Here is a 61,423-nt window from a genome sequence, read left to right as displayed (position 1 = left end):
ACAATTTACTAATTTGTGCGATCCACAGGAGCATAAAAACTATGTTGCACGTGAAACGACTCAACATTAAGTCAGTAATCCGATAAAATTTAAGACGAAACCGTTTGGGCAGAAAAATTTTAAAGCGAAAAAAGATACGAAGTCTGAATATTACAAACAGCCAAAGTAAATCAAAACACTAAGAACATCTACAATGTAAATTGTGTATAGAAAAAAATGTACGATGCGGTAACTAAAACGACATAACGTATGCAGACAAAAAAAAAGCAAACAAATAAAAAAAAAGTCCTGTCAGATTCGAATCTAGAACCTTTGCCTTCCCAAAAGTATTTGTTACCTCCAGACCATATGTGCTAGAGATACAATAAATTAGCTTACAGCACGGGAAAAGTAAAAAAAGTGGAAACTAGGCCAAGAAAACATTGGCAGACACTTGATAGGGCGATGATTTTTTAATACTAAATACTTCTCGTTTTAAAAAAAAACAGGCGCTGACCGGATTCGAGCCTAGGCCCTTAGTCGTCAACTAGTTTTCGTCACCAGTAGTTAAATTTGAAATTTCAAAAAAATGAGCAAGTTTGCTGCAGAACGAAATGCTGCAAAAATGATTCAGTGATTTTGCTAAACTAGTTGTTAACCCGAAAAAGTCTTTTATAACGCTTGCTATTCGCAAGCGTAATCAAAATCCGTTTTGTTTTGTAAATTCGAAAAGATATAAACAGAGTGACCGTTTGTTCACTTTTTAAGTTTCCAATAACTATGCAAATTGCTCAATTTTTGGTAATTTTTTGCGAAAACTTTTAGCAAAATTATTGTTTTTTTATACATACATATTTTGATATAATTATGATTTCTTTTTGATCATTCGGTACCCTTACTCAAAAAACTACGGGTAGACTAAAAATGGGCATAATCTCCTCAATTTTTGGGCAGTTCTTATCAAAGTTAACCATATACTTCAAAAAAAATTACACAGAGGCGAAGCTGAGCTTCGCACCACTTGAGATTAAAAATATGAATGAATATGATTAAAATCAAACGGAAAAAATTCAAAAAAACGTTCTTGTCAATAAAAATTACAACAAAAGCCCAAAATATCCAGAACAAAATTGCTTGCAACACTAGAAACTCTACAAAGAGCTTTGGGAATGCTTTAAAGAAGGCATTTTTTTTAAAAATCCTTTCTGCGGAACTAAGAAAACAAAAAAGCAGACGGACAATAATCTAAATTAGCCTTAATCAAAAAATAGTCTTAAATTTTCTATTTGTAAAAAAAAACCGGTCGCACCTGGAACCGGACTCCCGTGCTTTGTGGCCCCAAGCATGGGGGCTACATCAACTTAGAATAAAGCTGAACAATCGAGCTACGAGAACCAAGCCGACAAAAATAAACAGACGGACGATAGCCAGAAAAAGCACAAAAACTCTAGCTAGCAAAAAAACGGCAAGGTTTTGCCATCTAAAGTGGTTGTTTTGTATCTACAACACATAGGCCGGATGGTCGATTGAATTTGAAATTATAATTACCCAGCGGTAACAATGCCTAAAATACCTGAGCAAAAACCATTCATGCCGAAAAAAATTCTAAAATGAATTCTCAACTTATAAAAACTTTAGATCACTTTTCCCCTCAGAGCACGCACACGCGCACAAAAACTTTTTTTGGCGTAACGAAGCATTTAGAGGCCACTAAATTGCTATTAATTGAGCCGAAAAAAAATTAGGCCGATAAAAAAGGCAAAAAATGAAGAAAAAAAATGAAAAAAAAAGTTAACAAATCGAGCTGGTAAAATTACAACCAATGTGAAAAACAAATTTCGATTTAGCCGCAATTTTAATTTTTCAATATTTTTTTATTTTTAATATTTAATAATTGAAAATTGTGGTCCTGGTCAGATTCGAACACAGGCTTTTGAAATTCCAGGCTTATTAGTTACCACTACGCTAAGTGTACAAGAGACACTACAAAATTTGAATTCACTTAGAAGCAATGTACATCAGGAGTCCAATGAATCCTGTGGACAAATCTCGTACCCGAGTGTAATACACTTGCTTATCGCAGAGGAAAAGATTGCGAGATTTTTTATCAATTTAAATCGTAGCCCAAAAATATAGTTCTTTTTTCACAAAGCCAATAGAAATCAAGCAAAAACCAGAAAGCAGAAAAAAAACATCAACTTTGAGCAGACAAGTTGAGCCAAAAAAAACGTATGGAAATTTTTTTAAAATTGTCAAGTCCGCTGAAACCACATTGAACAACACTTGCACCTGCAACTACAAGAGAGTTGTTTACAGTACAAGTAACATCCAAGATGCGGCAACTAAGCTGACGAAAGTTGAGCAGAAAAACAAGTCCGACAACTTAATTTTTTCCTGGAAATGAGTTTCAAGTGCATACAAACAATTGAGAAAAATGGATCATTAGAAACTTCTTCTTTTTTTTTTATTCCGAGGAGAATCTTAACATTCAAAACTACTAAAAAATCATCTGAGCGTGATAACATCAAATTTGAGTGTGAACAAACCTGGAAACTTTTTTCCTCAAAACAAATGACAAAACGAATACAACCATTACGAATGTTTTCACTAAACTTATTGGCACTTCAATAAATACAAACTAGCGTGTAACGCACCTCCGGTGCTTCTAATTTTTGATAACTCATGAAAAACCGCATATATTGGAAACGAGATCTGCAGTCTTTTAGTGTACTCTGACACCACCCCATTACAGGTTGGGTAATTTCAAATTTTTTAATTCCAAATTTGAAAAAAAATTAGAGCGTCATCTAGAATCATAAAAAACGTCATATATCGAAACTTAAAAGATTAAGCATTCATTTTTAGAGGCAAGATTCGCGACCCCTGGGTGTACGCTGACAATCATATGGTTGTCTCTTCATCAAGTAAGGAGTTTCAAATTTTGTAATTTTTTGTACGAAATTCTTTGAAAAATTTTTAAATAAAAAAACATAGCATCTCGGAAACTAAAAGCAACTAAGCAGTCGCATTTGGACGCAAGATTTGCAACTCTTGAGGGTACACTCACATTACTCAATGACATGGCTGAGAATTTCATATTATGAGAAACTTTTTAAATTTATGTTTTCCGAAAACTTTCCAATTAAAACACTAAAAACGTCAAATCTCGAAAACTACAAATATGGGTTAGTCACACTTGGAGGAAAAAGTTACAACTCCTGAGAGTACCCAAGCAGCACCCAAGTACAGGGTTGTGATTTTTAAAGTTTATGAATTTTTTTAAATTTAAGTTAATTTTGAAAAAGTTAAATTTAAGTTAATAAAAATTTTGAAAATCACAAAAAACGTCATATCTGGAAAACTACAAAGATTTGAGCAGTCATAACTGGAGACCAAATTCGCAACCCCTGAGAGTACTTTGAAGGCACCCAACTACAGGGTTTGGAACTTCAAGTTTTGTAAACTAAAAAAATCACAAAAACTGTCGTATCTCGTACACTAAAATGATTTGTGCATTCATAATTGGAGGCCAAAATTGCAACCCCTTGAGGAATCCTGACAGCATCCCACAATCGGCTGCTTAACTATAACTCGGTGAAATAACCACTTAATTCAAACTGGAAAATCGAAAAAAAAATCCTAACCATTGCAATATACGTGAAAAAATATCAACGTGAAAAAATTCGTGAGCTTAAACGTGAAAAAAATTCTTTCGTTAAACATGCAAAAACAATACAATGAAAAAGCTTAAACGTGGCGAGATAGTGAAGCCCGCATTTAAATAGATAATAGATTTGAAGCTCTTTCAACTTCTACAACCTTTTTTGACAGACATTAGTTGATAAAACTAACCTACTTAGGAAAACTGGTCGGATTGATTTTTGTTCCAGAGAACTCTGAAAAGGAAGGCAACTTATAAGCTTAAAATCAAGCTTCACATCTGCTTTCATTTTCAACTTTGAGACTGAGAAGCGTATAACCTATGACTTTTTTCCGCCAATTGAACTGTTGTTACTCAGAAGCGAAGCAAAGCTTTGTACTACTTGTGAAACAACACAAACATAGCATGACAAAATAGCACAAAGATATTGAACGATATTGAGACAAAAGCCGCTAAAAAGAAAAAAACTTTCTGAACACGTCTAGAAGAGCTAGATCTACCAAAATTGTCTCAGCTTTGTCTCAATTTAATATAAAAAAATCATTCTAAACTGAAAAAACATGGTAAACAAGACAGTTGAAAGTTAAATTTGCATCAACACAAACCTTACGAAGTTGAAAGAGCTAAATAGAAGAAACATAATCGACATTTTTGAAAAAAAAATCATAGAAAAAAAAATAAAATTACCCCCTCAAAAGACTCGTATACATAAGAACCTTGTGTCGCTCATTATGAAAGCGTTAAATTTTAAAATGTATTCTCATTTTGAAAGCGTCACCTAGAAACCTTATGGGGCCTCTGGAGAAACTTGGAGGCCAGATTTGCAACCACTGAGAGTCCCTGAGAGCACCCTACTATAGGGTTAGGAATTCAAAATTTTAGGTATTTTTTTAAACCTAAGTTTCCCAAAAAAAAAATTAGAAAAAAAACGTCTTATCTCGGAAATTAAACTGATTTGAGCATTCATATTAAGATGAAAGGTTTGATGCGCCTGGTTGTACGCTGACAAAAAGGTTGTATCTTCATCAACTTAGTAGTTTCAAATTTTTTTGTATTACTTTGATCTTTGAGAACTTTTGAAAAAATCAAATAATGTCACATCTCGGAAACTCAAAGCATTTGAGCAGTTGCGTTTAGCAGTCGCATGTGGCAAGATTTGCAACTCTTTAGAGCACCCTGACAACAACGAACTATAGCGTTGGGAATTTCAAATTTCGAAAAAAAATAATTTAAATTTTCCGAAAAATTTGAAAAAAATCACAAAAAACATCACATCTCGAAAACTACAAAGAATTGAGCAGTCATATTTGGAGGCACGATTTGCAGTTTTTGAGAGTACTTTGAAAGGACCTAATTGCAGGGCTGGGAATTTCAGATTTAAAAAAAAATCATAGTTATTTGAGTTTTCTGAAATTTTTTGAAAAAATCACAAAAAACGTCATATCTCGAAAACTACAAGGATTTGAGAAGTGAGAATTGGAGGCAAGACTCGCAACCCCTGAGAGTACCCTGACAGCACACAACTACAGGGTGAAAATTTCAAAAGTTGAGAAATTTTTTCAATTTAAATTTTCTAGAAATTTTTTGAGAAACCTCGAAAATTGCCTATCTCGTTTAACCAAAAAGAATTTGGTTATTCATATATGGAGGCCAGAATCACAAAACCTGGGAAAACTCTGACAATATCCTACTATTGCGTAGCTACTTTCAAACTTGATGAAAAAAAACACTGAAATCAAACTGGAAAATCGAAAAAAAAAACCTTAACCATTGCAATATACGATATAGCTTAAACTTGAAAAAAATCATTTGTTAAACACGCAAACATTATACATTGAAAAAGCTTAAGCTTCGCGAGATAGTGAAGCCCGCATTTAAATATGTAAAAAAAGATAATAGATAGATAATAGATGAAAGTCAAAAAATTAGGCGATGGGTAGACAGACAATCAAATTAATTAAAAAAGCAGGTAGACAGACTTAGTTTGGCCTCGAAAAATAATACTGAAAAATTGATGACCTTGCGAAAAATTAATTGAAAAATTTTGTTAAGCTTTTGCAATATATGATATAGCTGAAACATGAAAAAATTCTTTCGTTAGATATGCAAAAATGTTATGCTTTAACATGGGAGATAGCTGTCAATCGCATTTAAATATAGTATAGATAGGTAAGAACGAAAAGTGCTGCGAAAACAATGTTTTGTTGTGATAATATTTGCTAAATTTAATTTGTATGATCATAAAAGTTGTCAGCTCCTAAGATTGTTGGATGTAGCTCAATGATACAGGGTTGTGATTTTTGAAATTTGTGAATTTTTAAAAAAAAAAAAAAATCACAAAAAACTTCATATCTGGAAAACTACAAAAAATTGAGCAGTCATATTTCTAGGCAAGATTCACAATCTTTGAGAGTACTCTGACAGTACTCAACTACAGGATTGGGAAGTTCAGATTTTAAAATAATAATCGTAATTTAAATTTTCTGAAAATTATTTTAAAAAATCTCAAATCGTCTCATTTCATTAAATAAAATGATTCGGACATTCAAAATTGGAGGCCAAATTCGCAACCTCTAATTTGATATTGGGCTTCTCAATTTAAACTCGGTAAATTAACCACTAAAATCAAATTGAAAAAACGAAAAAAAAATTCTTAACCATTGCAATATACGATATAGCTTAAACATGCAAAAATAATACGTTGAACAACGTGTAAAACAAACTACTGGATTAGAAGAAAAAGTCTACGCTCCAAACTGATAACGCCTGCTAGTCGCATGCATATTAATACCGAGCAAATTAACAAACGGAGAAAAAATTTTTAAAATTTTTTTTTTTTTTCAATTTTCATTAAAATTTTTTCATAAAAAAATCTTAATTTCAGCAGTGACTTAAAACTCAATTGCCTCTACCAATGGGGTTCAGAATTGGTTTTCAGAAGTTATTCAGAAACTGGCATTCGGAAACTAAGCCGATTAAAAAAAACAGACGGTCGAAAAAGTATAAAATTTCTTGTTTGCAAAAAAAAAACAAGTCCCGGCAAGATTCGAATCACAAGCCTTTCTCGTCTCAAGCCGGTGAGTTAACTCTACGTCAGATGCGCCTGATAGCCGATTGATTTGAAATTATCATGCAACAATTTGAAACATGTGTAGCTTTAACGAGCGGCTAAGCCTTGTTAACAAAGTTGTTAACAGGAAAAAAGTCTAGTACCCGGTTGCAACACCCTTGCTTATGACAAGGGTAATTAGAGAGCATAAATTACCCAACGTTAAGCTAATTACTTTTCAAGAAATTGAAAGAAAAACCGACAAAAGTCAATTTGGCACGTGAACTTTTTTTCGAGACTCCTTGAAAAACTCAAGGTAAATAAGTGTCTCCTCTGCGTTCTAATCAACTAATTGAAGACGCAAGAGGAAAATTACCAAACAAAGACAAAAATTAGGCCGATGCTTTCTTACAATTCTAAGCAAACAAAACACTGTTTAAATTGTGCTTTGTTGCTATGCAGAAACATTTGTTTTTGTTGCTACGCGTTTTTGTAGAAAAAATTTTGAGCAACATTTAAAATGTCGTTCAAGTTTTTATATAAACATAAAATTTTGTCATAACCAAGCAAAACCATGGGTTTCTGGAAAACCAAATCATCAAAAAATGTTCAGAATTATCATGCTTCAATGCTTAACATTTTAGATTTTCATTTAAAAAAAAAACAGAACAACTCAAGCTAAGCAAAACAAATGCCTTTTAAACTGACTTTTTTTAATCTTAAAACCCAAAACTAACACTGAAAATTGAATTCAAATTATGCTGACCCATTTTATTGTGAAAATTAGAATGTTGAAAACGAATTCAAATGTTGCACCATATTCATTCTAATAAAATTCAAAGCAATTTTGTGAGCATTAATTTTTGTCTAAATTCCACCCAATTTGAGAAAAACGCGTATTAAATTTCAGGTTTTATCCTTTTTGTCCGGAGAAATTGAATACACCAAAAACCGGAACCTTCGAACCGACAAAAAACCATCCAAAAATTGAACCATAATCCACTTCACAAATTTCCAACGAAATATAATGCAACTCAAACTTTAAAGGCTCCAAATGAGCAGTGTCAAATATATCAGAATTTTTTTTACAAGTTTCAAACGGTAGCCATAACCTTGCGGATTGATAGAAAACAAATCGAAGAATATCTGCACGCGGTTTCGCATTAACGGCTAAGATTCGATTTCGATTAAGGGAAAAATGTTAATTATCCACGAATACACCATGAAATTTTCCTGCATCGGCGATACGGAGTTCGCAACACTTGCGAAGCGATACAACCAAAAGATCGAATTTCAAGATAGAAAAAAGAAAATGAGACGGAAAGTACTAAAACAATTAATTGAAAACAAGTATGTTGAAAAAATTTATAAAAGTTTTTTGATTGCGTCGACTGACAATCAGTTTAAGGAAAACACAGACGATATACGCAATTACCAGTATTGAATAAGCATTCACACTTATCAAGCACCCACTTAGTCGAAAACACTGGGGTCGACTACAAATCAATTAAGCGAAAAGAAAAAAAAAAAAAAAAAAAAAAAGGAACGTCTTCAAATGTTCAAAATCAGGGATGGTAAATTTTCAAATAACAGAAAAACTTTCAAGAGAGTAGCCGATCGGAGCTTTGCCTCACTTGTTATACTGCATAAACCTAGCATTGCAATTTAGCTGCAACAAGCTATTGCAAAAATATTGAAAAAAAAAACGATTACAAAATAATCATATTTTTGTCTTGAATGGTGTTCAATTTGAAGAAAACACGTCCAGCAATCACCGGCGGCAAATGAGTATTTAAAACATTTATCGATCGGCAACTAAGCCGATAAAAACTTTTGTCATGAAAAACTTTTGCGCTCTCAAATTGAGGAGGGGGTGTGAAAATGTTTCCTTTCAAACGAAGCAGTATTGGTACACTACGCCGACAAAATAAAAGCTGAAACTTTTAAGATCGAATAAAGTAAGAAAATGTTGAGAGAAAAACGATAACAAAAAGGGGAACTATACACAGCTAGGGTTACAAAGTTCAGAAATTACACGAGTGAAACAAATGCAACAACCATAAAAACTACACTAGGTACAAAAAATTCCGTGATGTGCAACCAAAATGAAAAAACATAATCAGACATACAATAGAATGAAAATGTTTTTGAAACTGAATAATTCGCGTTTTCAAACAAAACTGGTCCTAGCCGAATTCCAACCGCGGACATTTGTTGTCCCATGCGTAGTCGTTGGTTTTAGGTCAAGTGAAAGAGAAGCCCACAAGCTTGAATTTATCCAATCAAGATATCAATAGACAAGTTGTTAAACAAGTTAAGCTGAAAAAAAAATATTTCGATTTAAGAACTCATGCTAGATCGAAGACGCAATTACAGTTTAAATTGCTTGTATCTGAAAAAATTAAGCCGAAAAATAAATAGACAAACGACGGTCCGACAATTCAATTTTCCAAGAAAATTCATTTTATGCTTATAAAAAAAGCGAAATTCACACTTCAGACCTTTATTAATAGACCAAATGGGAATTGACCTTGAAGTTGTTGAGGTTCGATAGAAAAGCAAGTATCGATGAGGTTCGATAAAAAAAGCTTTGTAAGAAAAGTTTTTTACGCGAAAAATTCTTGTTCCCGATTACAAGTCACTTCCACTCGCAAGTGATATCAATATTTGTATTAAATTACTTTGTCATAAACTTGTCAATAGCTTTAATGAAACGGGGAGACAATTTGCTTGAGGATTAGATTGGAAAAGATCAACTGTTTGTATCTTAAAGCTATATGCTGAATGAATATGGACCACCTACTGGATCTGGAACAAAAACGATACTCAAATACTTAAATTAAATTAAAACAGAAACAATCGTAGAGAACTATTTAAAAGAGTACAATAGCGCAGCAAAGAAGCACTCAAAAAAGACATATATTACATCACTAATCCGAAAACTTTGACTTTTCCCCCAAAAACACACGTTACCTTATAAAAACGAAATACCGACCGACAAGAATACTAATTCGCATTGATCAGCCAATCAAATGTTCAGATGCATCCTTCTCGAGATGGCTCAAATTTGACTTGAAACGTACATCACTTTTGTGAAACGTACAGTAACTTTTTCAAAGAAATAAAAACTATGTCACAATAAAATCAGCCATTAAATTAGTTTGTACATCTCAGGACGTAGCAGTTTATGTTATATTCAATTCGAATACCATTTTCCTTTCCAGTCATCCGGTTTTTGGGTTTCGCGTATGAGTGCGTGCTTATGTATCTTTCTTCTACTTGTGACTGGTGTCCCTTGACCTGTAGACTATCCCGTGTGACTTCAGTTCCTGCTGGATGTGGCGAGGCAGAGTGCCTGACACCGAGATTGCATACATGCCTTGAACACACTTGTCCACCCTCTGCCACTTACCAACCCACGACTCCTAAACATGGACAATGCGAATAGCACTTGCTAATCGGATCAAACAAGTTGAAGCGTATTCAGAAAGGTTTAGCATCAATAACACAACGTGAGTAGTCAGTACCGTTAGAGACATCTTCTCATCAATTGATACCAATCAAAGGTTGCGAATTTGTGGGGGATGGTCGAACTATCTTTGGTACTATTAAACGTGGTACAATTATGATAGTTAGGTTTAAAATTTAGATATCTCTAATCTTTCATACTTCTGGTTTTTTTTCAGGGACCCAACTATCATGCTATTACTATGAATAAACCTATTTTAACATTTTCAGCGCGGATATTTTCGTCAAAATGCTGTCTTTTTAGAAATTGAGGAGAGATCCGATTTTATTCACGTAGATGAAAGGCCGACGAAACTTTGGGAACACTATTAAGCATAAGCATAAAGATAAGAATAAACAGAAATGAAATTGATAATTGCTTTATTCTCCAATCAGTTCAGTCTGTTAGTTATGGAGGCAAACACATCAGACTGCTGATCTCGAAGCTTTTATGTTTTTTTTTTGGTAAAAACTAAACCAAATTGAAAAACATGTACCACAAGGTATTTTTTAATCGGCTGCAAAATCCAACAAACAAAATCCACTTTCGAAACTTCGAAAATCCAAGAACGTTTTTTTTTCTTCGCCATTTGGAAGTTTGCTTTAGGAGAGAAGAGTTTGCCTTCCTTTCAGTAAAACAATCTGAACTTAAACTTAGAGACGAAACGGAGCTTTGCACTACTTGCACTTGCGATACAAAATAACAGAGAATAGCAGAGGTAGCCGAAAGCCACGAAAGAAAAAATGAAAAACGCAATAAACCACTACAAAATTTTCATACGTCTCAAAAACTCAATTGTATAAGAACCTGTCGCAGAGCACGAATGCTATCATTAATTAAGCAGCAAGACAAAAATCACTGATCGGTAACTATGCCAACGAAACTTGGTTAGGTGCTCGTAAGTCAGGGAAAAAAACTTGTCTAACGAAGTATAAGACAAAAAATTTTTTGAAAATCGTAGATTTAAGTAATCTCAGAAGCACACAAATGCAATTAAACCTAGTTTCATTTTTCGAACGACATAATATAGGGCAACTAAATCGATTAAACACGCCTAAACCAATTAAGTCGAGAAAACTTTTTACGCGAATTATACAATCATGGAACATAATTACCTGCAACGATTAAATTTTGGATATGGTTTTGTCCAAAACTTGAAGAAGATGAAGTATCAAAAATGAGCGTATTAAAGAAATTCAGCCAAAAAATTAAACCAAAACACGATCCTGCGAAAAACAGATTTTTAAAATCAAGAGATAAATTTACAGATAAACTTTTGGAATTTTTTGAAAAATTAGTGATATTTCATTTAAAAAAGGTGCCAATACCTTTGAACTAATATAAAAAAAACTTGTTAAAAATTAAAAGCAATAGAAAGCTCAATAGCAAGAAAATAAGCATGAAAGGACCGACGTAGAAACAAAAGCCATGCAGAAGAAGAAACATTTATTTATTTTTTCCTTCACTTAAAGAACCGTTTTTTGAGAACGCTTTTTGAGAAAATCTACTAAAATTTAACACTTCTAGCCTTATCATGAGCAAAGATTATCATTTTTTTTCGACATATATTATCTGATCTAATGGCAATTAAAGCTTTACAAACCTGATTCTATTGGCTAAAACCGGCAACAGAGCGCTTAATCCAATATTAACAAGGGTACCCAGTTACTTTGGAAGTAGGACAGAATTTCCCGACCATACACTTAACAAACACATAAAAAAGCTTTTCCAGGCATTTTTTCCAATAAGTGATGTTTTTTGTGCGGCGAGTAAAAGGATCTAACAAAGACCTAAAAATTAGGCATATTCGGCAATCATAAAAAATAGGCAAATCGGGCAACCGTTTCAGTCAAAAACGGAAAGAAAAAGAACACGAAAATCAAAAAAAAACTTTTAATTTCTTTTCACTTATTTTTTGCATTATTATTTTTTTGAAATTTGGAAAACTTTTATTCCAAAGACGGCGCTAACAAATTTTCAAAAATTATTTTCACTAGACCTAAAATAGAGTTTCAGGGTTTATTTTTCTAAACTAAGCATGCTCGCGTGCTTTTTTGTTCGAAATTAGAATAAAACTCAAACCGGTTTTTCTCGACAATGGGACAACTTTTTGAAAATTTTTCATTGTCGCTCGAATTAGGGCAGAAAACAATTTAGTATGATACATAACTGCACCCAATACGATTACTATTTATGAATTTATGATAAATGATTTGATAGAAAAATAAAAAAAGGCTTATCGCTCGCTTTACTCGGTCAAAAATAGACGAAAATTTAAAAATGGTTTTCCTCAGCACTCGGCTGTAAAGGCTTTATTATGATGTATCCGATGATTGTTCGTGCAACCTAATTTTTGAGAGGAAAACAGAAGAAAAAACTTAAAAACACCCGAATACAAAATTCTTACCCATTTTCAATGGTCGGAACAAAAACCAGTTGACGAAAAACTGATCAAATATTATATCAAGAAAATTGCGCGTTGACCCCTGATTTCAATTATCTTCACCAAAAACAATATGAATAATATAGCATGCCACTCAAAAATTAGCGAGTTAGTTTTTGAATAAATCTTCATCTGCAAACAAATTTTTTTATGATTCAAATGTTTCTTTAGTTGTTTCTTAAGAGTGTCCACTAAGCCAAAATTAGGCTTTCTTAAATTAATTGGAAAATTTGATTCGATTACAATTTACAGTGGCGTGAAATTTCAACATTCAAAATCCTAACTTCTGGGCCAAAGACTTTAAAATCTCATACAAAATATCTGAAATGTGTAGGACACAAGATATTCGGCAGATGAGCAGACAGAAATAAAGCCGACAAGCCAATTAGCTGATAATCAATCAAAATTTTTTAGCCCAAAAATAATCGACAAAATCCATACATGTACTGAAATCAAGGTGTTATACACAATTCGCAAACTGAACCGAGAGCTTAATCGAATACCGAAAAATCATAATATCGATGTTAAAGCGTAACATCGATGTTTTTATCGCTATTCGAACAACTAGATCTATCAAAATGAATAAAAATAGTTTTGGAAACACGTGCCCAGACAAAAGAATGCAAAATTAGGATCGGAACAAATTCTTAAAGAATATTGTAAAAAATGTAGAATCTCCCTTTCCCTCAAAACACATTCGTGCACAAAAACATTTTCGGTCATCAAACGACGCAACAAGAGGCGGCTAAGTCAATTTTAAAAAGCCGAAACCGATTAAACCGAAAAAGACAAGACGAAAAAAGACAAAAAAAAAACGAAATTTTAACGAATCGAGTAGGTAAATTTACAACCAAATTAAAAATTTCAATTCAGCCAGAATTTTATAAAGCTAAAATACTTAAACTAACTACAGTGAAAAATCTTACAGCAAAAAAACGATTCTTAGATCTGGAAACTAAGCCGACAAAACGGAAGCAGACAAATAATAGACCGAAATTGTTTTGAAGCTGAAAATTTACCGTTTGAAAAAAATAGGTTCTGGTCAGATTCGAACCCTGGAAATTTGTTGCCCCAAGCGTATTCGTTACCTCCGGGCTAAGTGTACAGGAGACAGTAGAAATTTGAATATATTATGAGCCAACGTACCAACAGGATTTGATGAGTCCTGCGAACAAAGTTGTTTACGGTGAAAAAATGTCTAGTACCCGATTGCACTACACTTGCTTATCGCAAGGGTAAAAATGACAAGAAACTAAAAAAAAAATTAAAAAGTAACAAACCGCGATAATTAAGGTCGCCATCTAGAAAGGTGAAAATAAAGCAAACATTTTTCAGAAAACATCACATTTCAAGAAGCTCGATGTACCATTTACAAAGCAATCACGATTCCCTGCATAAGCGACGAGACATGTAAGTTGGAGAGTATATTGGTAACTTACCATTTCTAAGTTCGTTCTAAATTTATCATTATGCAAACAAAATTATTTACGGGGGAAAAATTCTAGTATCCGTTTGCAATACCCTTGCTTACAACAAGGGTAAAAAATAGCGAAATCAAACTAGATCTATCGAAAAGACTATATTTGAAACAATAACGCGCCAAGATAAAAGAATTTGAAACTAGCATCGAAAGAAATGTTATCATGCGGTAACAAAGCCGCGTGAATACCTTAAAAGAAACGGATATTTAAAATAACCAACTCAACCATGCTTAATATTTGCAACCGAGAGGAGTAGGATTTGCAGAGGACGAAGATGTGAAGGTGTCTAGAATTGAGTCCGGTGGACAAGTTGTTTACGAGAAAAAAGTCTAGTAACCGATTGCAATAATCAGTACCCGGTAATCAGTATATTAAGAGCATCAACAACTAGCCTTGAACAAACATAAATTCGGAGCTGATTTACTCTGTAGCACAACACATCATCTGAATTATAGACTGAATTCAACATGACTGTCATGGATAAATCTCTCACCTCAGGACTCGTGAGAGCAATCATGCCTTCGAAGTTGGAACTGGTGAAGTCATGCACGTTCTCCGAGTTGCTTCGCATGTGTAGAAAATCATCACAATTGTCGCATCCGTCTAACTCAAACTGGTCTTCTGTCTTAATGAGTGAACAGAGGAGACATGCCCTTAGTTTTCTGATCTCATGGGGAAGACTTTGCATCTTCATCTCAGCTGTCGCCGGCCCTCCTTCGCTGTACACCAAATCCTCTTCCATAATAGCAGCACAAATTAGAAGCACACACGCAGTTCAAATGAAAAATAAAAAGTTTATTTTCTATTAAGACTTTTAAAAAAAATTGATGTTAAAAACTACATGTCTTTAATCTGAAATGAAAATGTATTTGGTCAACGACTCAGCAAAGGCTATTAATAATGTGAAATTTTGACCCAAAATCAATTTTACATTACGCCCAAATAAAACGCCAGTTTTAAAAAATATATATTATTCAAATATAACTCATACTCGAAGCTACGAATTATCGTTCACTTGCAGTTTTAAATTGATGATTGAATTTAACAAGATATAACCCAATCAGTTCACGTTCTAGTATCAACTTCGCTCGGAGAATTCTAAAAAACTTCAGCCTTGTTTTGATCTCTTCAACCATCGCCTCGTTTTTACACAGCATGTAAGCCTCAAATCTGGTAACAGCTGAAAACAACCATCCATAGCATACCAATACATCGACTATGGTAACAAATTGAGCATCCGAATAAATCGGATCAGAATTCTGAATCTTCGAAGCTTTTATGTACTCTCGAATGAAATTTTCGCGTTTTTTTCTGCCGGGAAGTTTCAAAAGTGTTAGTCTTACATTTCCACCGCCAATATCTTCTCGACACTGAGTGTACAAAAATGAGGCCAAATCGTAGCCCCACCAATGCATGGAAATCATGTCAAAATCAATGATTTTGTAATTAGATTTTCGCTCATCGACGAGAATATTATTTGGATAAAAATCGTTGTGACAAACTTTATGTACAGCCCCACGCAACTTCAGCTCGGAGTTAATCCACAAAAAACTTTCATGTGCGTCAAAACTTGTCTCGATAGTTTTTTGAATATAACTCAAATTCTTCTTCACTCGTTCCTGTTGGTACTGCATACAAATCCACTTTTCAGGTAAATTTTGCAGATCATCAAAACTCTGCAACTTTATGTGGATACTCGCAACGAGTCTTGCAACTTGTTTCCAATCAAACAAACCCACTTGTAAAGGACTCCCTGAAAACTCCTGGATTTCGAACCCAGACGATGATTCATAATGTAAAATCTTCGGGGCTAAATCGTAACTCGAGAGATATTTCTGAAACTTAAGAGAAACAATCTGAGTTTCAGCCTCAGAACTTTCGTTACTGATTCTAGTTTTAAACACAAACCTGCGATTTTGCGCCCCTTCGCTTGAATGTTTAAAACTGACAACGAAGACAGAGCTAAATATTCCGGTTTTACATTTCTGGTACGAGTAAGAAAGATGATCTTGTTCTGAATCGGTCAGAAACCCTCTGCACTGTTCTATAATATCATCGATTTGCATAGCTGAGGGCAAATAATGAAAGATCGAAGACCATTTCTTATCTGACACGTTTTACTTGTTTATCTCAAAATGGTCAACAAAACTGCAAGTTTGAAAACATGTATCTTTAGTTTATAAACTCTGGCTTAAATTCAACTGAAGAAGCTTAACAAAATTGATCTGGATCTGTTGCAAGCGCCAAAGAAAAAGAACTTCAGAAAATAAATCCGTATCGAGATGAGCTGGTCCGAGACTTGCTTCTCAAGCTAATTTACGACGAAATTGAGGCTCGCTTGAGAAAGGGAGGGTACGAGAAATTTGTCAAAATTTTTTTGAAGTAATTGTTGTTAATCACCCTTATTGAAGCAAAAATATATTGAGTAATTTCATTTTCCCATGACTATAAATTAAAAGCATCTTTTCCTATTATTTCCGCTTTTCAAATATAGCCAGCAGACAAATGGAAAATTGTTTCTGAAATCAAGGATACCAACATTTTTTTGGATTTTTTCTAGTTCCATAAAACAAACTGCATCATCTAACAACAATTATGCAAATCAAGCATCTTCTTTGGTTTACAAATTTTTGTGATGAAGTAAAGCAGCTTACAAAAACTTCCTTAGAAGATAATAATTTTTTCTACTGGAAACTCTCAATCTTAAATTCTCCTTTGACACTAAAACTAATCAAGCTTTTTCGTGCATCAAAAATTCAAAACCAATCAGGCGGGTTAAAGGAAAAAGAGCCTTAATTTTGAATTAAGCAGCTTTGCGATTGAAGCGCGTAATTTCTCTTCAATTTAACAAATAAGTATGAAATAAGCTTTAAAAACAAACCAGAAAAATAGGATATAAAAAAAGGGATATAAAAAGGAGATATAAAAAAAGATCTAAAAAAAGATCTAGAGATATTAAAAAAAGAGATAAAAAACAGAGATCCAAAGACATATAACACAGGAGCGAAGTTGCACTTCGCAAACACAAGCAAAAATATGACCGACAATGCTACTGGGAAAAACTGAATGAGTAAAACTTTGAGTCTACAAACTGTCTCAAGTGACGCACGCCAATTATGAGTCTACATAATCGCTAAGTGACGCAAGCCAATTATGACGCATTAGCAGTACCGGTCAATTTGAAAAGAAATTTACCAACTAATATTCCTCAATTTATAGAGCGGACGCATTTTAACTAGTATACAGAAACATTCAATAAAAACATCCGACCCTCCCCAGGTTCGAACCCTCTTATTTTGCTGCTGGTCGCCTTCCCCACCTCTACGCTACAGAACCATGATACTTTGAAGCTAAAGTGCTAATTGTAATATAATAGTGTGTGTTAATATCCTTTCCTTAGCATTGGCTGTACTTAATAGCTGGATCAAAATGAACACTTTCAAAATGAACACATTGTCGCAACAATTGCATCGCAACAATATTTGCAACTTGGGTTGATAAAAAAAAAGAAAGCTCATTCTATAACACAAGCTATGCTGGTGTAAAAAAGGGATATAAAAAATATATGAAAAAGAGATTAAAAAAAAGAGATATGAAAAAGAGATCTAAAAAATCGAACAAAGAGATATGAAATATTTTTAAAAAGATATTAAAAAAGAGATATAAAAAAGAGATATAAAAAAGAAATCTAGAAAAAAGAGATATAAAAATGATATTTAAAAAAGAGATACAAAAAGTAAGCATGAACACCTTAAGAAGAAACAGCATGCACTCCTTGAGGCTACTTCAAAACCCTCTGGACATAATGAACTTAAAAGAAAAGATCTAAAAAAAGATATAAAAAAGAGATATAAAAAGAGATATAAAAAAGGAGATGCAAAAAGAAAGAAAGAAGTCCTTAAGAAGAAACAGCATGAAATCCTTGAGGCAGCTTCAAAGTCCACTGGACATCATGGACTACCTTGAACGAAACGTGATCGGTGCAACTACCCTGACATACAGTCCCTTCGGCACCCGACAAATAACGTACGCGGATTTCACCGCGTCAGGCCGATCACTCCGTTGCATTGAAGACTACATCCAATTTGAAGCGCTTCTCTGGTCCGGTAACACTCACACTCAGTCATCTTTCTGCGGACTCTAGACGACAATCCTTCGCGAAGAAGCGCGAGACACGATTCGAATGTCCTGCAACGCGCCAAAAGATGAACACGTGGTGATTTTCACAGGAAGTGGGTGCACTGCAGCAATGCACAAAATGATAAACGTCCTTGACATCAGCGAAAACAATCCGGCCATTGTGTTCATTGGACCTTTTGAACACCACAGTAATGTTCTACCCTGGCGAGAGAACAAGCACGTTGAGCTCATCAGAATCAATTTCAATCAATTCGGCGAATTCGACGTAGATCAATTGGAAAACTATTTGAAGAAATACAAATCAGATCCGAGAAGGAAAATCGGATCCTTTGCCAAATCGAGTAACGTCACAGGGGTGTTGACAGATTGTCACAGAGTTGGTACTTTGATGCACAAACACGGAGGAATTGTCATGTGGGATTATGCAACAGGAGGACCGCACCAGAAAATTTACGTCAAGGGAGAAGGCAAATACAAAGACGCTGTGTTTATTTCCGTTCACAAATTCCTCAGAGGTCCCCAGACACCAGGAATTCTGATTGCTCGCAAGTCTTTGTTCGAAAACAAAGTTCCACACAGTCGCGGTGGTGGATCTGCGCTCTATGTACCGAGAATTGAACAGAGATACTTGGACAACATCGAAGCCAGAGAAGAAGGTGGAACACCTCCAATCGTGCAGTGCATTCGCGCAGGACTGGTCTTCAAAGTGAAAGAGTCCATTGATTCAACAGTAGTTGCAGACCGCGAAACGTTCCTCGTAAATAAAGCTATGGAGAAGTTCAAAAACATTCCAGGCTTTCATTTATTGGGAAGCTACTTCCTACAGCGAGTGCCAGTATTCTCGTTCCTCGTATTCCACGAACACTCGGGTCTCTACTTGCACCACAACTTCATAACTCAAATTTTAAACTATCTTTTTTGTCTGCAGTGTCGAAGTGGGTGTGCATGTGCCGGACCTTACGCCATTGACCTGCTGGAATGGACGAGGAGGTGGAAGAGAGATTCGTGAAAGCGTTCGACCAAGACACTTCCAAAGTCGACTCCATCAAACCTGGATTCTGTCGGTTCAGCTTGGCGTTCTACAGCTCAGACCAGGAAAGTGACTTCATTCTTGATGCCGTCGAATTTGTATGCAAATTCGGAATTTACCTGCTGCCATTCTACCACTTAGACGTTAAGAGCGGAGTCTGGAGTCATGTACAGTCAAATAAACATGCGCAGAAGTTCCCGCACTTGGACGAGTTTAGATGTACAGACAACCTAAGTGATGAGCTCGAACAAAATTCACTGAGCTCGAAACAATTCAGCCGTTTAAAGTTCAAAACATACAACAGATACCTCCTAGAGGCAGGGCAACTTGTGGAAAAAATAATGAGCGGAGACGAGACGCTACCGACGAGGAGCAACAATGTCCAATTGGAAGGCGGATACGAGGAACCCATTTCGTGGTTCATGACCCAAAAAGAAGCCTTGAAATGGGTGAATAGTCCAACAATGGCCAAAATGCAGAGCAGCGGCCTCTACCTATTATTCCGTGTCACTACATTTCCAGATCCGACAGCAGAGAGGAAAGAAAAACACAATATCGAGGGCAAACAGATACGCCCTCTCCGTCCAATCAAAATCCAAACTATCGGAGATGAACATATATCAGCAGCAGCCAATAGCAGTTCATTTGACAATACTCCCATCTCTACTCCAAAATCAGTCCCTCAGTCCAAAATCAGTTCCTCAAAAAGTGACAGTGTCGATAACCGAAAAGCCATTGTGAGCACACCAAGGACAAGATCACTCACAACAGAAAATGGCGACTGAAGCATACCAAGCTTGCAGCGCAACCATCAACATATCAACGCTCACTGCAGACAGCATTGACCAAATCACAGTAGCAAATACGTGGACTCGAAGCCCAAAACTGGACTGCCTTTCTCGAGGCACCTTATAAGCGGCTCAGAAAACAAAGTCAGTGCCCAAACCAAAGAAATATCGCGACCATCTAGTTTAGATTCAACAGCCTAGTAGCATAGCACTTTCAGAATTCTCATGTCAATAAGTCAAATATAGGCTCGTGCACATCAAAATGACAATTATCAATACATACTTTGTAGCATTATGACAAGCGATGTTTCTTTTACCGCGATGTTTCTTTCAACGCCCCCGCCATCGAATCTTATAACAAAAAACGTCGATCACAAAGTCTAATAGCTATGACAACACGAGTAAACCTATTTGGTCTTCGCATCATTGCCATCCATGAAACACACTGGTTAAAAAGTGAAACAAATATTAATTACGGTTGGAAATGAACCATTTAGAGAGCAGCAAAGATTTATCCAACTTCCGTTCATTCTCCATTACCTTTTTTCGCTTTTCCAGATAAAAATTAAAGACTCATCGTCGTAGAGATGTTCTTCACAGTTGTTAATATGATGCACATCGCACTTCCTTGAAAAAAATTTTTTTTCGGGCTGGATGAAGTTGGTATTGGTATGAGCTTTGTTTAACTCTGTATTCTATGTTTGTTATTGTTTAACTTTTTGCGCGCAAAATAAAGGACTACAAATTAACACCAGATATAATCGATTGATATGTCCTACTAAATCCCTTTCAGTCCTGATTCGATCGATATCAAAAATAACAAAAAAATTCTGAAGAAACTGAATGAACAATTCATTTGCTTTCCAGTCAGATTAAAGCCACCACGAAGAGAACAAATTGTTCTTCAAATAGTTTTTGAAGCTTCATTTAGCTCTTCCCAGTCCCAAGACTCAAATATTTAAATATATATAAAACTTTTAAACCCTCTTCTACGACATGCACAAAAAATACCCAAATTTGAAAAATCGAATTAAACTCAACTTATTGTGGTCGGAACCGCACCAATTCACATCAACCGGAAATACTTGTTATTCATATTTCTTCCTATGATCGAAAACTCACTGCAAAACATTTGATTGTTTATAGGTTAAACTATAGAAAGTCTTACATCGTATTAAAAACTAGAGTAAACCATCCAGGACTAAAGTTTTGTAATCACATAACAAGGAAATCAATAGCAAATCAGGAAAAAATGGCTGCTGTGCAAGTAGCACAAAACTAACCACCAGTGATACTGTCAAAAAAGTTGCTTCATTTTTCAAACCTTTGGCTGTTTTGGGGCCAGAAAAGGGATTAAACTTCGGCTTTAAACACTTTTAAAATGATCGCATAACCCATAGCAAAAAATAGGATCACTGAACTGAAATAAAAAAAAAACAAGAAAACAATCAGACTGATTTTATTGCACATATTTTATGATGCAAACCTTTTGATAAATCTGGATGAAAAATCCGCTTCAAAACTAAAAATCGGTCACTTTTTTGCGCCATTTGCATTTTCGCTATTCTAAACACGAAAATCAAATTTGAGTGTGAATAAAGTTTTCCTGAAAAAAACAACAACAACTACCTTTAGAGGAAACTATTCACCGTGTTTATTGACACCTCAAAGTGCAAAGGCGAAAAATTATAATTCAGATATAAATATGAATTACTATCATTTCTTGCAGATGCAACGACAAATAAAAAAAAATATGAAAATTGCAAAAAAAATCTCAAACATTCGAACTGAATTACCTGCACCTTTAGAAATTGTACACACAAATACGAAGCAAAGCTTCGCACTACTTTTAAAACAACAAATACATAGCAAAACAAACTAACTGACAGAAATAAAGATAAAACCGTGGAAAGAAAAAAATTGTTTTAAATGAAAAAATATCGAAAAACTGATCTATCAAAAAGTTTTCTACTTAGTATTGAATAAAAATTCCTTAAGAGAAATATCGCCAAGAAGTGAGACAAATGAATGATAAAAAAGCATCGAAACTAAACTTAAATAAAACTAGCCTTCTCGCTCGATCCAATTGCTCGAAATTATACCAAAAATTTCAAGCCGTATTTTCGGAACACTGCGAAACTTTTTTTAATCAAATCAAGACTGAAAACGCTTTAAGATGATATATAACCAGACCCATTCCGATGAATATTTATGGTACCTGACTATGTGAGGGAAAAAAAGGAAAAACCAACCACTTCTTTCGCTAAGTTATCCAAATTAGAGAAAACGGCATCAATAGTAATTTTTTTATCCTGCTGGGAATTCAGAAAACTTGAGTAATTATTGAATTCAGAACACATAAATAATTTTTGACTGAAGTCAACTAGTAGTCGATCTCGTTTTTCTTGATCTTTAAACTTTTGCTGTTCGATAGTGGAGTTTGCCTTCAACGTAAAGGGACAGAGCTTAAAAAGAAATCAAAAGTCAAACCGCGAAAAAGTACATTTGAGCCTGAACAAACTTTAAGACTTTCGCTGAAAAAAAACGACCAAAAAAACATCGCGACCTATGTCAGAATCTGAACTACTTTCAGCGACTCTTAAAAACTCGTCAAGTGATATTTAGATAGGAAAAAAGCTGACTGAACAAACAAAACTCGCATGTGTAATCAGCACAACGAACGACCTAATTTCTCTTCAATTAAAGAAATACCTTCGTTTAACATCAATTCGATTTCAGAAAACCATTAATATTTAGCGCATTTTATACAATAATTTGAAATTTTAGCTGTATATTTGTACATATAAAAGTTTCATTGATAAAGCAACGACAACATTGTATTGCAGTAAGCCCCTATTAACACGAAGTATAAAGAGCTAGCGGAAAACGAAATGAGGAAATAATTAAGTAAACAATACTAAATGGAAATACGCTTCAAGATGAGATGTTGAAACCGAATGAATAACCACCAGTGATACTGTCAAAAAAGTTGCTTCATTTTTCAAACCTTTGGCTGTTTTGGGGCCAGAAAAGGGATTAAACTTCGGCTTTAAACACTTTTAAAATGATCGCATAACCCATAGCAAAAAATAGGATCACTGAACTGAAATAAAAAAAAAACAAGAAAACAATCAGACTGATTTTATTGCACATATTTTATGATGCAAACCTTTTGATAAATCTGGATGAAAAATCCGCTTCAAAACTAAAAATCGGTCACTTTTTTGCGCCATTTGCATTTTCGCTATTCTAAACACGAAAATCAAATTTGAGTGTGAATAAAGTTTTCCTGAAAAAAACAACAACAACTACCTTTAGAGGAAACTATTCACCATGTTTATTGACACCTCAAAGTGCAAAGGCGAAAAATTATAATTCAGATATAAATATGAATTACTATCATTTCTTGCAGATGCAACGACAAATAAAAAAAATTATGAAAATTGCAAAAAAAATCTCAAACATTCGAACTGAATTACCTGCACCTTTAGAAATTGTACACACAAATACGAAGCAAAGCTTCGCACTACTTTTAAAACAACAAATACATAGCAAAACAAACTAACTGACAGAAATAAAGATAAAACCGTGGAAAGAAAAAAATTGTTTTAAATGAAAAAATATCGAAAAACTGATCTATCAAAAAGTTTTCTACTTAGTATTGAATAAAAATTCCTTAAGAGAAATATCGCCAAGAAGTGAGACAAATGAATGATAAAAAAGCATCGAAACTAAACTTAAATAAAACTAGCCTTCTCGCTCGATTCAATTGCTCGAAATTATACCAAAAATTTCAAGCCGTATTTTCGGAACACTGCGAAACTTTTTTTAATCAAATCAAGACTGAAAACGCTTTAAGATGATATATAACCAGACCCATTCCGATGAATATTTATGGTACCTGACTATGTGAGGGAAAAAAAGGAAAAACCAACCACTTCTTTCGCTAAGTTATCCAAATTAGAGAAAACGGCATCAATAGTAATTTTTTTATCCTGCTGGGAATTCAGAAAACTTGAGTAATTATTGAATTCAGAACACATAAATAATTTTTGACTGAAGTCAACTAGTAGTCGATCTCGTTTTTCTTGATCTTTAAACTTTTGCTGTTCGATAGTGGAGTTTGCCTTCAACGTAAAGGGACAGAGCTTAAAAAGAAATCAAAAGTCAAACCGCGAAAAAGTACATTTGAGCCTGAACAAACTTTAAGACTTTCGCTGAAAAAAAACGACCAAAAAAACATCGCGACCTATGTCAGAATCTGAACTACTTTCAGCGACTCTTAAAAACTCGTCAAGTGATATTTAGATAGGAAAAAAGCTGACTGAACAAACAAAACTCGCATGTGTAATCAGCACAACGAACGACCTAATTTCTCTTCAATTAAAGAAATACCTTCGTTTAACATCAATTCGATTTCAGAAAACCATTAATATTTAGCGCATTTTATACAATAATTTGAAATTTTAGCTGTATATTTGTACATATAAAAGTTTCATTGATAAAGCAACGACAACATTGTATTGCAGTAAGCCCCTATTAACACGAAGTATAAAGAGCTAGCGGAAAACGAAATGAGGAAATAATTAAGTAAACAATACTAAATGGAAATACGCTTCAAGATGAGATGTTGAAACCGAATGAAATTGGAAAAAAACTGCAGTTTTCAAGCAGACAAACTTAATCCCAATCCGACAAAAAAGTTGATTGAAAGAAACTTTCATGTAGCGAGCAGGTTACTTTTTTCAAGAAAATTTTGTCTTGCGTTTGTCTGCTTGATAGTAATTTATATAATTGATCTATTGATGATCGAAGATTTATCTGACTGAACTCCCAGATAAACAATAAAAGCACGTGCGCATCATTGTTGCCCGTTTGAAATGTAGCTTAATTTTGAGGTGAAGCTACCTCAACACCGAAGCTAATTGATTATCTATTTTTTTTGCATTTTGTCTTTGTTGTTTCAATCGAGTTGGCTTCGCGGTGATTTTCAGGAGACATGACTTTCGTTAATTGTTGTTTAGTTCCGTTTGGGTGTCCTGGTCTAAGGAAGTTGCTTGGCGGTGGTGCTTAGAATCTAGGAGGTGCTCGGTTTGGTTTCCCTCTGAAGAATGATCGGACGATCAGCACTTGCATTAGAGATAGCACCACTAGAGCTATACATTCACCTAAACAACACATTAATTCACTAAGATTGTTAAAATCAAAACTCAAACCGCGAAAAAGTGAATTTGAGCCTGAACAAATTTTTAGACTTTTCCTGAAAAAAAAAACATTTGTCGCGTTTTCGATTTTAAAAAAAAACAAGTAAATTGATGGTTATACACAATCTGTGGCAACTATAACGCAGAGGCGAAGCTTCGCTTCGCCAAAAATAGCGAGGACACGGCAAAAAGCAGCTCTTTAAAATGCAATAAGAAAAATTAGAAATAAGCCTCGAATTAGTATAAACTCGGCTATGTCTGAGATTTGAGCCTGCGACTTAGCGATTAACAGTCTCACACACCAACCACCCGGCCAAAGACGCTTAATAGGTACCCAACACTAGCCAAAAATAGAGAACAGATGCTGAACAATTTCTAATGCTTGGGTGAAATTTCAAAATAAATGAACACTTTTAATGAACAATTTTATTTGCCAGTTAGGTTGAAAAAAAAGGGTCGTAATAATACACTACGCTGATAGCTAGTGTAAAAAGTGTTGAAGAACAAGGAAAAGAAAAAAATCGGAAAGGACAAGCAGCGAGATCAACAGATCCTCCAAGCGTTCCCAATTGACGGGCATAAAATGAAATTATTTAAAAGTAAAAAAAATAATTAGACAGAGATCAGAGCAGGGTAGAAATTATTGACAAATCTACAATTTTTATTGGCGACGGAGTATTTGCAGTACTCAATATTTTATATAGATCAACCGTGTATTTCCTATACCTATTACAACAAACATCACATTTCACACGACTTACCAACGGACCAGACTTGCACTCGCTCATTCAGCATTTCGGCCAAAGTGCGTCCTCTATACTCCCTTAGTCGATAGTCTGTCTGATAATCCTTGGCTGCATTCATGGACTCATGTATCGACACACAGGAGGACTCAATCTAAAAATGAACGCATTTAAACATAGGTAAAGAGCTCGCCCCCTAGCGATACAAGTAGCATGGCAAACTATCCCTCAAAAGCCGTCACAAAAGCTAGAGACGAAAGCCACTATGTTGACAAATTGGTTTCAAAAACTCGTTCTAGCCATAATATTGAACGATTTATCTCAATGTGTCTCTTATGAAAGTGCCTTTTGAGGAAATCATGTCAAGAAAAAAATTAATGCAAGAATTACATCAAAATTGAAAAAAAAACAATTTGAACGGTTACTAGGCCTACAGTACATATGTACAGTCACAGGACACAGAAAAAGAAACTCTTGCTTTTCAACCGATGAAGTTAAGAAACCTTTTCCTCGCCTTTTTTGTTGATTTCTCTGTAACTACTACAGATTCGGGGCTGAAATTTAAGAAGTTTTAAAAAAACGGTGCAAAAACTTTCTTAAATCCATAAGTTTTAACTGCAGCCAGCAGGTTGTGGCCTCTTAGGCAGAAAAAAAAATCCCAAAAACGGGGTTTCTCAATTGAACAATAAATCTGAGAGTTGGCACGGTAGTTTTTCCTTAGAGTCAAATATTTTAAAAAAAAAAAGGCGTAACCAATTATGCAGAGATTCACGCAACCTGTGATTTCAATTTAACCCAAAACATCAGATTTGAGAGGGTAGTTCTCGAGAAAAGTCAAAAGCTTTCAAACACAAATCGTCAGAAAAACAAAATATTTGGGCGTAGTCGCATATGCAAATGAGCTTCCCACAAAATGAGCTGAAGCTTGAAAGGACGCCAAAACTACTGGGAGTGACGTACGACACCATACTGATCTTCGGACAACACACAGCCAACGTCTGCAAGAAAGAAGCAGCAAGAAACAACGCACTCCGCGCTTTCTGGACTTGACTGGGGGCAAGATAAAGAAACACAACTGATAACCTATCGTGCCATCGGAAGATCGTGTATTGACTACGCCTAGCCTGCCTGGACACCAATAATCAGTAAAACCAACCAACAGAAACTTCAAATGATTCAGAACACTGCTTTACGGACAGCCAAATTGCATGCCAGTTAAAGTGAGGAAGTCGCTAGTTTCCTTACAGACGATCTTGAACAGAAACTGAAACATCTACACACACATGCAGTTGCCGAAGAGAGAGCCAAAAGCCAGCACAACGGAGTTTTGAAAAGACCCCTTCCTGGGATTTCGAAAGATGAAGAAGAACTCAGCCGCTACGACAGCTTAGATCAGGTTTCTCATGGAAACTAGCCAAACCAGACAAAGACTACAACCGGACCTTAAATCAGAGCTCTGCAGCAAATGCAACTCCAGCATTGAAGACTGCCAACATCTGTTCAACTGCCCGGCCAACCCTTTATCTGCCACCATTGAACATTTGTGGAAAAATCCCCTACTAGTCGTAGAAGAACTCGCGGAGATATTCTCCGAACAGTCCACGGAGCAATAACATCAACAACAACAGCTTCCCACAACCCGTTCTTTGAATTGAACCCAAAATCTCAGATATGGCTATGTAGTTAACGAGAATTTTCAAAAAGTTTAAAAACGTTCAAAACAAAACATTTCCGAGAGCGATAACTTTTAGTGTAATTAACATTGTGAGTGGCCGCTAATGCAGTGGAGCTTCCACTACCCGTTATCTCAATTGAAACCATAAAATCAGATTTGAGAGGTTAGTTTTAGAGAAAAGATACCCCCTGATTGATAGCCCTTTTTAAAATCAGTCAAAACTTCTGAGAAAAACTAAAAAATTTCCAGAGACATTTGGAAATAATTTTCCATAACGAAAAAAAATCAACTAACCAATTGATAAACATACAACCAATTTGAAAAAGGCTGACGGGAGTTTAAAATTGTGTTTCCCTTGAAACACCCAAAATAAGGTCATTGAGCCGATAAAAAATAGGCCGAAATAATTTGGGCAGATCAATTTTTAGCATGACAAAAAAACAAAGGAAATACGAACTCAAGGCTACAAATATGAAATTGTACGAGTCAATCCATCATTAACAGCAAGGTTATAGAAATATGTGTGCAGCAAAAAAAAACGATTCCAAGATAAGACAACTAAGCCGACAAAAGATAAGCAGACAAATAATCGGCCGACAATTTTATTTGAAACAGAATATTTCCCGTTTAAGAAAGAAAAAGAACCTAATAATATTCGAACCCAGGCAGTTGGCTGTCCCAGGCATATTCGTTACCTCCACATTAATTTGGCCGGAAAGGCATGGAACTTTGAATTAATTGAGAACCAAGATACAAATGATTCTGTTAACCCGAAAAGTCAATGTTCCGGTTTGAAAACGCTTGCTAATCGCGAGCCTAATTAACTTGTGAAATGGCGTTTTGAACAGAAAGAGCTTAAAACTAAAGGCTCTGTTACAGTTCCAAAGAGCGCGTCAATCAGTATCTGATACAAACTCATAGTCAGGGGCAGATTTAGCGGGATAGACGCCCTGACTGACCTTTAAATTTTCTAAAGGTGCCTTTCGCGCCACTACAATAAGTTTTTGAGGTGTGAGCGCGTGCCGAAAACGCAATTTTTTGGTAGACATAAAACGCCTTTTTTGGCCTGTTTTTTCAAAAATTTGCTTGCGGCGCAGACAATTTGCTCAAACAGGGGTCTTTAAAAAAATTTAGGAAAGCTCAAAAAACCTTTCAAAAAAAGTTTTTGAGAATCCGCCCCATCCCATCCGCGTTGAAAAACAACTCTGTTTTCTTCGTTTTAACAATTTAAGCATTACTTGTGTCAAGGCAGTTGCTTTGACGGACATTTCTTCCGTTAACGACTCTTCTTCGCCAATTCCTAAGTAGAAATAGACGACTTTGTGGGTGAAGGATGAAAACTCATTGTTGAAGCAGAATACGTATTGCCCTCGATCAACTGTTTTAAATTTGTAGGTTTCCTGTTGCTTCCTTCTATATGTTTGAATGAGTGTCTGTCCAGGACCGTGAATAACCATGTCTATATCGTTTTTTCCACCAACAAGGACCTGGAACTCGACTTCGACTTCCTGGTTTAGGTCTATGTCTTCATAAAAGCACTGCTCTTTATTGTCTGGTACCTCGAAAGTGAATTCATAGTCTTTGCAAAATACAATAGTTAATGCCAGACTCAAATAAATGACGTAAAACAGGTTCATTCTGAAATGCAAAATATTGTCATTAAAACAAAAAAAAATACGATTTAACTAAACTAGCGAAAAACAGCTTGTTAAACGTGAAATTTGTTTCCGTAAATATAAAATACAAATGAAATACAATGCAACCGTAAAATAGCCGTGAAATGCAGATAGCCGTTTGCCATTTAAAAAAATCAGATGTTTTAAAATACACTAAAATTTAGGTTCGTTTTTTACGGAACCGGTCATATCTTGTGACATTCGACCAGAATGTATCAAAATGCAGTTCGAATTCGAATTTTTATTCTAGCATCTGACTGAGAAGATTAACGATTTTAACGAATTAGTGGTGCTTAAACCACTCAGGAATGGTTAACTTGGCCTGACATGCTAATTTTTAAATTTTCGATTTGGGCGTGAAAGACACGTAACGATTTTATTTTTCGCGACAATTTAAAACTGCGAAAAGACAGAACAGCAATATTCTGAGACAGAAGAGTCGGACGAAAAAAAATGACGAGCTGAGAAAATATAGTGATTTACGACCATTCCGAGTTGTAACGATTGTGCCGCTACAATCGTTACAAGGAGATTCCTGAGTACCAGGAAGGGTGTTGGAACGAAGTGACCAGCCTTCCTGAAAGAGACAAGACAGCTCTTCGTCCGGACTCTGTGACATTCGACCAGAATGGACAAAAATGCAGATCCCGCAATTTCGAATTGTGCCAGTCAGTCATATCTGGAAGTTTGACCTTGAGGAATACGAAATACGTGGTTTTGGGATGAAGTTCAATTTTTCAAAAATTCGAATGGAGCCTGTCATGCTCAACTTTCTCGCGACAACTGAAAACATCAAAAATAAAATCAGAACGACCGAATCGCAATTGCGGGAAAGTGACAGAAAAAACAGCGGGAAAATGCTATTCGCAATTTCCGAGATTATAGTAAAAAAACACGAGAGTAGAGCTGTCCTATCTTGATATAGGAGACAGAGGGATTACGAAAAAAAATCGAAATTCAGCTGAACCAGAGTGAACCTTCAGTGGAAAGGTAGACAACTGAAGTCTCCCAGTGGTTCAGACCCAAAACTATATTCTCAAGTTAAAACTCATTTCCTTTGATTGGAATTCATTGATAGAAAACTTCTGGAGTTATATTCAATCGTATTTATGCTAGAGTTACAAATAGCTTAATTACTCTGATTCTCAAGTGTGCTGCTATGTGAGTACCTAATTTAATTTTCCCGAGTGTGTTTTATGATAAGTATGTTGAGGTAAGGCGAGTTTTAGAATGATCCATCTGAAACGGATCAAAGTTCCATTGTCCAATAAAAAGTAACTTAACGGATTGTTCCGACCCTGTTTTTAACGGCGTTTGTGTATTTTGGGTATTTTGAGACCTAAGTATCTTGTTTTCTTAATTTCTAGAGTGGGGGTATTTTGGTAGTGGCCTTGAAGCTGTAACGGGTTTTAGTCGCATGTCGCAAGTGAACCGAATTGGCTCCGACCGTTTTGAGGTAGAAAAACACAAGAGATAGTGTCCCTGACTCCTGAGCCAATGGTTATAGGGCCTATTTTTCTTAAGCCTCATATGTGACCGAAGTAGGCGACTGTTACATGGTGTTTTTATGGTGCTCCTGGGTGTTTTTACGACATCATGACTACGGAGTCGAACCCACTTGACGCAGCTCCGGGCTACATGCCCATTCTAGAGTACCGGTGAAACGGTTCAGGGGGAACGTGCAAACCTTCCGGTTGTACCGTGATAGCTTTTTAAGAAAACTCGAGAAAACTTCCTGATACGCTCTCCGAACAAGGCTTAGCTAACCGAGTAAGGGGGTTAACTAGGGGGACAAAAACACGAGCAAAAAGACAAAAAGCGAAACAAAAACAAGAAAAAAGAATAGAAAAAGGAACAAAAGCCATAAAACAAAAATGACAGTAATTTTGACGCCAGATTAGTTGGATCAAACTTTTATATTAATTAAATAGTATACCCATACTGCTTTATAAGACCGATCGTTTCGATCAACCTAGCAATCTAATCCAGCAACCTCAATAAGGTGCCCAAGTGGGGGGCGTTGTTAAGGGTTTTTAGATAGCTTGCAACTTAGCTGGGCAACTAGGAGACTTGACTGGAAGAGGTGACCAGCCGAATGGGAAAGTGGTTCACAAGGATTGAGCTGAACCACTAGGAGACTTGACTGGAAGAGGTGACCAGCCGAGTGGGAAAGTGGTTCACAAGGATTGAGCTGAACCGCTAGGAGACTTGACTGGAAGAGGTAACCAGGCAAGTGGGAAGGTGGTGCTGGTGTCAAGTGCAGTGCACGTCAAGGGGCAAAACCAGCACGGGACCGGTATAACAAGAGGAGGACGCACAGGGGTGTTCTCAAGTTGGACAAACGGGTATCCTTAAAATCCACATTTTATTATAGGAAATAAGTGTAAAATTGGATGAGCGGAACCCCATTGTTTTGAGGAAGGTTTTACTCAAGCAGGCCTGGAAACAGGTCTACGGTTTTCTCTCGAGAGGTTTAGCACCCGGCGCTTAAGGGAATTTTCGGCTTAAAAGAGGGCTAAAGAGGGGGGAGGTTAGAAGGGGGGCTGGTTAGGTTAGAGGTTGGTGGTTGTAAAGTGTAAAAAGGGGGGACTCATTAGAGTAACTAATTGATCGGCATCGTCGATTTAGTTACATTAGATTCTTACACGCGTCGGTTATCAGAAGCGGATATCCAAATTTAGCATCGAATCAAAAAGAGGTACAGAATCAAAGACAAAATATAACTCGTCGCTACGAAAAATGACATCGGTTGGCCCAAGAAGAACAAAGAAGAACTTTTCAGTTAGCATGGTCAACACAAGGAGTACTAGAGAGAACAAGACAAAAGAGGGCGCGGAAGGGAAACAAGCGGAACCCGCCAATGAGACTGACCTAGAAACACCAGACCAGAGTGTGGATGAGGTGGAGAAGAAGACGACGGAGTCGACACCGATGCCGAATGCAAAGGAACCAAATCAAAAGTCGATAGAGTTCTCGCCGATAGACACTGTGGAGGACACAACGGACAACACGCCAGAAACGGTAAGGGAAGAGTCTCAAGGAAAAAGAACGTCATTTACTGAAAGGTTGGCAATGATGGTCGGGATGAAATCAAGAGACATAGTGACGGAGGAACCGAAAACCGAGAAAGGCAAAACATTCGGAACAGTTTCCACAAAAACGACAGAGACCGACCAAGACGAAGACCAGGTCAAACTGGGAGCAGCAGCCAACAACAGGGCAACAGCTGACCATGAAACAACAACTTCTCTCGAGCTGGGCGATCTGATGGCGAAGCTAGATCAGATCGACGAGAGACTAAAGCACAGCGAGGAGGATAGAGAGGTGATAAAGAAAGAATTAAGGTACAACAAACACGAGTACCTGGACAACTATTTCAACCTGGCGAAAGTGACAGAGGAAAAGCTTCAACAGATGTCAGACAAAGTAGATGCCACTGATGGAGAGCGAGGCAAGAACATCAAAAGAGACATGCAAGAGATGAAGCAACGGTATGACGCAGTGAACAGCCAGTTGAGGAGTCTGGAAACGAGAATGGACACAATGAGTAGGGACCAGGCTGAGAGTTCATGTGCAATACAGGAAAAACTAAACGCCATCTTGAGAAACTCTACGTCACAGGACAGGCCCGCAGCGGATCGAACGCAAGGCAACAGAGTTGATTTCGTGGAACCACAACGGAACAAACTGCAATCAACACCGTTACCATTACCCCGGGATGCCGCGAGCACAGCAGCGGGGGGGGGCAAAGCAATTATGAAGAATGGAACAGCAAAAAAGACGAGTGGTCCAGGGGATTCCACGACTCACATTAACGTGGGTCCGGATGCTATGACGTGGGCAAGCACCTGGGAAATGATGAACAGGACATTGGAAGCCTTCGCCACGGGGAACACCGACTCGAGTGACAGAGGAGGTAACAAATCCAGGAAAACTTTCAAAAAACGGAAAGAATTCAAGGATGATTCAGACGGGTGCATTGATACTTGGTTAGAAGTCATGAGATTACACTTGGAACAAGACAACTTGAACGATGAGAGACAAGCATGCACAGCGATACTCAGCAACTTAGAAGGCACGGCGTTGAAATGCGTGGCTGCGAAGAAGGAAGAGGAACGCGACACTGCGGATAAAATCTTCGAGATATTGTTGAATTGATTCGGGTCAGGCATGAAGGGTCATCAAGCGATGATGCGATTTGAAAAGAGAAGGCAAAGGGACGATGAATCGATTGATCGGTTCCTAGATGATCTCGAAAGCTTGAGACGAAGAAGCGATCCTGAAGATTCAACGAACAGAAGAAACTTTAGCATCGCCTCAAAGTTCATTGATGGGGTAAAAAGTGATGACTTGAGAACAAACTTGTTAGCAACGTACTATACATTGTCAAAAGACAATGCACCGACTCCAGAAGAGATGAGACACAAGTCAAGGGAGTACATGCTAATGAAGCCCAAGAAATACACATATTCGGATAACAGGAACATGCAAGGGGAATGTCAACCAAAAAAGGTCGTCATGGTACAAGCCTAGAGATGACATGGACAAACGTAGATCATGCGCTAACTGCGGGTCAGCTGATCATTACGTGGCGGATTGCACAACATACAAGCAGGGCATGAAGAGTCTGGGATATGCACCAGATGAGGAAGATATGAGCCAGATGAAGAACACGAGTACTATAGTGGCTTAATCATCAAAATAGGTGCAAGATGCTTCTTCTGCAATCAGGAGGGGCACTTCAGGATGGACTGTCCTCTGTTTTGGGAGGCAGTCAAGAACCAGAGTCACCCCAAACATAAATTGGCATTAGCGGCGGTGCAGAATCAGAGAAATAGACAAACTGAGTTTGAAACAAAAAACTTGGAAGCACCAAGTACGGAACTGCCAACGAAGACAGTGAAGGCTGTAACGCAAGTTAAAAGTGCGATAGAAGCCACGGCCAGGAACGCCCTAGAGATAAATTATGAGAAAGCGGCGTCAGAGGCGATCAACAAGGTGAAACAGGACCTAGCAACGAAGGAAATAGAGCAACGGATGAAGCAAGAGATCGACAGACAGAGATTGAATGAGACGTTAAGTTGCTCGGTGCCAGTGCCAGAAGCTGTTATAGGGTCGACAAAGAGCGGAAATTGCAACACTCTGAAAATTGTGACGGGAAAGCCATTCGGCATAACGAAAATCGGAGCCAGGATAATGTCAATAATCACTGTAGGTGGCCATGAGGTGACAAGGAACTTAAGCGAACCCAGCGACCAGACAATAATGCACATCGACGTATACGCAGATTACTTGAGTGCGATAAGCCCACAGACGACTTCTAGAGCCTTGAGGGCGCTACTCACGAGAGGTGGCAGCAAGTCGGTCCGTGTGGACAACAGATATACAGAAGCTTATGGTCCGCATGAGGTGATGTTGAATATAGATGGGATAAACATCTACACGAAAACAATGATAACAAGTGATGAAGATCTAGTGGGGCAGATCTACGTGGGCAAAGAAGAACTAAAGGTGAGATCGAATGGACACTGTGCCATGCTGAAGGAAGATGCAATGCACATCGGGACAGAGGCAGACGTATCAGCACATGTGCTTGACATAAGTGGCAAGAAGACTCAGTTGCGCGGGTTGCTCGATACTGGAGCGGTCTTGAGTGTAATACCAATCGAAACTTGGGAACGAATGGGTTTCAACAAAGATGACTTGATAGACTCGAGAATACGGTTGTCAGCTGCTAACAAAGGGGCGCTGCAGGTGCTAAGCAGAACACCAATAATAGCCCTAAATCTGGGGGAACGCAATCTGTGGATGAGCTTTCTTGTGGTAGAAAACCTAGATGAGTCTGACCAGTTCATTTTAGGTAGAGACTTCATCAGGAACTTGGACGTAACAATTGATTTAAACAATGCGATGTTCAGGATACGGAACCCGATAGGAGGTACGCAATTAAACCGGTAAATTTAATAATGGCGATTGAAAAAAGTACCGGTATTCTTGAGTAGGAGGGTGAGGCTGAAGGCGAACGAAGCGGCAATTGTAAGTTTGCGAATGAAAAATTACAATGAACTAGGTGACAACAAGCAGGTATGTGTAGTCCCAAACCCAAATAGTCAAAGTGCTGCTGTTTTAGGAAGATCCTTCGCGATAACCAAGAGCGGTCTCTGCGTCAGTGTCTTGTTCAATACTCTTGATATAGCCATCACGATACAGAGGTGGAGGAAGCTGGGATATGCTTTACCCGTTAAAACTCGATATGAAATGACTGAAATTCAAAACAAAATGAAGTAGTTGATTGTTCCAATCATAGGGACAAAATTTGTATCTTGAGACGATTGAAGAAAATAAAAGGTTCATCAGGTCTTGTGAAATCACTTAAGTCAGAGACAGACGATGGGCTATCCAGCTTTTCGAATTTTCCGGAACGGCCCACACTAGATGAAATGCAGAGTGATAAACCGGTCCTACCGGAGATCGAACATTTAAGGGGCAAGTTGACGGACGAACAGCTCGAAGCCATCAAAGACGTACTAGAGCGGAACGAGGAAATTTTTTCGAGACATAAGGCAGACATCGGGTGTTGTAATTTTGTTGAGCATGAAAAAGAACTTGAAGAGAATGCGGTACCACACAGGGAGGGGGCGACACAAATCAGAGGCATGTAGGAAAGAAATAGAGACATTACTGGAGTATGACATGATAGAACCATCCAAGTCACCGTGGGCGTGTGGAGTATTGATGGCCAAAAAGAAAGCCTCTCGAAATTTTTTACGACTCTTGATTTAGGTTCGGCCTTCTGGCAGGTCCCTCTGAGGAAGCAAGACAGGGACAAAACAGGGTTCGCTTGCGAGTTGGGGCTGTTTCAATGGAAACAGATGCCGTTTGGTCTTTGTAATGCCACAGCTACATTTCAACGGTTGATGGCACATGCGCTGATAGGTGTGACAAAGACGTACAGCAATCTGGTAATGTGCTATGTGGATGACGTAGTAATAGCGACGCCCACACTAGAACACCACATCGAGTGACTGGACGAGGTGTTTGCATGTATGAAGAGGTCGGGGCTAAAGTGTAAACCATCAAAGTACGAGATACTCAAGGATTCGATAAAACACTTGGGCAGGATGGTGGACAGGCACGGCATCAGACCGGATCCAGATGCAGTAGAAGCAGTTCTAACTTGGAAATTGCCTAAAACGGAACACCAGTTGATAGGCTTCCTGGGTTTTGCGAACTACTACAGGGAATTCATCAAGGGCTATGCGGACAAGGTATACCCGATGCAACAATTAATGAGACACAAAGGCAAAAAGTTCACGTGGAACAACGCAGCAGAAGAATCATTCCAGAGAATAAAAAAGAGTTGTGCGAGGCACCGGTGTTAGGGATGCCAACGGAAAAAGGGATGTACGTGTTGGATACGGATGCATCGGTAGTCGCGATTTCTGGAATTCTCCATCAAGAACAAGAATGGAACGGGAAGACAGTCTTAAGACCAATAACATACGGGAGCAAAGTCTTGAGTGATACAGAAATGAAGTACGGGGCGCCGAAAGCAGAGATGTTCGCAGTGGTTACTTTTGTCGAGAAATACAGAGCATACTTTGGCAGTGAGCCATTTAAGCTGCGGGTCGACAACAGGGCACTCAGCTGGCTGAAGACGTACTCGATGGACCAGAGCTACATTGGGAGATGGATAGTTTGCCTGGATGGGTACAACATGATAATTGAGCATAGAACAAACGGGGACAAACATCACCAACGCTGACCTCGCATGACAAGCTGAAATTGGGTGGAAAAAATCTAGAAACATATTAGAAATTGATGCAACACATTGCTAGGGATAACTCAGGCTTGAGCCTGGCAAGGAGGAAAGACGCTACTTAATTCTTGAGGTGGATAATGTCGGTGATGACCGACAGCACCATCCTAGCATGTCAACAAAGACCGATCGGGAGTAAGACAGTGGAAAGAAGAATCTCAGCAGTCATCTTGAATGTATACCAGAGTACTTGGATAGAAAAGGAGGATGGTTCCAGGCAGTCTCTAGAGAGCCACAGAAAGTTAGACGAGATACGGAGATTCTACAACAAGAAGTTTGAGGAGGGACACGACGTACACCGTAACTTGGCCTCGTCAGGAGAGTACTTGAAACCCAATAAGCAGGGATAATATCAGTACGTGTCTGGAGTGATGGTGATGGCGTACAACCATTTCCTGGACTCGGAAGCCTGAGGCGCTCACAGGAACTACGAGGTGGCGGAGCTACTAAAGTTTTGGACAGAGAAGATAGTGGAAACAGACACAGTAGAGAGAGAGAGAGAGAGAGAGAGAGAGAGACCGAGCTTGGGCTTGATTCTCGAGAAAGCACCAGAGGTGATAAGCGTGCCGCGCTCAAGTAAAAGAGTCGAGCTGAAGATGGGTAACGGGAATGGCATGTTAGTCACGAATCTGGGAGTGGTGTGGAAACTGCTAAGGCCCTCCTGGTGTCCACATCCCCACGCGAGCCTGATCGAGGAATTCACGGAACGAGTGAGGTTAGCACCGGCGGAGGACGAAGATCTGGCAACATTGAGTATAGTGCACAAGCTGATCTTGCCTCAGGTGAAGGAGTCAGGCGAAGCGACGAGTAAAATAGGGTCGGTGAAGAAGATGGAGCCGGGTAGTTGTCTCGACTCGACGTGTGGGAATGGCGAGCACACCTGTGATGGACGGCCATGCGTTAGGATACAGTCCTTCCAAAAAGAAGATCTAGTCACTTGGTTTGAAGATATCACAGAGAGGGAGAAGAGTAAAGTACAGATAGTGGCTGAGTGTTACTCGAGTTACACGGTGAATATAGCAGCAGCTCTGGGATTCTTCTCAAGGATGTGCAGTCTGCAGTCACTGGAGAGGCTAGAGTCTGAACACCATTTGGTGACCGCGTTGAGCGTGGAGTCATGGCCCGGGGTGTTGCAGGTAACCCAGAAACACATCAAAAGCTTGAAGGTCGGACTTGAGGCGGAAATGGGATTTCCTATGAGCGAAGCCTATGGTCTGCCTCTAAATGCGAAGTCCCTAGTGGGGTCGGTGATGGCCAACCTATGCGGCAGCCACTACCCAATGCACATGGGGATGGTGGAGGTATCCAGCCAAAGGGTATTAATAGACAAGGCCTTCTCAGTGCCCAAGTGTGTAAGACTGGCTCGGATGTCGCATCACTCACACAGGTTGTTGAGAAAAATCCGAGGAACAGTGCCGAGAGAGCAGAGGGCTGACTTGAGTGAAATCTGGGGGGAAGAACTTTCGGGTTTGGAGAGTGAAAACACAAGTGACCACGAGAGACAAAACGTGATCAGGAAACCGATGGGTGGTGCTCCAAACATGGAGGAGAACGATACGATACACGAGAAGATGATGGAACTTGAACCTCTCCTAGAAGCCTCTGGAGAGCGCAACCTTAGGAGTATTGACCTCACACATGGGGAATGTCCATGCCACTGTCTGGCACAAACGGTGTGGTATCCGGATCACGCAAACCTCTACCTGATATGGGATGCGGAAGAAATTCGGTCGATAGGATTGCCTGATCAACAGCAGAAGGTGACTGTCTTGGTGGTTGGCACGATGCTAGCTCTACGATGGATTGAGGAAAATGTAACGAAATATCGGGAGTCGAAGACGCCAACGGCGGAGTCGATATACGCGATAGATTACGGCAGGAGACATGAGTTGTTTGAGACTGCATGCAAAGTATTCGCCATACCAATGGAGGTCAGACACGTATGGAGCCGCATAAGGTTCTTTCCTTGGTTTCGAGCGACGTTGACATCTTGGTTGTACATGGTAACGAAGGATCACATGAAGAAATATCAAAATGAATATCGACAGTTCCTGGCCGAGATAGGACCGGAAGCTTTCAAGAGACCTCTGCTGACCCATCGAAATGCGATCACGACGCGGAGGGTTTCAAAAACAATACTAAGGCGAGAGATTCGATACTGGAGGAAGACTTGGCGAAGAACGTGAGCCTGAGTCTACACAATTCGTTCTGTTTGAACCGAGAGTCGAGGGTGAAGAGTTTGCCCAACCAAGCAAAGATATTGCAGGAGCAAAGGGAATGGATGCGGTCCTATGAACAACTGAAAGCCTGGGAAGAGATCGTGATTAGCTCCGATGATGAAGAGGCACTGTTGAAACAGATTATGGTGTCAAATACGACTGGGCCGGGTACCTCGAAGGCAAAGAACGCGAAATGAGCAGGTGGCTCAATGGGAAATTCTAGAGTCTTGAGTCTTGAGAGGAAAGGAAAAGGGCTCGAGGGTGAACTTGTATGAAATCTGGGTTCACGAAAAAGAAATTTTAACAAATGAGATATTGTTATTAATATGTTATATCTATTATATAAATCAAAATACTGCATGACAATTTCCTGATTGAATAGGACAAAAGAAATTTTAAATTACTAGCTTAAAAAGCGAAAATTCAATGGTGCAGGTGTGTGCAGATTTTGATTGCTGTTCAGTTATAGTGTGAAAGTTTTGGGGTGTAGATAAACTTAAGTCTGCTGCAAACTTTTGTAAATGACCACTAGCACTGTACCTTGAGCAACACTCGGTTATCTGGGGATTCACTGACAGACAACAGCACGCGATGAGGACATCGATCTTGAGTCCGGGGATTATGTGCCAGTCGGTCATATCTGGAAGTTTGACCTTGAGGAATACGAAATACGTGATTTTGGGATGAAGTTTAATTTTTCAAAAATTCGAATTGAGCCTGTCATGCTCAATTTTCTCGCGACAACTGAAAACATCAAAAAAAAAATCAGAACGATCGAATCGCAATTGCGGGAAAGTGACAGAAAAAGAGCGGGAAATTGCTATTCGCAATTTCCGAGATTATAGTATAAAACACGAGAGTAGAGCTGTCCTATCTTGATATAGGAGACAGAGTGATTACGAAAGAACATCGAAATTCAGCTGAACCAGAGTGAACCTTCAGTGGAAAGGTAGACAACTGAAGTCTCCCTATGGTTCAGACCCAAAACTATATTCTCAAGTTAAAACTCATTTCCTTTGATTGGAATTCATTGATTGAAAACTTCTCGAGTTATGTTCAATCGTATGTATGCTAGAGTTACTAATTAGCTTAATTACTCTGATTCTCAAGTGTGAGTACCTAATCTGATTTTCCCGAGTGTATTTTATGATAAGTATGTTGAGGTAGGGCGAGTTTTAGGTTGATCCATCTGAAATGGATCAAAGTTCCACTGTCCAATAAAAAGTAACTTAACGGATTTTTCCGACCCTGTTTTTAACGGTGTTCGTGTATTTTGGGTGTTTTGAGACCTAAGTATCCTATTTTCTTATTTTGTAGAGTGGGGGGGTATTTTGGTAGTGGCCTTGAAGCTGTAACGGGTTTTAGTCTCATGTCGCAAGTGAACCGAATTGGCTCCGACCGTTTTGAAGTAGAAAAACACAAGAGATAGTGTCCCTGACTCCTGAGCCAATGGTTATAGGGCCTATTTTTCTTAAGCCCCATATGTGACCGAAGTAGGCGACTGTTACAAATTGTTTGCAGCTAACCTTCCGAATTGACAGTTTTGAGAGATTAGTGACGCTATTGTGACGATTAGTCAAACGGTGAAGGTCAAGATGTTCTGGTATTTTGAAACTTTGAAAATTCGAACTGGGAAGAAAACCAGAAGAAAATCAGAACAACAATAGTTGCGATAGTGATAACTACGAGAATTGCGATAGAAAAACTAGCAGAGTTAGCAGAGACCGTTCTGAGTTGCAACGATTGTGTCGCTACAATCGTTGCAAGGCCGTTCACAACAACGGCGAAGGGTAGAAAAACAGCCTTCCGGAAAGAAGATAAAGTTGTTATTTCCCCGGATTCAGGAATCCGGAGGGGTCTCGGGATTTGAACTGAAATTGTTTTATATAAATTTTTAGCTTCCCGGGTACGTCTTGAATTGAATTTATTTAACATCTGAATTCTTTTTCCGACGATGAGAAGCTAGGAGTTAAGGAAAAGGGTTGATCCATCTTCGATGGAGATGATGGTTTTTATCTACTGAACAAAAACAATAGTAAAATAGTAAATCGTAGTAGACCTGTTTTTAGGAGGACCTCGTGGTCTGGGGATACTGAGACCCAGCCATGAGCTCAATAAATTTGCATGTAAACAAGTTAATTTGAGCATTCTGGTCGAAGCCGGAGAACAGTAACGTTTTCGTCGACCCGATGTTAGAAAGACCACCAAAAGAACTGGCTTTGGCAAAGACGGTGAAAAGCATGTAAAGCTGTGTTTAGACGTTGGCCAGTCGTCTTAGAAGCTAGTTTTATTTTCTGTCGATATTTACTTCCAGGCGAGTATTACATAGATGTTTTCATGGCGCTCCTGGGTGTTATTCTTTTTAAACATCATTACCGGCAGAACCGTTAACGAGCACTCCGCGCCGAGCGGATGCTCATAATAACGCCCTTAATAGGTCCTAACTGCCGGGGCGGAAGGGTAGTTCGGAACCCGAAAGCCTTCCGGATTACCGTGAATAGCTTTTTAACCTAGTTAAGATCGAAAATTCACGTTCCAGGAAGGGTGGGGGGATTGGCCTTCCCCTCGTTCCCTGAGAGGTTTGTGACCAAAAACACTTAAAAATATATACAAAACCAAACAAAAATAGTATAGTACCCAAGAAAAACAAAAAATACAAAAAATAACCAAAAAAAAACCAAAAAACAGTTTTAAAAAAGTAAAAAATCAGTAGAAATCATCCCCCTAGACAGGATGTGATCCGACCCTCCCGTTTGTTGTTGATAGATATATTGTTGTTACAGGCATTTATATCGATCAGGATAATTAAGATCATTTTTGTAGCCCGTTATTGAGGCTTGTACTGTAGGGTTTTTTGAGTATTTCAGCACGTTAATGCTAATTTGCGCTCAATCCGGAAGGGTCTGCTGATATGCGCTCAATCCGGAGGGGTCTTGGGAAAAGACTAATCCGGCAAGCAGTACAAGGATCAAAAAGAAGGGGCTCAACGACAACGACAGTCGACTGTTGGGTATCGTTAACAAGTTTTGTATCTCTTTTGGTACAAAAAATAAGATAGTAATCTGTGGGGGGCTCGACAGTGCTGCACTGTAGTGACCCTTCACCGAACTGCGAAAATCCGAATAAAGCACCTTAATTCGGATATTGAACACACCCGGAGGGGTATAGTATTACTAATATTATTACTTATATGGCCTATATTAATACTCTTATTTCGTTTTTCAGTGAAAAACACAGTAAGCGGACCGGTTTTTAGGGTCAAAATAGCAATATTTTGATCCCTCCACAAATCGCGATTTTTGAAGTATCGATATTTTTTGAAACGAAAAAAAGCGCTAAATTAGTGAGTCACATTGTAGCTGTGCTAGTATAATAGGTAGAACCGGCTGAGTTTAATTCAGAAGTATTTGGAACCAAAAACCGAATGTTTGGTACCAAAAATTCAGTTAAGACCGAAGAAGGATAAAGAAAAGACCGGATTCGCGTGCCAATTGGGGTTGTATCCGTGAAAGAGGATGCCTTTCGGCTTGTGCAACGCAACGGCCACTTTTCAAAGACTGATGGCTCAGGCTTTGACCAGAGTGACAAAGAAGTACGGGAATCTTGTGATGTGTTACGTGGATGACGCAGTCATAGCAACACCGATCCTGGAAGACCATATTGATTGGCTCGATGAGGTCTTTGGATGCATGAAAAGAGCAGGCTTGAAAAGCAAACCATCGAAATGTGAAATCTTTAGGGATTCGATCAAGTACCTAGGAAGAATGGTGGACAGGCATGGTGTGAGGCCGGACCCAAAGCAATAGAAGCTGTGTTGACATGGAAGGCTCCCAGAACAGACACACAGCTCATGAGCTTCCTTGGGTTTGCCACTTATTACCGTGAGTTCATAAAAGGATATGCAGACAGGGTGTATCCGATGCAGAAGCTGATGCGCAACAAAGGGAAAAAGTTCGAATGGAGCGATGAAGCTCAAACGGCCTTTGAGAACTTAAAGCGGGAACTGTGCGAGGAGCCAGTGCTGGGCATGCCTACTGAAAAGGGCATGTATGTTCTCGACACAGACGCATCAGTAGTAGCCATTTCGGGAATACTGCATCAGCAGCAGGAATGGAATGGGAGAACCGTTCTCCGTCCCATAGCATATGGCAGTAAGGTGTTAAGTGACACTGAGATGAAAAATTGTGCACCAAAAGCAGAAATGTTCGCAGTAGTCACAATTGTAGAAAAGTACCGCTTATACTTTGGGAGCGCTCCCTTTATGTTACGCATGGACAACAGGGCGTTATCCTGGTTGAAGACATACTCGATGGATCAGAGTTAATTGGTAGGTGGATAGTAAGATTAGATGGCTACCACATGATAATCGAGCACAGGATGCGTGACAAACACCAGAATGCTGACAGCCTCAGCAAGAAAACCGAGTTCTCTGAAAGACTGGAACAGAAGCAGGCCAATCAGGCAGAAATAAAGGAAGGATGCTCGTTTCTGGACAAAGAAACTTATGAAGCGCTTCCCTTAACGAGATGGTTGGACAAGTCTGGACATCCAATTCCAGGACATCCTGAGTTACCTGTAGAGAAAGCAGCCGAGATAAAGATTCTATCCAAGAAGCACCCGGTGCCCTTGGATCTGTTGCTGCACTCAAACCTGGTCCAGCAGGAACTATCTCGCATGAACATTAAGAGCCTCCCATTAGTGGATAAAACGGTGCAGGTCACACCGCAAGTGATGCGGATGCTGGGTGGATTGTTAGAGAGAGAAGTGACCAGAGATGACCCCGAGTTGGCAGCAGCAATGGCATCACTGACAGTCAGTGAGAAGGTGAAGATCATGCCATCCAGACGACAACACAAAGAGAACGTGAGGGATTGTAGGACAATAGTTCAGCAACTAGTATCCTCAATAGCACACGAGGTTTTAACCAGTACTTCTTACGGACGGAAAGAAAAGGGGAACGATACGCAAAAGAAAACCGTTACCTTTGTGGACCAGGATAAAGAAGGTGAAAAGGTTAAACGAAACCTGGCGCAAAATTGATTGTCCGGGGAGACGAACGGCGAGAAGAGCCGGCGAGCTCAAGATCAACACCCGGGACAAGGAAGTTTGTCCGAGGAGTCTGATGTAGAAGAGAAAGTTCCTGATGAGAAGCAGGACCTGGAGAACAAAGTTTTGTCCGGGGAGTTCAGATGGATGCGAAGAAAGCACAGAACTGACCCAGGAGATGGTGCAGACTCCGTCGCAGACTCTTCAACAGACGACAATCCCGAAACTCAGGAATTGACACCTACTCAGACAGGAACTCGAGCTCAGGATCGGAACTGTCAGAACTAGCGATCCACACACTACTAGTGGGAACTCGAGCAAGGGATCTGGATAGAGAGGTATATCAGGACCCTGACAGTGATCGCTACCTCGTACCAGGTGAGAGAGTCTTTGATAAGGCGGCGGATATTCTGGAAACAATAGCGGTATCGAAACGTTCGATGAGTCTGTTGCCACAAAAAGAGGGAGTCGCGACTGATCTTCAGCCATTCGAACAGGAAACACAGCCATTGGCAAAGATTTGGTGCGTTAAGATGGAAGAAGATACGCATCAGCCCAATGAGTTGAATAGTCAGATGAGGGTCATGGAGACGTTTTTGAAGGCGAGATACACACTCTCGGATCTTCTAAGAGCGCAGAGAAATGACCGCATGACAAGCAACCTGAAAAGGTGAATCGAAAATGGTTCTCCGGACAAAGGAGACCTCGAGGAAGACAGTTACCGCATTCTGAGACAGTATTTTATGCAGAAAGAGGGAAGGTTATACTTGAACAAGGACGGGATTGTGGCTTGCAAGAGAAGAGATGAAGACAAAGTCCTATACAAGTCTAACGCGATAATGTTGTCGCAACTCTATCAGACAGAACTCTTATTCAGGTCGCGTGATCAGATGGGCCATCAGGGGATCGACAAAGTATATCAGAGGATCCTGAAGCGCTTTGAGTGGCCTAGAATGAAAAAGGCATGCGAGAAGTGGGTAACAGCATGTCGGTCATGCAAACGGGTCAAGGATCCAAGGAAATTGCGATTTCCTTTACAATCGATCAAGTCGTCTGAATTCAACGAGGTGGTGCAGAGAGATCACTAAAAGATATGCATGACAGACAGTGGTTATAAACAAGTCTTGGTCATGATAGATCACTTCACGAAGTATGCAGAGGCCGTGCCCTGCATAACTGCCTCATCGGAAGAGACGTGCGACCACCTGATCAAAATGTGGATAGCAATACATGGTTGTCCGATGACGTTTCAATCGGATAATGGAACAGCTTTCGTAGGAGAGCTTACGAAAGAGCTTATGAGACGCTCACAGGTTGCTCAGGCTCACTCCACGACATACCACCCTCAGACAAATGGCTTAGTGGAAAGGCAGAATAGAACGTTAGTGTCGATGCTGAGGGTATATTGTTCCAGGTACATGACCGATTGGGACAGATATCTTCCACAAGTGATGGGAGCTTACAACAGCACACAACATTCCACCACCGGAGTTAGTCCACATATGATGCTAACCGGGCACGAGAAGTCCCTGCCCTTGACTTTCTTCTACCCAGAGTATGAGGGTAAGAAGACGTCACCACAGGTCTATGTAGGGGATGTAATAAGACGTCAGCAGGAGTTAAACGACTTATGTAGACGAAATACTCAGCAGGCACAGGCAAGGCAGAGGAAAAGTTTTGACCAGAAAGCAGCTGGTGCAAAAGCCTATTCGTTAGGGGACTACGTATGGGTATTTCAGAACGTCATACCACCGAAAGGAACGAAGAAGCTCCTAAAAAAGTGGAGGGGACCCTTCATGACTACGGAGGTGCACCAGGAGGGACGCTTCTATAGACTGAGTACTGGCCGAGCCGCTCATTACAAAAAAATTAAGCCACACAATCCATCAGCAGAGACTGATGTATACCTGCAGACATGGAAGAGGGGGATTATCTAATGATGGACCCTGCTTGTGAGGTCAACGAGAAGGGCACCAGGGAAAAGAACGATGGGAATGAAGTCATAGAGGAAGGAACAAGTACACCCATGGACCTGGACCCAAATGAGGTGATTGAAGCTGGCGATGAAACTTTACCCAACGCAGAAGAGGACTGGCAAGACCCTGAACAAAGGGAGGTTGCCAAGAACTTGGAACCGGATCTTCAGTTCACGATACAGACTCGACAGAATGACAGGACAAGATCCAAGAGGAAATATAACCCTTACGGCGACGATTTTGTAGTGGACAGGATAGACCTAAAGAAGATAGGGGAAGAAGTGGTGGGTCTAGAAGGAATAACCGTGTCACAAGACATCGACATAGTAGATGACCACGACCAGGAGTGGATCGAGGACCGGTCGAAACCCGAAGTCGAATTCGACGATGAGCAACAGGAGTCCTACGAACAAGGTCTCACAAGTCTGCGTGTCTTGGAGTGGCTGATCGAAATGACATCAGACCCCAAAGAGACAAATGTCACGATTCAAGATGTAGATCGTGAAAGCATGAAATACAGGAAAACCGAACGAGAAGATCCTTCCTGGGCTGCCCAGGAGGGGCGATTACTCATTCCAGCTTCCAATCTCGACTTGATACCCGGTATGCGATCGACGGGGACGTCGATGGATATTTTTACCCACACTGAAAATTTAATAATAAAAAAATTAAGAATAGCAAGAGAGACAGGGGATTTAGAAGCAGAAACAGGCAAAGACCCAAAGAAACCGGACATAGGGAGGGTAGTTGAGTCATATTTTAACTTACCAAATGAATATTCAAGTAGCATAATACTAACGGACAGCGATTTCATACTCACAGATAGAACATGTGCGATAGCAATCACAGCAGACATGAGTTTTAAGACAGTGTTAGCGGCAGATTTTAAGAGAGAATATAAAAACATAGAATTCCTTTGGAAGCAAAGACCACGGAATAAGGGGCGTAGCAGCCTTGCCTCCGGCGGCGTCACAGATACCGGAAAAATACCTATGTTTTTTAGTGACACGGGCGACGGAGAAGCGGCACGTAGACCCGGAAAACCTAGTCTTGTCCTTGACGAGATTGAGAGACTTCCTCGTGGAAAACGATGTGAAGGAGCTCTCGCTTCCAGTGTACAATCCGAACAGAGGACGACTGCATCCTCGGGAACTGTACGCGCTCATACATGTAATCTTCTCTGATACTAATATACAAGTATACTTACATAAGAAATATTACTTAAGTGTAGGCTGAGTTAAGGTGACATGCAAGAGGGTGTCAGACTATCCAATCTTAGGTCGAACTCCAAGATTTTAGAGACCGATTGATTTTAATAAAATTTAGGATCAAAATCTTTTTCTCTGACTGTTTTAAATAAATTTTAACGAGAAGTTAAGGCAAAACGGACAAGTGTTTTTTTCGTGACCTCTTTTCTAGATCCTGATTGATCGTTTAATTACTCACTTGAGTCAAATCATTAAATCAAATCGAATCAAACCTGAAAAGAGAATGGATAACTTCAACTTGGATGAATTGATGGACCTGGCAGAGGCATATGTAGGACCGATGGTAGATGCGATCTATCGTCGGCTAATGGATCGAGACTTCGCTTTCGAGGACCCAGAGGTAGTCATGTTGCTGACCGTCCTGATAAATATCTTGGGGCATGACAACCGTGGGGACCGCCCCACGGAAGTCCTATTGATGGCAGCATAATGGAGAGAGGGGAGTACTAGACCGCCCAAACATGAGAGTGATGAGGTGGAGAAACGAAGCTCTCTCAGGGCGAACGAGACTTGGCGAACGAGCCTGGATTGGGAAGTTCTAGGACTTATCAACCAGGTGAGATGTCTTTGACCTCCAAGCCCAAGCCTGGGCTGAGGAGAATGCATCAAGAGATGAACAGCGAAGCTGCCTCGTCTAGTTCACTACTGAGAATAGCTGTGCCACCAAAGAGGGCGAGAGAAGAACAAGTGTTCAAACGAACCAGATCAAGCAAGATCTAGATGGGATGAAAGATGAGCTGGAAAGGACTAGAAGGGAGCTGGACGAAATGACTAAGACCATGCTCGCTATGGAAGAAGACAGAGACATGTGGAAGAGATTGTTTGAAGACTGCAACAAAATGCAAACCAATGAGGGTGAACATTAAAGAACCCGTGGAGCTATAACCCATGAGGAAAATAGACGAAATCAGGGGATTCTCAAACAATAAGCTGAGGCTCACTAAGGTATCCATGGGAGCATTGCCGAAGTCCAATGAATACTGTGGACCGATCAGAAAGAAGTCATACAGTTACGTGTCCGGAGTCATAGGGATAGCGTACAACCCGTTTCTCAGTGAAGACATACGCAATTACTTCTTCGATTACGAGCAAGCAGAGTTGCTGAGGTTCTGGACGTCTAGAATTGCGACGACAAGAAGCGCTGCTAATCCGCAGACCAAGCTGGGACTAGTCTCAGAAGAAAAAGTAGCTGCACCTTCCGAGCCAGAATCCGACAAACGAGTGGAGTTTGGATTGGGATTCTCAGATGAATTACTGAGAACGAGCTTGATGGTAGTGTGGAAACTGATGATAACATCGTGGTGTCCTAGTCCCAATGCTGCTTCAATACTACTTGCAACACAAGATGTGCAGAGGGAACTAAATGCAGACTGTAACCTGCGTGATCTTAATATCATATAAAATGTGAAGACAACAGCCTCTAAGAGCAACGGGGAAGACAAAGTGGAGTTGCCTGGCTGGGGACCAGAATACTGGGTCAACCCTGGTAGCTGTCTGGCAGGAGTCTGTGGACTAAAAGGTCATAATTGTGGAAGTCTAGATTGCGTGAAAACCCTGGAGTAACAACACAAACAGTTGACAATATTGTTTGTAAACCTTGTGATGAAAGCGAAGACGGAAACGGAATTGATCGCAGATGGTCATGGAGGAACCGAGGAGAATCTAGTGACTGCACTAGGATTCTACAGTGTGTTTGGTTCTTTAGAGTCACTATTGAATCTAGAACAGAAACATGAGATGGTCACGGCCATCAGTGTAGAAGTGTTCCCAGGAGTTTCGCAAACTGAGCAAAAGCACATAGAAAAATGGAGGGGCGGAAATGAACATCAGACACAGTGAAACTTATCATAGACCATCGGGAGGGCAATAATTGATGGGATCGACATTAGCTCCAATGTGCAAGAGCAGATACCCAGTGCATTTTGTAGCTGTTGAAGTAAAAAGTACGAGAACGATCGTGGATCAAGCCTTCTCAGTGCCAAAGTGTGTGAGACTAGCGAGAATGTCAGAGAAATCTTATGAGTTACTATGCAAAATGTTCTCAGCAGTTCCAGAGAGAACTAAGAAGGAGTTAGAATCGATACTGGGAAGGAAGTTCATGGGATACGTCAGTGGGAACTTCAGTGACTTTGAAAGACAAAAACAGAGAGGATCAACCGTTACGGATTATAATACAGTAGATGAGAATGATGAAGTCTATAGAGAGATGATGGAAGTGGAATGACTACTGGAAGCTTTGGGGAAGCAAAACTGAATGAGTATCATGTTAACAGATGATGAGTTTCCCTGCCATTGCTTGCTGCAAACATGGTGGTATCCCGGGCGTAGTAATTTGGTGTTGATCTGGGACTCTAGAGAGCTGCTTTCCATGGATTTACCAGACTCATCACGGCCCATAACAATAGTGATAATGGGAGTTTTGATGGCGATACAATGGCTGGAAGCTCATATGAAGGAGAACAATAGACAGGAGGCGCCAACGAGAGAACAATTGCTAAAATTGGATCGTCTAAAAGATTTAGATCTTTTTGAGACGACGTGCAAGATTCTGAACATTCCGATGGAAGTGAAAAGGATATGGGCAAGGAGATGACTGATGCCACTGTTTAGAGCCAACATGACTGCATGGTTGTACGAGTATGCCAAGAAGCATAATCGAAGCACGGCAGAGTGTACAGTGTGTATCAGCTGGACATTGGGGCAGGAGCTTTCAAGCGAGCTTTCGTGACTCATCGGAATGCAGTGACTACCGCTGTAAAGAGAATTTCCAGGACAAGTGAACGTATTGGAAGAGAGAAGGAAGAGATGTTGAAGGAAGATTTGGAGAGAAACGTGACGTTGTGTCTCCACAATAGCTTCTGCAGAAACAGAGAATCTAATGTAGATCCCCTACCTTGTTGTAAACAAAGGGTAAAAGAGCAGAAGTGTTGCAGGACTGCTTCCAACAGCGTCAGAATAGCTACTGACGTGTTGCAAGACACAGAGATTGAAAGTGCGGAGTCAATGTCGCAGGAGGAGGAGATGGAGCATTGACAAATGGCCGAAAAACAAGATGCGAAAAGAAAGAAAATTAGAAGAACTTAGAAGTTTTAGAACTTCTAAACGACGAAAAAAAAGGACAAAGAAGTGACAAAAGAGAAGATTAAAACGCAGAATTGTTTTATATGTGTGGCAAAAAACTCAAGTGACAAACCAAGGAACCAAGTTGTAACTGAAAACTGAAACATTTAGTTGAGTTTTGAACATTAAAGAATTTGTTGCATTAATAAATTTGCATTTCGATTTTAGTTAGTGGCTTTAGAGACACTTACTATTTATATAAAAAGGCTTGAATAAAGAGTATATTTAACTATTCTAGCCTGCATGACTGTTTTTAACCAACTAGGACGACTGATCACTTTGTGGTGACATGAAAGGCTTGGGTAATCTCTCGAAGAGGGAGATTGTTTCATGGTTTTTTCTAACCACAGAGTTCCTTAATTTTAATATTCAGGACCAATAACAACTAAAATTTCCAAAGGGAAGAAGCATAGTAGGATAATTTTAGCTTGTTGGTTGGCAGGAATGTCCTGCAAGCTAACACCTTTTAAAACCTAGGAGAAAAAAATTTAATTCAGGGCATTGACATTGGAAGTCAGAAAAAATGTTTCATCTTAAGTCAAATCCTCAAAGTGCAGATTGGTGAAAGAATTTGAAAGGCTATAGTAGTGTAGTATGATGCCATTTATATTCTGCAGTGAGTCGATATGACGTGTAAGAGAGTAATTTCGTGCATTTTGTAAATTCTGTTCGATGACAGTGTACCAATTTTACGAACATTGCGAGATTCAATGTGGACATTCACCGGGCTGTCCGGGGATTATGTGACATTCGACCAGAATGGACAAAAATGCAGATCCGGCAATTTCAAATTGTTAGCAGCTAACCTCCCGAATTGACAGTTTTGAGAGATTAGTGACGCTATTGTGACGATTAGTCAAACGGTGAAGGTCAAGATATTCTGGTATTTTGAAACTTTGAAAGTTCGAACTGGGAAGAAAACCAGAAGAAAATCAGAACAACAATAGTTGCGATAGTGATAACTACGAGAATTGCGATAGAAAAACTAGCAGAGTTAGCAGAGACCGTTCTGAGTTGCAACGATTGTGTCGCTACAATCGTTGCAAGGCCGTTCACAACAACGGCGAAGGGTAGAAAAACAGCCTTCCGGAAAGAAGATAAAGTTGTTATTTCCCCGGATTCAGGAATCCGGAGGGGTCTCGGGATTTGAACTTAAATTGTTTTATATAAAATGTTAGCTTCCCGGGTACGTCTTGAATTGAATTTATTTAACATCTGAATTCTTTTTCCGACGATGAGAAGCTAGGAGTTAAGGAAAAGGGTTGATCCATCTTCGATGGAGATGATGATTTTTATCTACTGAACAAAAACAATAGCTCGGTAGTTGAGCAATGGATTGAAAATCAAAATCCGAAAAATTGGTCTGACAGGGTAGTGTTTGAAACTCTTAACAAAATCATTGAGGGAAAGCAAATTTTAGAGGTGAAGGCATCAGAACCGAGAAATGATAAGTGGTTGAAAGACTCACCACCCCTTCTTACAATGCAATATCGAGGCAATCCATCTCAACGGTTAGCTGCAAAGGTTCGGCTAATGTCCGGGGCTCAAATATTTTTTACAACGAGAAACTGAAAACACGCCTGCCATCCCTCAAAACTTCCTTTGCTCGTGAACTGAGATCCAAAGTGGTGTACGAATTACATAAAATGGATGTAACTCCACCTATGTCGGCCAGACATTCCGACATTTAGCCACGATGGTCGATGAACACCGCAAAGGGAACTCCCCAGTAGGGCAACACTTGTTAGAATGTAATAAGGAGGTAGGCGGTACTGCTGAGCTGAATTCAGAGATTTTAGACCAAACAGCCAACACTCATAAGCTACTGACACTAGAGGCTTTGCATATTTTGAGTGAGAGGCCGAAGATCAACACACGCGATGAATTCAGAAGCCGGGAATTAACACTAAAACTATAGTCTATGTAAAACATGTTTAAAAGTTAAAAAGCTGACACGTAATTATTACGTAATTATATTATGTAATTACAGTTGTTGAATTTTGATCGGATAAAAATTTTTAGAGCCTTTTAAGACATGTTTCCCATTTTTCAGATGTTTGATCGTTTTGTAAATATTGTAAAAAAATTTAATCCTGATGATGCACAAGATGTGCGAAAATGTTTGAATTAACATTTTAAATTTCTTATAAAAACAATAGTAAAATGATAATTTTGTAGTAGCCCTATTTTTAGGGGTGACCTCGTGGTGTGTGGATACTGAGACCCAGGCATAAGCTCACTATTTTTGCATGTAATTAAGTTATTTAGAGCGTTCTGATCGAAGCCGGAAAAGTAATGTCTTTGTCGACCCGATGTTAGAAAGACCACCAAAAGAACTGGCTTTGGCAAAGACGGTGAAAAGCATGTAAAGCTGTGTTTAGACGCTAGCCAGTCGTTTTAGATCCTAGCTTTATTTTCTGTCACTATATACTTTCGGGCGAATTTAACAGGTTCGCGCGCTCCAAATCCCACAAGGAAAGAAACTTTTGATCATGAAGAAGCAAACATATTGGGAGATAATGAAAACCTGGGTCTGAGTTCCGTAGGAGTATTGGGATTACTTTGCCGTGGTAAATTTGATCCAACCAATCTAAAACCGAGACAATTATTAGTTAAGTTCTCAGATAGTTACACTGTAGAAAAATTGTTAGCGCAGTCATCAATGCTCAAATTATACGAACCAACATACAACGGTAAAGCGTATCGCGTGTTTCTTTCAAAATCTCGGAACAAAGAAGAACACCTGAAAGAACAGAAATTGTTGTAAGAGAGAAGAGAATTTTTAAACAACGATACTACAGAACCAAGAATTGTTCAGATTAAACGTGGTACCTGGTATGTTAAAAATCAAGCTATTGATCTGGACGAGTGACTACAAAAATCAACGCGAGAAATCATTTTCTAATGTTGTAACATAAGAAGCATTTACAAACCCGAAAAACGTTTCAGCAAATCATGTTTCTGTTAACACTTATGACATAATTTGTATAACGGAAACTTGGATTACAAATGACGTTTTAGAGGGAGAATTAATTTTGCCTCAGTTTCAGTGTTTTGGTGCAAACAGAAAGATACTAGAAGGCCAAACTACCTCACACGGTGGAACAATGATTTGTGCTAATCGAGCATTTATGGCAGAGCGGTTGAATATCGTCTATGAAGTAAGCGGATCAATAGTTGCACGTACTGTATTCATGGGAAACAAAAAAAATCTCCTTGTTACGTAATATTTTTACCTTCCCCCATTAGCACGTATGCATTTACATCTAAGGATCTGCAAAACTTATTCAATTTTATCAAGAAAGCCAAAAGAGAAGTAGATGATATTATTATTCGCGGGGATTTCAGTTGTCCTGCAATCAATTGGAACACGCTTTCATCAAGTCTATCGATTGAAACCTTAATTCTTAAACCTAATGGGGCAAACCAACTTAGAACAAAAAGAAAACTTTTTAACGGCAAATACTGGAATTTTGGAATTATTTCTTGTAAGCAATGGAATACAAGCTTAGGACATTTCAGAAGCAAACGTGAAACCTGATCTGTTTGAAATCTGTTTGAACCACTACCTCATCAAAATGAAGCTGTGTGTTGAAACGAAATGCTAATTGAAAAGAAAGTTTTGCCCAGAGGTGGTGTGTAGCTATTGCAAATATGATTATCAGAAGCTCGCTGAAAGTTTGATCATTAATAAATTTGAACCTTATTGCTGGTCTAATCCTTATAAAATAAATGAATTGTGGTAAAATGGCTTTAAAATGCTTTACAAGAAACGATACCTGAACGAACTGCTCATAGATCGTTATTACCTCTCTGAATTAATCAAAAAACATCACACTACATTAAATGTTTGCAAACTGCAAGAAGAAAATATCCATTTACTAATCTAATAGCTCATACAAAACAAAAAAAATTAACAAGAATTGGTCAATATTTCTAGTAATATGGACAAAGTCAGTATGAAGATAAATTAGCACAAGGAAGATCAACATCCAATTTTTTCAAGTACTTTAAAGCTTTTAGGAAATCAAATTTACCACCCGAAATGTTTTACAACGAATTCACTGTTGATTCTGACAAAGATAAAGTAGATTTCATTGCAAAATTCTTTTCTTCAGTTTATAGTAATTCCAGTGCAATTGAGTTTCCTCGCGATTTGTCTGCTGACATGCCAGTTCTAAAGGAAATAAGCATCGAAACAAAAAAATTAATGGAATTTTGTAAAAACTTAAAAGTCAACAAAAGTAAAGGACCAGATGAATTACCACTTTTTTTGGTTCACAAACTCATATCTTTCTATTCCCTTCTCTTACACAGATATATCGGAAAATTTTGCAAACCGGTGAATATCCAAAAGTTTGGAAAGTTGCAACAGTGTCTGCTCTCCATAAAAGAACGACAAATGCGATGTATCAAGTTACCGCCCAGTGTCTCTTAAATCGATCCCTTCCAAAATTCTTGAACGGATTTTGTTCATTCGGTTATACAACCACTATTCACAAATTTTACTCAACTCATAGTTTGGATTTAGATGGAATCAAACGACGATTACTCAATTATTAATATTCCTTCAAAAAGTTTACAATGGTATTGAAAATCAAAAAGAAATAGTTGTTATATTCACTGATTACAGCAAAGCTCTCGATCGCGTCTCGATCATGGTGTGCTCCTTAAAAAACTAGTTGAAACAGGCATTAGAGAAAAATTATTAATTTTCTGAAATCTTAACTAACAGATCGTAGCCAATTTGTTAGAGTTAACAACAAGTTTTCTTGGGAAATTAAAATAACAAGTGGAATACCTCAGGAGAGTAATATTGCGCCATTAATTTTCCTTGTTTTGTGAACGATTTGCCTTCAAAATGCGAATGTTCTTTCCCTCTAGTTCTGCTGCTAATGCAAATATAATAAGCATTGGAACAGAACCTAATTTACCACAAAAATGTTTAAATGCACTTTTAAAATGGACTGAAACGAATCACACGCTTTTCAAAATGGATAAATGTGCTCATGTTTGTTTCAACAGTAATGAAAAGAATTTTTATTTTGGAAATCACATTATCGAAAAAGATTTAAAGAAATCAAATTTAGGTTTGATGCTCTAGCATGACCTTAAATGGGACAATCACATCAAAAAATCCTGTAAGAAGGCAATAAGAGTTTTCTTCCTGATCAAACGAAACGTTTCGAATATATATATATATATATATATATATATATATATATATATATATATATATATATATAAATATATATATATATATATATTGGACAACGAAGCTTAACCTGTATATGTCAATGATAGTGCCAATATTAACTTACGGAAGTCCTTGCTATGGATTGAGCAAAAACATAATGGCTATGTTAGAGAATGTACAGAAGCGCATCGTTAAGTGAATATCACCAATTGGTGGAAGCTACAAAGATTGTCTCGAATTTTTGGAAAAACTACCGCTCTCTATGTACATTCAAGTAAGCAACCTTTTGTTTTTGTCCAAACTGATTTTGGGTAGAGATGATATCGATTTAATTGACATGCATTTCTATACAGATTCCTCGCGCTGTAATCTGTTTCAGCTGTAGAGAACAAAAAAAAGAGAATCTTGGAAGAAAATTTCTTTTATCAGACATGCAGACTAGCAAATTTTGTGAAAATTGATCTGCGTCAATAACTCGGACTAAATGAGTTGATATTACGTATTTTCTGTAGAAGATTTGAAGAAAACTAAGAGTTGAATAAATGCACGTTGAGAGTTGGCTGTGACTGCTTGACAAATAACCGCAGAAACAAGACTAAACTATAGAACTCGCAAACTGACTGGGGTGATAGCCCCTTGTGCTGACCAGCACGGAAGCCCTACTACTACTACTACTACTACTACTACTACTACTACTACTGCTACTACTACTACTACTACTACTACTACTACTACTACTACCACTACTACTACTACTACTAATACTACTACTAGATCTAGAAAAGTCGGAGGACTTTGACTGGAAAACCTGATGAAGGGATTCCTGACTATAACTTCGGTTACTATGATACTTTTGACATTCTGATTACGTTTATGTGGTTCTCATAACATCAGCTTGACAAAATTGTTACTGCTCAACAGATATCAGCCGAACCACGCAATCTAACTTAGTTACATGAGAAAGATGTGAGCTCATGGGCTCATTAGCCTAATTGTTGTGATAAACTTATTAAACAGTGTGTATTTTCATATTAAACGCGCTGAGCTTTCCTCAGAGATTTATCTTACCAAATTTCGCCTTCCCAGCCGTAGGCGAGTGTAGTTTTCCTGGCGTAACTAGAGGTAAGAAGGAGTGAGCTGATGAATCGACCTCAAAAACGAAGTCAGCTTGTACTACTACTTACTCTTCTTTTTTTTCATTTTTTTTTCTCCATCGCCCTTTTCTAACCAATTTCTAATTCCTAATTGAAACTATTCATAAATTATCCCAAAAAGCTTCCTTTCTCGCCCCAGTTGTCTCTGTCAGTAATTGCCGCGATTCCAGGCAAGATGCATCCCTGAGTTCTCACAGAAAGTAATTATTGGCATTTCAAGGACCAAATGTATCACACCAGCTCTAGTAAAATTAACAGTTCACTCCTACCGCGGCGCAACGCTTCATGATCTGTTTCAAACAATCAATTTTGCAATACAGATCAAATTGCCTAAAAACAGTGACAATAGTTTCTGCATACAATGACATCAGGCTGCATCACAAGAATTAGAACAGCGGCAGAAAAACTTGAATAACTTAATCACTATCAAGTTTCAGCCCAAGACACTGATCATGCCCAAAACAGTTCAGAGCTGTAATAACTCTGAAATAAATAGCAAAATTTATATTCAGAATCATGTGTTGTTTAATCTAAAAAATAGAATTGTACAACCACATACACTCATTATTTCACCTAGCCTCAACCTAAATCTAATTGTCCAAATGTTCCTGCGTGATGGCATCTACTTCTTGTTCTACGGTAATGCGTTTTTTACTAATTTTCTTGCAAACGTAATTTATAAACTCTCTGGCTAACTTGACACCGCCGTCCTACCTCAAATGGCTACTCAAACACATTGCCTTATTTGTAAAAACAGCTTGAGGCGGAGGTGTTTGGTGCTGCACATGCCCAGGCTACGTGCATGTAAAATTCAGCGACCTAGCCTGCAGCAGTGATCATTATGACAAATTCAGCTGTCATCGCGGCACCTCCCAGTTTTATTCAGCTAAAGACACTCATGAAGGCAATCCCGTTATCTTAGCAACAACCAGGCTACCCCAGTTGCTTCCACACCCTTCTACTGCCCCACACTCACCAAACTCAGGAGAACCCTCCACTATAGAAGCTAGAACAACACAGACCCATGGTCAAACCCATATCCAGAACTCATAGAAACCACAAAGAAAATATACACCCTCATTGAAACCCTCAATAGACCTCTGAACAGCCTTTTAGAAAACAACAAAAATACCATCCAAATGCACGCAGCAATGATTTTCCCATACTTACTACTGTGCAAAACAAAGTCCGAAAATGATGAATCTTTAACCAAAACAATAGCAAGGCGACTTAAGCAATGGGCAAGACGGAGCCCTGGATGACCTATATAATGAAGGGAAGGCGCTGCAAATGCGCCTGACAAAAAGGAAAAAGAACAAAAACTGAAACTGAAGCACAACACTTCAAAAAATTAATGAAAACTAGAAAAATATCAAGCGCATTAGCAAAACAAACGGACACATCAAAAAGCGTTTTTTTGCTCGACGAGAACGTCAAAAGTAAGACAGTAGAACAGACTTTTATAGAGAAGCTCCCACAATCTGCACCAATTGATGATGAGAACTATAATACACCAGTCTCAAATGAAACATTTCCTTTCCGTTTATCGATATTTGATCTGATAAACGGTCAACATATCAGGAAAGCAGCCATAAGCACGGATCTCATGGACCATCTGGCCTTGATACAAATGAATGGAGACGTATTTTGACACGATTCGGCCAACAATTGAGGGAGATTTCAAAAACAGTTTATAAAATAGCTAAAATATTGGCTACGAAGAATTACATCCAGAACTAACGGAACCATATAACGCATGTAGATTGATACCCTTAGATAGGAATCCATGAGTAAGACCTATAGGCATAGGAGAAATTATGCCTAGGATATAGGACGAAAAAATGCCTAAAAAACGAAATAATGTCGCTCGGTTCAAACTATCAACTCTGTCTAGGACAAAAATGTGGCATTGAATATGCGATCCACACAATGAGAGATCAATACAGCAAAAACCTCCGCCAATGTTGTTTTACTGATAGATGCCGAAAACGCTTTCACCTAGCTACATTGAAAAGTTGCATTGAAAAACATCAAAAACAACTGACCTTCTTTTTCAACAGCGATTAAGAACTCCTATTCCAATGCATCTAAACTATACGTTAACAAAAAAAAAACCATCTTCTCTCAAGCAGGAACAACCCAGACGGATCCACTAGCAATGGCCATGTACGGTCTAGCCATAATACCCCTCATGAAACTTTTATCAGCAGACAACGTATCCCAGAAATGGTACGCAGACGACGGAAACGCAGTCGGTAAATTAAACAATCTACGAACCGTCCTCGATAAGATTTTTTGGCTGCCATGATAAAGCATCCAAATGCCAACTCATTGTCAAAGATGAAAAACTCGGTGAAGCTGAGAAACTCTTCAAAAATACAGGAATCGCTATAAAGGTGTTTCACACTCATAGAAAACAATGAAAAAAGACATATTCGACAAAATCATGAACCAGGTTTGCCATGACGTCGAGATTGAACCAAAACCTGGGGCGTTTCAGGGCAAAACCTTTGTCAACAATTCAACAACAACTGAAGATGAGGCACAACTTGACATTAAGGCAAACGAACTCTGGGGTTTCTGTTTTAGCCGCGCTTTTTTTCAAGAAAAAAATTTCCACTCCCATGCCGAAAACTGCATAAAGACGCATACAAATATCACAAAACGCTAAAAAACTCCAAATATCAGCAAAAAATTTTAAACTTAGAGCAGAGTAGTTTCTGTTCGCTAATTTTTGGATGCACCGGTGGCGCTGCTTCAACAGCCACGCGGACGATGCAGCTATTAGGCGAAAAACTAAGTGAAAAAAGACAACAAAGCTATCTAGAATCGATAAACTACATAGGAACTAAATTAATCTTCGCGCTCCCGAGGGGATGCAGATCGCTGTGCAAAGCTCAATTTATCGACAGCTCCATTAGCACTATTGTGAAGGCAGGACGGCTAAGATAAATTAACCTTACGATGATGCAGTTAACGCTAATTTTTGACTTCATTGATAAACTATACAGTTTGCTGATAAAAATCATTTTTTATAACGCTGGTATGACCCTATCCAGCTTGTGCACTTGGCGTAGCTAAACGGAAAAAGATCACCAGACCACAAGGTCACTCCTAAAAACAGGGCTACTAAATTATTACTATCAAGTTACTATATTAGTATTATTGTTTTTGTTCAAGAGAGAAAATCATCCTATGCACCTCAGATGGATCGAACTTTCGCCTTAACTCCTAGCTCCTAAGGATCTGCAGATAAATCTGATGTTATAAATTAAATTCAGGCCAAACCGTTAAGCTGAAAGTTGGTCAAAATACAGTTTCCAGTTATTCTCTGAGACCACTCCGGCCTCAACAGGAAGACTATCGGGAAGGGTTCCAAATTCTCTCGTTAGCCTTCCTGCATTATATCGTTGTGAGAGATCGATTGCCTCTTTCCTTGACTCTAACTGCTCATGTTCGAAAAAACTAGATTATTATCGGAGTAAGTATAAAGCGTTCAGGGTATGACAACAGCTTGAATAAATTGTTAATGTTTGTCAAATTTCTCTGGGCAACGGACTTTTGATTCCGTACTCTCCCGGGATAACGTAGTTAACTCTCCAATTTTGTTGCGCGGTAAGGTTCGGTGCAATCCCGAATGCCCCACTGGACCGTCATTTTCCACAATCTTCTGCTGACAAGCACCTTGTATTATCATCGTTTTACGACAAGAGGCTTTGTTAATCTTGTACTTTCTCTATCTTTTTCGACTTTTTTGCGTCTTGCAATCAGCTGTTTTCCTTTTTTATATATTTTTGGTCAAAATGCCGTTTTCCGCTTTTCTCAGAACTTTTCCAGTCCAAATTGACATTATCAAAGTTTTTTAATTTGGGAAAATTCTGAGCCCCCGTTTAACTGTAACATTAATGACAACGTTTTAACGCTGTTTTCGCCGTGCGTCGGAAGGTTCAACTCTGCGATCCGGGGAACGGCACATACACCCCGGACAATCCACTCAATGTCCCCATTGAATGCATTACTTAGGGTTAACTTCAAGTGATGATGCAAAGTTCTATAATATTTTTAAAAACCGCATCGAAAAATAAAATTTTCTGCATTAACTCAACTCATGTGCCAGTCGGTCATAATCTGAGGTTTGACCTTAAATTTAATTTGCAAAAAATTGGAATCGACCATGTCATGCTCAAGTTTATCGAAACAACTGAATTGAGAAATCAATTTAATTAGGAGATCCGAGTTATAATTTC

At 38.7% G+C, this 61,423-nt stretch overlaps 2 protein-coding genes and 1 pseudogene across 2 annotated transcripts; 1 reads left to right on the top strand and 2 right to left on the bottom strand.

Annotated features, from left to right (window-relative positions):
• Positions 1-9,514: 9,514 nt before the first annotated feature.
• On the bottom strand, positions 9,515-14,969 carry LOC134844552 (transcription elongation factor SPT4-like). Its single transcript, XM_063861279.1, has 2 exons — positions 14,615-14,969; positions 9,515-10,114 (listed from the first exon to the last, which is right to left on the bottom strand). Exons 1-2 carry the CDS (start codon positions 14,861-14,863, stop codon positions 9,965-9,967), a joined length of 399 nt encoding a protein of 132 aa, XP_063717349.1. The 5' UTR covers positions 14,864-14,969; the 3' UTR covers positions 9,515-9,964.
• A 2,929-nt stretch (positions 14,970-17,898) lies between these two features.
• LOC134844971 (uncharacterized) lies at positions 17,899-20,076 on the top strand (annotated as a pseudogene).
• A 4,395-nt stretch (positions 20,077-24,471) lies between these two features.
• On the bottom strand, positions 24,472-29,277 carry LOC134844181 (transmembrane emp24 domain-containing protein 3-like). Its single transcript, XM_063860745.1, has 3 exons — positions 28,940-29,277; positions 26,045-26,180; positions 24,472-25,247 (listed from the first exon to the last, which is right to left on the bottom strand). Exons 1-3 carry the CDS (start codon positions 29,156-29,158, stop codon positions 25,150-25,152), a joined length of 453 nt encoding a protein of 150 aa, XP_063716815.1. The 5' UTR covers positions 29,159-29,277; the 3' UTR covers positions 24,472-25,149.
• Between the last annotated feature and the right edge of the window lie 32,146 nt (positions 29,278-61,423).

Source organism: Symsagittifera roscoffensis, chromosome 4 (genome assembly GCF_963678635.1).
Source record: "Symsagittifera roscoffensis chromosome 4, txSymRosc1.1, whole genome shotgun sequence".
In the NCBI taxonomy this organism is placed as follows: domain Eukaryota; kingdom Metazoa; phylum Xenacoelomorpha; order Acoela; family Convolutidae; genus Symsagittifera; species Symsagittifera roscoffensis.
The sequence above is the reverse complement of the archived record's forward strand: the minus strand, read 5'-3'. Positions and strand labels throughout refer to the sequence as shown.

What these genes read in the sequence shown, in the direction of transcription:
- LOC134844181 (XM_063860745.1), bottom strand. Translation starts at nt 29,158, where the DNA reads ATGGTTATTCACGGTCCTGGACAGACACTCATTCAAACATATAGAAGG. An exon ending in AAGCAACTGCCTTGACACAA is followed by an intron (nt 26,181 to 28,939) that starts GTAATGCTTAAA and finishes GTTCATTTTTAG; the next exon opens with ATTGAGTCCTCCTGTGTGTC. An exon ending in AGTGCAAGTCTGGTCCGTTG is followed by an intron (nt 25,248 to 26,044) that starts GTAAGTCGTGTG and finishes TGTGTTGTTTAG; the next exon opens with GTGAATGTATAGCTCTAGTG.
- LOC134844552 (XM_063861279.1), bottom strand. Translation starts at nt 14,863, where the DNA reads ATGGAAGAGGATTTGGTGTACAGCGAAGGAGGGCCGGCGACAGCTGAG. An exon ending in TTGCTCTCACGAGTCCTGAG is followed by an intron (nt 10,115 to 14,614) that starts GTGAGAGATTTA and finishes GTCCATGTTTAG; the next exon opens with GAGTCGTGGGTTGGTAAGTG.